Genomic DNA, 72,089 nt, shown 5'->3' with positions numbered 1-72,089 from the left:
ATCGTTTAGGCGTTAGGCGGCACCGTCTTGATTTTTAGACAGTTATGTATGATGTTTCTAAGTGTTGATACATTAATCGGCCACTTAATAGTCAGTTGGTTGACTCAAAATACATCTAGGTGGCCACTTGTATTAATATGAAATATAATATTGTTTTCTAATTTTAATTTTAATTTTTTTAAATATTGTTTGAGATATTTGCTCATCAATTTTTATCGGATGAAGATGAGAAATATGCGATGAATTTTGAATTTGAGTTCGGTTCGAGTTCGAGTTCGATAAAGATTATTGGAGAAATATAAAGATGAATAAGAAAAATTAGATATTTAGGCTAAAATGAAAAAAAAAATTCTAAACCCCCTCCTAAGCATCTAAGCGGTGAGTGACGTCTTAGGATATCGTAATTAACTAACTTTTGGTAAGAAAAAAGACCATTTATTGAACGAATTTCCAATTCCTTGGAAAATGGTTTGAAAAAACCGAAGTAAATCTTTGGAAGTACAAATTTGATAGACAGTTTTCATCTTACTCCATAGAAAATAAATGAACAGGAAGTTTTACGGCCAAATTTGACTCAACAAAATGTGCGAGTTATTTATTAATTATTATCATGTATTAGTTAATTTCAACATTTTCATATCATAATTATTTAGAATGAATTTTTTAATCTATATAAAAAATAAATAGGTCTATATAATTCAGACATATAAGTAGTATTAAATATCAATAATAAAAATTAAAAAAAATAGATGAAGGATGTAAAACTACAGCCTACATCACAAAATAACCATAAGAACTCTATTTTTTTAAAAAAATATTATCAAATATCATGCATTTTTAAAAATATAATTATCTTACTAAAATAATAATCTAATTAATTATCATAAAGCGTTATATAAAACAAAAAAAAATTCTCTAAACGATTTTAAAATAATCTCTAAATAAAATTAGATTTATAATAATATTGATGAAAATTGAATTTCATATAAGATTTATATAATACAATTAATTAATGGACAAGGCCTGCAAAACGTACAATCACTTTATATATTTATTATCACTATTTTATTCACACCGATTCAGGTCGGATTCCTCCCTCCTCGATAGCTTCCAAGGATTTGCAAAGTAACACTGGTTTCCTCTGAATCCCCGCCATATTATATATGTGAAAAATACACACATCTGTGTGTATCAAGAACTCAAAAATGATGGAAGAAGGAGAAGAAGAGCCTCTTCTGGAGTTGGGGAGCTGCACTAATGGTGAGGATCACGATGATGATTATGATAACAACAAGGGTGGCTTCAGAACTTTGCCATTTATCATTGGTAAGTATCAGTTGTATTTTCTGTATCTGTAACTTTTCACATTTAATTTCTATTTCTTGATTGAAATTTAACATTCTTGGAACCTGCCTTATCAACATACGAATTAATTTCTGGAAATTTTTTCATCACAACAAAGACGTATGGCAGCAGCCTTGATTGTTTCCTGATCCATAATTTTGTATTCTTTATCAAAATCGTGGATATGTTCTTCCATTTTCTGCTCCAGGTACTCTGTTCTTGGAGTGAAGATTCAGACCACTGCACCTCAATCATCGTTTGAGCCAAAAAAAAAAAAAAACCTTTATCCAATTGGGCTTGCCACAATACCCTCCCCCATGATCATTTAATCAAGTAATCAACAAAATGAATGAGAACCCGGAAAATTTTCAAAATGGATGGGCGAAAAAGCAATGAGAATACCAATGTTAAGGTAGCATAGTTCGAGGTTGCTTGCCTGTAAATTTATCCTTCCACCATTTTGTTCCGCGCTCTAATTGCAAACACTATTTTAAAAGAGATGAAACCAAGTATTAAATTTCAACTTTTTTAGCCTCTCATTTGTATCCCCTTTGTGTTGATTTTGTTTTCAATTATCATATATATAAATTATAAAAATAGGGGCTGATGGATTGGAGAAGATAGCAACGTATGGGCTGACTCCAAATATGACAGTTTATTTGATGGGACAGTATCATATGGGAATGACTACTGCGTCAAATGTATTGTTTCTTTGGTCCTCAGCAACAAATTTCATGCAAATTATCTGGGCTATCATTTCAGATTCTTTCTTGGGACAATTTTATACCATTGGACTGGGAACCATAATTTGCTTTCTGGTAATTTTCTTTCTTGTTTAGTACCTAATTTACTTGATATGAGAGTTATGAACAAAATTTGAAACTTTTTTTCATTGGATGCCTTGAAAAACCGGTGAGGAAGAGGAAGTTCAAAATACTTGTGTTTTTCTGAACTTGATCATAATTGAAACTTTGATTTGGACTGTTTAAGGCATTTATTTGCTTTCGTCGTTATTATTGTTGTATCTTCTTATATGGCGAACAGTGTGAAACATTCAGTTTTTAAATGATTTCAATGTCAATAATTCGATTCATTGTTTGAACTAAATGCTTGTTTGGTCGACTACATAATTGCAGGGTTCGATTCTTCTGTGGTCAACTACGATGATCCCAAATGCAAAACCACCTCCATGTGATGAATCCAGTACCCATAGCTGCTCCCCCACGTTCCCCCAGTTTGTGCTCTTGTGCAGCTCGCTCGGCCTAATTTCCATCGGAGCTGGAGGAATCCGTTCCTCGTGTTTAGCCTTTGGTGCAAATCAACTCAGAAAAGGAAAATTCAAGAAGACATCACGTGTAAAAGATAGCTATTTCAGCTGGTACTATGTGTCCTTCACTTTCTCCGTCCTCATTGCGTTAACATGTGTCGTTTACATTCAAGACAACTTGGGATGGAGAGTTGGCTTTGCCGTCCCCGCCTTGCTGTTGTTGCTCGCCGTGTTTGTGTTCTTCTCAGCTTCCTTATGGTACATCAAACCGAAGTGTGAAACAAGCTTAGTAACGGATTTTGCTAAGGTCCTTGTTGCTTCTTGCAGAAACCGGCATCTCAAACTCTCTGATGGGACAGATGTCTTGTATCATTACAAGAACGGCTCATCAAATATTCCTCCCAGTCAGAAACTCAGGTGTGTGAGATTCGGAGTGATGAGATTTATCTTTACCCTCTTTCATGCGCTGAGCTAATAAGGATGGATCCAGTGATTCTATGGAGGGGGATAAATGGACAATCGATGAAATTAGAGTGCGAAACTTTTGAACTTTTGGAAATATTAACACGAGAAATTTTGAATGGGATTATCATTATTTTGAATGTTTTCAGGTTTCTCAACAAGGCTTGCATAGTTAAAGATCCACAGGGCGACACAACAGCAAATGGATTCGGTACAGATTCGTGGAATCTCTGCACGGTAGATCAGGTCGAGGAGCTCAAATCACTAATACGAGTAATCCCGATATGGTGTTCAGGAATGATAATGTATGTAAACATTAGCCAGGCCTCATTTCCAGTACTCCAGGCCGCATCAATGAACCGAAAAATATCGTCTTTTGAGTTTCCTGCGGCCTCATTTAACACATTGACAGTCCTATCCGTCATAATATGGGTCCTTCTCTACGATCGTGTGTTTCTTCCATTAGCATCCAGAGTTAGGGGACGGCAGGTTCGGATCAGTACTAAAACAAGAATGGGATTCGGAGTATTTCTTTCATTTACTGCCATGTTGGTTACCGCTGCAGTTGAAAGCATCCGGCGAACAGTAGTTGCTGCCAACATGTCAGCAATGTGGCTGATACCGCAATATTGCCTCACAGGTTTTGCAGAGGCTTCCAACGCCATCGCACAAAACGAGTTCTATTTTTCGGAACTTCCGAGAAGTATGTGGAGCATAGCAGCAACACTGAACTGGATTGGGCTGGCCATGGCGAATTTGGTTGCAAGTTTTATACTGAATTGTGTTGATATGATCTCAAAAGAACGTGGCCACAAGAGCTGGATTTCGAGCGATATTGACGAGGGTCACTATGATTATTACTACTTGGTTCTTGCGGGGTTGAGCATGGCTAATATGTTGTATTATCTTGTTTGTAGCAACGCTTATGGTCCATTGAAAGGGGAAAGAAATCTTGCAGAAGAAGAGGATGAATTCTGAGTCTTGTTTCCCAGAATTTATATATCTTTAATGTTGCAACACCTCTTAGAGCTGTACCATTACCTATGACTTATTTGTATTTCAAATAAGACAGTAAATTCATCATATGTTTTATATATCTTTAATGTTGCAACACCTCTTAGAGCCGTACCATTACCTATGACTTATTAGTATTTCAAATAAAACAGTAAATTCATCATATGTTTTATATTTCTTTCAGGCATTTCATATCCTATATATCGCATGATTTACTATAGCTATGTAAATCAAATTGTACCATGATTCTAGACGTATAATCCTGCAAACTGCATAGTTTTATTCAGATCAAATATGATCAATTCGTCTATTAAGGTATCTAATCAGATTTATTATAAAAGAAGAAGAAAGACATTCTTGTGTTTCTTGAATCAACAATTGATACCTGTAGCAGCTCCAGCAGTTAGTGTCATGATATCGCCATTGGTCCTCGAATTGATAGCTGGATTCACAGCTCACAAGATTTGCTCATGATCTGCTCCCATATCCTCAGCTATTTCTATGCAGTGGGATGCAACTACAGCTGCTGCGGATGCAATTGCAGTCGATGTAATGGACGACTTCTTACGCCTGGTACCTGACTTTTCTGGAGACGTCACTAACGAGATTGCGCTTGAATGGATAGATTTGATTCGAAAATAGATTTGGGTTATGGATTTCAAATAATACTTATCAGGGGTATATTTGAAATTCATATAATTATTATCAAAATTGCTCAACTTAATATGGAATGTACTTTAAATTCATTTCAATTTTGTCCATCCAAACAAGTCAAGGAATTTGAAATCAACAGATATGAAAATTCGTCTGTCTCAAATCCATCAATCCAAACACGATGTGATGTGATGTGATGTGAGTAGGTTCGAAACATTTGAAATCCATTTTGTGGCTCCATGATCTAGCCAAGAATTCCATGGATTCAGTTGGGGTTTCTGGTTGCTGGCATGTGACAGGTAACCAATCTGCAACACTATCTTGCATATTGAGTCATGACCGAATCCAATAGAAATCTTAATTTTAGGTGTATCTTGATTTTATTTTTTTTTTCCAATACAAAAATGTATGTCGGTATGAGGATTTAAAATTAATACTAAACACTTCAAAAAAAAAAATTTTACTTTTTTATTTTTATTTTGTAGATTCCAGGGTGGAAAAGGAGCCAATCCATGAAATGATAATCTAGTAATATATATATATACATGATTTTGATGATCATGAAAATATAGTTAAGTTTTCTAACTTGTAGGCATTGTGCCCGAGTGGGAGTGGAACTTTGTATCTATAATCAATACTGATATAGTAGAAAAAAATAAATATCTGAATTAATAAAATTTAGAAGAAATCCTGTGACGCACAAATTGTGCTACCCAAAACCAGACTATTTCCAAATGAAAATTGGGATATCTATAAAAGCTTCATGGGCTTTAAAATTAGTGTGCCCACTCTGAACCTATTGCTCATAACTATGCAAATTATGGTTTTAATGGTCTAAATCTAATCTCAATTTTAATGTCTAGCATTTACAAAAATATGTTATCACATCAATCATGTTTTAATAAAGCTATGCTGCACTAATTACAAGATCCACATGCCATCACTAGCCACTAATGTCTCCGGCTCCACTCTTTCCTTTAAATAAACTAAATTAGGGCTAATTACATATCAATTTCTAATTGTACTTAAAATAGAGTTTTTTTTTTTTGGGAAGCTTTGTACTTAAAATAGATTTAACCCCCTTATTTTGATGTATTGTGTATATATTATAGTCGTATTTAAGCATATGTGGTCATCGAGCTTGTATTTGGATTGAAGAACTTAACGATTAAATTTCAAATTCACATTTCAAATCTATTGTGTCTTATATTGCAGAAATATAGTTTTTCCTTCCATTTCAAAGCTACTCAACGACTCAATCATTTGGAATCCACGCATTTATAAACCTTTTATTTATTTAAAATCATCTCACAAATCCAAACTCTTCCATCTAAACACAACCTATGTCTTTTATAAAAGACGGGCTTTATATATATTTTGATTTTATCTGAGATTTAAGATTATATGCATTTCAACCCAAAATTATCCAAATATTTTTTTTCTTGTAACATTAGATTTCTATACGTAAAAATAAAACACCTCTAATACAGCTTGATAATCAATTTTCATCTGCAGGTATTAATCATTTTTCAACCACTAATAACTAACACTGATGTCATATCATACCTAAGGAATCCAAGATCGTTCGTTGAAGGCCACTCGGTATTATTTACAACTTTTTCGGTTACTTTTTTTTTAAAAAAAAAAACTTTTTTATTTATTTTGTTGGTAGCTAGTGATTCAACTTTCAAGTTTCTTTGACAAAAATACGAAGTGAAGTGATCAAATTAATCTTATCGAAAAACGAAGAATTAATATTTAACCAAACTTCAATTAAATCTATTTGTACAAATTTCAAAAAATAACCAAATAGAATCGAGTTAAATAGTTTTTTAAAATTCATAATTAGTATACTAAGTTTTTTTTTTAAAGTCTTAATAATCATTTCTAGTTTTCTCATTCCTACCGAGAAAGAACCATTTAGTGAACCATAAATTATTGTAGTGAAGAAGGCACATTCAGATATCTATACTATTAATAAAGGGAGAGAGACTAATAATAACTACCTTTGGTGAGGTTTTTTTTAATATTTCCAATATACCCTTAATTTGTTGTGTCTTTTGTTTTCTTTTTATTCAAATTTGAGTTACTTTTTAAATTTATTTATTTAAATTTTATTTTTTTCTTTAGTGAAAGAATGTTTGAATTTGTTCTGTCACAATTATAAATAATTCAACATTATATAATCATATTTATTTATTAAAAAAATCGGTCATCTTTTATATTTTGTATACACGCATCGCGTGTGCCATAGTTGCTAGTTCTAATTAAGCACCAACATATTTTTGACTTTTTGTTGCATCAAACCTTTATACTACCTACTTCGGTTATTTAATGGATGAAAAAAATTATATGCCCCTTCTTTGAATTCAATAACAGTTATTAATTAAGAACCTATTTTACTAAATTATAAAAATAACTAAATAAATTTTTAATTATAATCAATAAATTAAATGCAATAAAAAATAACTTAAATATTTTTTAAAAACAATTAATTATGTTCAAAATCTGAGCACATGAATAATCAATTTGCATATGTTGCTAGTATATAAAATCTATTTGGTACAAGATAAATGGCGGCACACACACATATATATATACGAGAATACTTCATATGTTTTACGGTGTAAATTAACTACTAGAATAATAAAATATAAACGTGATTAGCTAAAATACCTAAATATTCACGGATGAGAATCCAAAAAATAAAAATAAAAATAAAATATGAAGGATTGTTACTCGAGAGAATTATCGAACAATAGGCAATAGATCATGATAATATGGGCCAATCATTTATTGAAACTATTACCGAATCCACCAACATTTAGTTAACCAAAGTCGACAAATATATTGAATCAGTTATAAATAGGAGTGATTTTTCGGTATACCTTACCACAAATATTGGTATGAAAAAAATTTATACTCATACCAATAGTAAAATTTCGAAACTTTGGTATAAAAAAAATTCAGATTGATACCGTATAGATACCGAAAAAAAATTCAGTATACCAAAAAAATGTTTATATATCGAAAAAATTTCGGTACAATGTGCCAAAATTTCGGTATTTCGGTACGGTATGTCAGCCTTAGTTATAAATACGATTATCCATTATAGTATGCACAAATTATTATTATTATTATTATTATTATTATTATTATTCCTTTTTGTCTTTTGAAAAATGATGATTCACTTTCTCGTTTATTCTAAATCTTCGTGTACTAATAATTAAACATATTGATGCCTAAATTTATGCTAAACTCCAAGTGTTGGTACCAAAATTACTTCCAACTAATCATAACACACTATTGTGTAAAATTTTTATGATGATAATAACAGGGTAAACAATTATATATAAAATGCAAAGCTTCGAATCTGGCTGGAAAATATTAAATTTGCAAATCACAACAAATCACAATGCGCTATCTATATTTATACTATATATCTCGCTATTGGAAGGGTAGATGCTACCTTGGGGTAGCTACCCCAATGACAATTTAATGGATCAGGTCAAATCATTTGGGGTGCAAATGTGATTTGGTCCATTCAATTGTCCTTGGGGTAGGTACCCCAAGAGTAGTATTAACTAGCTAGTCTCTCGCTATCATATTATAATAGAGATTTTTTAATTACTTACCGACCTCAAAATATAGATTATTTCGTTCAAGGACAGACCTTATTTAAGGCAAGAGAGGTCATTGCCTCAGGGCTCTTTATTTATTATTAGTAAAAAATGCACACGTTTTGCGTGTGTAAAAGAGAATTTTTTTTATAAATAGTTTTTTTAAAAGCAAATCATGGAATTGGAGAGAGTTTTTTTTGGAATAGTGGATAGGAAAAAGTAATTGAAAAAAAAAAGAGTATAGGAAGAAAAGATGATGTCCTCGTATATTTAGTTTTTATAAGTGTCTCAAGTATTATAAAATAGTAGTTATTATTATATGTATATGTTGAGTGCAGTAGCTAGAACTTATAAAGTTAATTTTAACTCTTTTTCCTGTGGGCGCCAATTCCTTGAAATCCCAATCCTTCCATCCAATTCTGAATACATTTTTTTTAACCGATTTTTAAGTTTTCTTCCTCGATGTACTGTTTTGTGCAATTAATAGGTTGGTTCCGATGATTATGTGGATTATTGAATGATAAGCTTCCTCTATTCCATACCTGACAGTAAGTGTGATTCACTTTAAAATAAAAACGAAAGTATTATTTATACGTTTCCCACTTCAATTTGACTTTTCCAATTTTTATGGAATGTGGATCCTATGGTTTGGTGGTGTACTGTTGAGTTTTAATTTTTGACTTGTTTATCAGAGATTTATGTGGGCGTGTGAAAGATTTTAGAATATTTGTTTTTAGTCTTTCGTTAATTAATTGTTGGTGTGTTAATTTTATGCATAATTTTTCCTTTAACAATATAAAATCGAGAATTTCAATTAATGATTAATAATTTCACAATCACAATAACATAATATCAATGATATGATTCCTCGGTTTACATAAATTTGTTTTGAGTTCGACATTAATCAATTTCTTTTATTGGTTTTGTTCATGATATCATGGATCTAGCTAGTCATTTTTAATAAGTTGGAGATACAATATCAAGAGATTTTGGGCTTAATAAGTGCATTTTGTTCACTTAATTTGTTATGATATTACTTGACTTTTGAGAATTATTTGGGATATATTGCGCAAGTTGTTGTTTTTGGTGTTTGTAGAAAATAATGGATTCATGAGTTCATGTGAAAATAAGCCAAAAAGGATGAAAAAAGAGAGAAAATTAAGAATTGAACAAGTAGAAGAAAATGCTGAAATTCGAACAGGCAGCGCGCCCGCGCCTGTTGAGTAGCGCGCCCGCGCTGCGAGGAAGGATTGAAGGATTTGAGGGCGTAAGTGTAGCGCGCCCGTGCTACATGTGTTGCGCGCCCTCGCGGCGGGTGATTCAGACGTGAGAATTTTATTATTCAAGGAAACTTGGGTATTTTTGTGGGTTTTTTCTTGGACGATTTGGAGACCATATAAAAGGGAAGTTTTGACCCTAGAAGGAGATCATCAGCCGCCACACACATCAGAACATAATTTGGAGAGCTTGAACGTGATTTTGAAGAGAAGATCAATCAACAAAGACGGACGTCGATCGACTGGACACAGAAGACCGACTACGGATTTGTTTTCTTGCTTTGAATTATATATTTATTGAATTGATGTTGGATTTATAAACATGTTTTGTGTTTATTTAAATTCGATTATGAACTAAACTTTTATGGTGTGTTTGAAGTAGTAGATAATTAGTCTACCTATAAATTATTTTATCTATCTCATTTTTTTTTTGTCATATTATTTTTCCATCTTTCAATTATTTATCTTACATCAATCAAATCATTGAATTTAAATTACTGTATTATCCTTTATAAATAATACTATTCATATTTTTATTAATTATTATAAGGATAAAATAGTAATTTACTATTTTCATATAATATATAATCAATCAAATCAAACAAACCATAATCAATCAATCAAATCAAATCTTATATTAACTATCATTTCTTATTTATTTTTTTATTACAATATATTACTTATCTCTATATTATTTATCTTATCTTCAACTTCAAACAGACCCTTAGAGTCTAGAGGTCAGATGGAACCTGGTGTAACACTTTCATGAATTTGTGATTTTACTGAATTGAGTTCCTCTAGATTAATTGTTTTTTCTAGAATTGATTGTCTTTTCAATTACCTGATCAATAATTGAATTATAATATTTATTTAAAATCTGGCACTCGACAGAGGGGATTTTGAATAGGATCAATAGAAATTACACTGTTAATTATTTATATAGCTCGAGAGAGTATATAATTTTAAACGGAACTTATAAAAGAACATTGTTTTACATGATCACTACAAGTAGATTCTTAATAGAGATATTGAAATTGAACTGTGGGTGATATATTTTATTCGGCACTCGAAAGAGGGAATAATACACTTAGGTGTTCTTGGTTATTAATTGAAGGGAATTCATGAAAATAAATTATTTAGGAATGATTGTTGTTGAAACCAGGTGAAATCTATACCTCTAGACCATTTTTCCTCTGATTGATAAATTTTTGAAAGTTGTGTGCGTGCTATAAAACAATCCTTTGATTATTTTTATTTATTTTGCAAACCTCTTGATCATTAATTTTCTAAATAAAATTAAGACTATTTTAATTACAAGTACTGAATATTTTCCTTTTACTCTCTGTGGGAACGATATTTGATTCATCACTTTATTAAAACTTGACACTCGTACGCTTACGAGTATTTTTCACAATAGGGCTCTTTTTGAATTTGGAGAATTTAAAGAGTTTGCGTGTTTTCAATTAGTTTGATAAAGTCTTGTATAAAGCTTCAACAATGTTCAAATCATGATAAACCTCCAAACAATAACTAATGGTGATGAGTTGTGTTTGATGGTAATGACTAATGAGATGAAAATTAATTGATAAATACTATTGTGTTTGGTGAAATTGAATGACTTATTGTTAAGTATTTTAGGGAGCATTTGCAACTTCTAAAAATAAGTGATTATGGAGATTTTTTTAACAAATTTGAAATACTCTACTCACTAAATATTAAACTTGACATCACGCACTTGCGAGCAAGAAAATACGCAACAAAAATGAAGCTGAAGTTGCGATTCTACGTCAGAGTAACTGATGCCTGGGTTCATTGATTTGAGATAATTCTCGTACATGTTGCAGTTGTATAAGTTACAAACGGAAAAATATTGAATCATTTATTTATGAGGCAAAATTTATTTAGTACCCATAATCAAATTTGTTAAAAGAATCTCCATAATAACTTATTTTTAAAGGTTGCAAACACTACCTTATACTGCTATGTTCGGTTGTGAAACACAAGCAATCTTGATTTTGATGATAACAAAACTTGTTATTGTGTTTCTAACATATTTAGTCAAGTGTTGTAGATAGTAGATCAAAGTTGGAAAGTTTGAGCTGGAAATCAAGTTACTCAAGTTGGCACAGTTTAGTAAATCGATCATATCTCATAGCTCGGTGATCCAAATGACTTGTGGCCAAAAGGGTTGGAAAGCTTACTCAAATATCTACAAGTCATATCTCAGGCCAGATGAGTTAATTCGGACGTTATCAAGGCAAAATGGTGGTCGCAACATCAAGATGGATGTAAAGCAGATCGAAGTTACAGTAACCAGATCAAACAGACCAGTCCTGGTATTTTGGTCATAACTTACAGCTGCTTATCCAAACGGGATGATTCAGTATGCATTACGAATCTAAGACAATGATCTAAAAATCATCTTCAAGAAGCTTAATCTGAATCGGAGGTGTAAGAAGCAGATAAAGCAGGATGAACTTTCGAGATCTGCACAGAAATTCTGCAGAACAGAATTTCTGACACAGCTTAGTATTTCGAGTATATATCTCACATACGAACTTGAAATTGAGCGATTCTTGATTCCGTGGAAATCCAAGAGAAAGGTCTACAACTTTCATGTTCATCACCTTGCCCAGAAATCAGTGAATCAAGAACTATAATCAAATGAACAGATCAGATGAAACATGACCAAACCAGATCAAGTGAACAAGTCCAGATCGAAGTTGCTCTAGACCAGATCAATTGAACCAGACCAGATCAAAACTCGACCAGATCAAAGTTGGACCAAACCAGATCAAAGCTTGACCAGACCAGATGAGTTTGACTAGATCGAATCGGTCAAGCCAGTCCGATGAACAGTAAAATCAGCTCAACTTTAGAAAATTGACAGCTACTCAAATATGACAGTTGCAACTTCAGAAAGTGTCCAGAAACATCCCAAACGGTCATATTATTGAATCTAACGTTCAAATCATTCTTGGAGCTTATAAATACAACACTTTGAAGATTAAACACAAGCTTGGGCATGAGATTCAAAGTGTGGGCAGCCTACATGAAGAAAACAAGCTAGAATGAGAGCAAGCCCAAGGTGTGAAGAACATCATCAGAATTCTTGAGCGTGAGCAGCCTTAGTTTTTCACACCCAACTCACTCACATATTCAAGAGATGTATTCATAGATTAGTTGAGTGAGAGTCTTAGCATAAAGACGTTAAAGATTGAGTTTGTAGTCTTGACATAAAGACGTAAAACATTATGCGGATTGTGAGGTTGAGGCCTACGATCGAGAGTGACTAGGAGTTCTTGTTTAGGTATTGGATAAGTCCTAAATTGGATTGGGTTTGTACAAATGGGTTTGTATAAATCAAAGTCTTCTAGTGGATCCTTGCGAGGTGGAAGAAGGGGTGACGTATGAGATTGAGCTCCGAACATCCATAAACAAATTCGTGTCTATTTGTTTATTGCATTTACTTTATTATTGCCACTATTTTAAGATGCATCGTTGAAACATTTTATGTGTTCTTCATAGACCAAAATATTACGCACAAAGTGTTTGATAAAATGCTTCAACCAAACTATTTTTATTATTTCAACTTGCATGATTTCAAATGATTTATAAAATGTTTATTCGGTTTCTACGAAGGATTATTTCGAGTGTATTCCGTTTGGTTTGAAAACCAAACTCGATATAATTCATCGGTGCTCGGTTTATTTTTGAACATTTCAAGAACGAGCTATTGTAGCTCTTAAATATTTTTAAGTGTGTATTCACCCCCTCCCCCCCTCTACACACCTATTTCGATCCTAACATGCTATAAGATTTTGTTAAGCATATTAATAATAGTTGTAACAACAAATAGAAACTATGTTGTCGATTGAGAGAGAAATAATTCGACAACTAAATTATACAAATTTGATATATATTTTCTTTTCTAAAACAGTTAGATGAGTAATATTTATTTAATTATTTCAAATATTTGTTTCCTTGTCATTGATGTAATATATTACCTTTGGTATATTTTATATATATTATATTTTGTGTAGTGTTATTTACACTTTAAATAGTGTTAATCACACACCAAATTATATTTTTACTGTACTAGTTGACAAAACTATCCTTATTTATGAATTTATTATTATATATAAAATCATGTTTGACATTATGAAAATTATTATTTTTAAATCATTAATATTTTTATTTTACATATAATCAAAAAAATAAAATTTTAACATGTTGGTGAAACCTATTATTTTTATTCTCCTTAATTTTCTCCTTCAAGCCTTTCCTCTCTCCAATTTTTCAATCAACTAACAAATACAAATTATATAAAGCTTAACATAGTTATAAATGTTTATACATGTATTTTTTTTATTTCATTCAAATTAATTATTATATATGATTTAAAATTTATATAAAAATAATATTATATATATACTCACGCAACTCGTGTGCATTTGAAGTTAGTACTTTTAGTTCGTTTGGTTTAAAAAACAAGAGGAAAAAAAATTCTTAAAAAAAGTGCTTTATAATTTTATATGTGTTAAGATAGGTTTTTAGTGTTTTAAATATCACTTAATTAAATTAAAATAAGTGTTTTTTTTAAACCCAAATTCATAGTTTTTCAAGTGTTTCTCTATGAATAAAAACTTAGAAACAACAAGAGTAAAGTTAAGAAAGTGTTTTTTTATTTGTTTATCTAAAAACAAAATTATCACAACTTTTACTTAAAAATAACTCATTAAAAGTCTAACTTAAAAAGCACTTTTTGAAGCAAAATACTTCTTATTCCTAACATTATCAAAGTTAAACATCCTCTATTCTTTCTATTCCTCGTTATTTTCTCTCTTCAACATCCTCTATTCTTTCTAATTTTTCAATTATGAACTCCTAAGTCCTAGCAGTTTCAAAATTAAACTCTCCATACTAAATATTTTGATTTGTTGGTGAAGATTATCATTCTATTCCTCATCATTTTCTCTCTTCAACATCCTATTTTCTTTCCAGTTTTTCAATTAATCAACTGAATAATACAAATTATTATTGCTCAACATAATTATATATATATATATATATATATATATATATTCATTCAAATTAAATTAATTATATACAATCTAAAAAGATATAATAAAAATAAGCGTTTAAAGGTTAGTATTATTAAGTAAAGTTGAATCATAGTCTATTGATATGCCCATAATTAATGATTGAACCGACGAAATTTTTAATGCCTCTTTGACTAGTTTTGCACTCATTAAATTTATCTATATTTAGCTTGTTTTTCAAAAGATAATAAAGACGAGCACGGATTTCAACCAAATTTTTTATTTTAATTTTTAGAATTGAGAGTTAAATTTGAGACTTTTGTTTCAGATGATCTACAAGGCATCGATCTTTCAATTCAAATCACTTTTATTTTTTCATTTGTTTTAAAGATATCGATACGCATCATTTCATTTGTTTTAAAGATATCGATACGCATCATGTTTTGAAACATTTATTTTATTCTTTTTTTAATATAGTTCTATTTAATTTGGGAATAAATCTGAATAGGTAGAATCTGGCCAATCAAAAAATCAGTTGGGGGATAATTATTTATTATTTATTGTTCTTGTTTTTTTTTCAACTCCTTGGGACTTTAAATTTTTTTCCTTTATTTACTTATCATTTTCGGTTTTTTTTAAAAAAGTTCTTGTAATACATTTTGTTTTTTTTTTATTTTCTCTTCTTTATTTGGGTTTCTTATATATTATTATTCACTTTTTTTATACATACTTATTCTTACAAATTATAGAACTAGCAAAGATATTATTTATTAATTTATTATAAATAATGAAAACATTAATTATATAGTAAAAAAACATAATTTTTGGTAACTTACCATTATAAATTATATATATTAAAAAATTTATAACAAATTTTCAATTTCATATATTAAAATTCATTATAATATATTAATGATTAAGGAATGTTATGATAAATTAAAAAATATCAAATTGAATTCATAAGTTAATAAAACTCAAAGTTAAAGCTGATATTTATTCTTAACTATAACATATTTACATTCGGCTAGACTTAAAAAGTCAGATAATATTTTAAGATTAAGACAAATGGATAAGTAATGTTACATGTTGTCAGAATCCCCTAGCACTCACCGCATGTACTGTTATAAGAAACTATAAGTACTGTCACGTGTTATTAGGTGCAACTTTTGTCGACGGTCATATTGCATATTATTTAACCGTTCAAAGATAAATTTTTATTTAATTTTATAATTCTGATAAAACGAATAAACTGCATAATGTATTTCAATTATGATTTTGTTATTTAATCATATAATAAAATTATTGAGATTAATAATATGTTATTGTAGGAATAATATTATTGTTAACAAATCAATAAATTCAACTAACAATTTCGTTTTTAACTTTGGTTTCATAATTTAATAGTTTAGAGATCTCAAAAAATAGCAAATATAACAACGATAAAATATTATAGCTAGTAAACTCTTAACAACTTAAATATTTTTTTAATAAAAATATTATAGCTAGTAAACTCTGAACAATTTAAATATTATAGCTAATAAACTCTGAACAACTTAAATACTTTTTTAAACCTTATTTACTTGACGATATTGAGTCATATTGGTTTAATAATCCAACATTAATCAAATCCAATCAAATATTTACTTACTATTATTTATCCATAGAATAGCTTTATTAAAATACTATATTTTATTTATTAATATTTATTAATTATAATTAATAAAAAAGTAAAATCGATATTTATAACCAGTGTTTTCATAACCGGACTGGTAATCAAACCAGTCTATCTAAAAAAAACGGTCCAACCAGTCAGACCATTTTAACCAGACGATCGAATCGAAAAACCGTTTATACAATATAATATAATAAATAATATTTTTGAGTTTTACAAACTACAAAATATATATAAATAGACATAAAAATATATATTTGTCATAGTTTGAAATGTAAATAAATATGTAAATATATTCAAAATATCAATTATACTTCTAAATTATTTAAATAAAAAATTATTTATTTAAAAAAACAAATATTAATTAAAATAATTTTTTAATGAACTATAAATTCCAAAAAATCATGTATATATATAAAAAATATTAAATTTTAAATTTTAAAAATAAAAAAAATTAATTTAAAAAAAATCCGAAAAACCGATTCAACCGGCAGGTTGAACCGGTTTTCCGGTTATTGACCGGTTTTGATCGGTTCTGATTGGTTGGACCGGTTTTCCAATTTTTGGTAAAGTTCCGGATCGGTCCGACGAACGGTTCCCGATCGAACCGGCTGGTCCGGTTCTGAAAATAGTGTTTATAAATTTATCTCTAATTTAATTAATCAAAATTAATAAACATGATATTATTTATCAATCATTATCCCATATACATCTTAAATAGTTTAATAAGCACATTTTCGACCCTTTGTTTGATCAATCTAATCCAATTTTTCTTAACCAACAAGTAATACAATTTCTTTCTAACTCATTTAATTAACTTATAAACAATAATCTCAATAAATCGATTCTTCAATGTATAATAGCAATTGATGCCAGTAAATTATATTTGAAATTTTGAAAAAAAACAAAATAAAATAAAATAACATCATATTAAATATTGATTTGTGTTAACATGCATCAGTAACTGATGTCAACGTACACCACAAGTTATCTGTACTAGTAATATTATAAGTATACAAGTTGTATAAATTATCTCGAATTAATGTCTACCTCGTGATTAATTGAATAACTGATATTAATGATCTATTTAATATCACCTAACATTATATACGTGTGAATTATTTTAAAAATAAATTGATAAAACATGGTTAATCGAGTTACATGTAAGAGCAAAATGAATGGATAAAATTACATGCTTTAATAACAACAAATGGTAATAACAATGCACTTGATTTTTTTATTTTTTTTCTTCATATAGAAATATTTTATTGTTTTTTTATAAAACGAAGAAAATAAAATACATATAGTGTTTTGTTTTTTGTTATAATTAATATATGATATTTTAATACTTGCACAAATGTTGAGATTTGATGAAAAAAAGGTTTTTTTTTAAATTTTTATATTTAAAAATAGAAATATTGATATCAATAATTAAATATTTCTTATAATAAGTTATTTTTTTAATTTTTTATAATATTTTCTCAAGCTGAATTCGAACTAATTTGGCTAAAAAATTTACTACCTTAAATTTTAATCAATATGCATTTATCTTTTTTTAATGAAAATTATGAATATTTGCACGTACAAATATATTTTAAGAAACATATATGTTTATAGGAGTTTTGTTATGCTACCCACCAATCATGCTCAACTCTGTGTCCACCATGTACAATAGGTGAGTTGACCAGTACAATAGATGAGTTGACTCGTACATGGTGGATATGGAGTTGGGCATGATTGGTGGGCAGCATAACAAGACTCATGTTTATAGTGTTATATTTTTTAAATAAAATAAATTTATTTAAATCAAGAGTCAATTATGAATAAATCCCCAAACCCAAACCTTTCTTTCTCTCAACTCCCTCCCTTAAAGATTCTTTCTTTGCACTCCCTAAGGACCACAAAACTTGATTATTTTAATATTTAATTCTTGTACTCAATATGGGTTGTTTTGTGCTTAGATCTGAAGGTTTTATACTTATATCTAAAGATCTCTGTGCTTATATCTCATGTTTTAATGCTTATTTTGGAACAAAGAATTATGTGCAAAAAATGGTATCAGAGCTTTAGGTTAAATATTCAGACTTAATATTATTCGTTAACTCAGACTTTTCTTTGTTGAGGAGAAGATTTTTTACAAAAGATGACTTCAAACGAAGGTTTGAATCAAGAGAATTTTATTCATATGAAATCCTATAAACAAATTAATTTGTTCACAATAGATTACTTACGACAGAAAGATGATTTCTAACTCTCAATTTTTAGAAATTACCCCAGATTCCTCTAAACTCTCCGGAGATCTTAGAGAAATTCAAAAGACGGTACAATATTACAGCAATCAGCTGTATGAAATACCTCGGCAGATTGAAGGAATCCTTAAGAAACAAGAAGAAATTCTTGTAACCCTAAAGGATCTTCAAACTAAAATCACAAATCTAGAACAAACTTCAAGTTCTAGAAAAGGAAATACAGGAGGAAGGTTACCACTCTCGTTTGGTACCGAACCGTTGTTACATCAGAAAGGTAAAACCAAAATGGTTCAAAAACCTTTAACTGATGATGAAAGGATGATTAATCTTATAAAAGTAGTATCAGAGAAAAACTGAAACGACCCTAACTCTATAATAAATAAATATGCGGAAAATTTTTTTTTTTTTTATACTACTAAATAAAATATGTACATATATGCCCATACATATATGCACAGAATAAAATCTTAAAATAAATTCATGACTAAATAAATAAACAATTTAAATACTTAAATAAAATGCATTCTATGAATTAAATAAATATCTGAGTCAACCCTATAATTTAAAAATATACTGCATAATTAAAATAAATAAAAAGTGTGCATGCACTAAAATATTTAATAAAATATTCCAAACAACTCAACCCTTATAAAAATAATAAAATGTATCATAAGACTCAAGCATGGTGACTCAGAAGCTGTCACGGTCACGGGGCTACTGCAGCACTGCTCATACGTCCTCACCACCGGTAGGGGTAACCTGCTCCTCTACATACTCACCTGCACCATATCAGTGTAGTGAGCCTAGAGGCCCAACATGCATACTAACAAGGGTTTAAGATAATTTAATTCACTTTCATACATAATAAATATACTATAAGTGCATGAGCATGCCTTAAAAATAATAACATAAATGTTGCTTAAATAATCACTGAATTATACATAACATACTTAATATCATACATACTTGAGTTGTTGAGCACTTATTTTCTTAACATCGAATGGTCCTATCCGTAAGTGTGACCCATACTTATAGTGCGACTGATCAGTCTAAGAAACCATCGTACGAGGCTGGTGGCGAACCACCCATACATAAATGGCAGAAACTGCCCATACATAAATGGCCACACTACTTCAATTTCCACCTAAAATATTTTATTTGCTCAACCATAGAATTTTCAATCATAGCACAAAAATTGATTTCATGAATGCATGTACTTAAATAAATGGTGTGTCCTTCATTTATATTTAATTTATTTTCTAATATCATATAATATTCAAATAACTTTTCATGCATAAAATAATTAAATATAAACTCAGGACATATGAAATTTCTCATGGATGGTTCTGCTGCTGGCCCTAGACATGCAAGCCCATTAACTTAAGACTTGGCCCAATAAATTAACCAAAGCCCATTAAGACTAAATTAGGCCCAATAACACTGTCCCTGGCCCAATGGGCCCAAAAGCCCAATAACAGGCCCAATAACTTTCATGGGCTCCCAAGCCCATAAAAATTTCTGGCCAACTTAAAAATTTAAATAAAAATTATTAAAAGCCCAAAAATAGTTAAATTAACCCAAAATAATTTAATGGAGCCCAAATAAATTAAATAGTACTAATTAAATTTTTGGGAATTTAATTAGCCCATTTAACTCCTAATTAACTTAAAAACTTAAAAAAATAAAAATACCCGAGCCCAATTAAAATAACCCGGACCCGGACCCACTTAACCCGACCAACTAACCTACTGACCCGACCCGGACCCAAGACCCGACCCGGAAGCCACCAGAAACCCTAAGCCCGACTCCCCCCTCTCTCGTTACGTCTCGGCCGAGAGCAGCAGGCCTTCTTGGCCTGCTGCCGGCCGGCTCTGGCCGCCCCTGGCCGGAGCGCCGCCGCCCGGACGTAGCCCACGTCCGGGCGGACCTAACCTGACCAGGCCCCAGCCCCCATGCAGCCAGGAACCAGGAACCCGAAGCCCATTAACTCGAAACCCTTACCTGCTCGGCCATGGCAGCCGTCTGTCCCTACGCCTCTCCTGGGTTCGTTTGGCTCGAACCACTCGAGCCATTCGAACCCAGGCCAGCCCACAACCCCCTCTAGACCCTTGGCCAGCGGCTAGACCCACCAATGGAAGAAAAACGTGAGCATGAACCATCAAAATGCCAAAACCGAGTGCATAGAGAAAGGATTTGAAAATTTGCTGTAAAAAAAAACTGATGAGTCTCGGTACTACACACCCACACACATACATACACTGATATAGGTTTGAAAAGTGAATAGAAACATGCCTTTCACCGTAGATGACGAGGAAACACGAGCGTGGGACGGTTCCGGGACGACGGGACGAAAATACGGGACTTTTGGAGCTTCAAGATCCTTGGCTATGGGGTCTTCTTTGGTGACGGCTCGATGGAGAAGAAGATGGAGGTGGGTGTCGGCTGAGTGGAAGAAAAACGTGGGAGGTAGGGATAGGTTTAGGTTTTAGTTTATTAGAAAATAGGGTAATTAAATATATAATTAAGGATATAATATATAAAATATAACTTAACTAAAACTCTAAAAGAAATCTTTAAAAAAAATCTGAAACATTATTGAAAATCCCGAAATTAAAATTAAGCGAATTTTTAAAAGTGATTAAAAGTCATTATCTTGACTAATTTTGGATAAAAATGACCCCTAAAATTAAATAAAATCAAATATTTAAAATTTTGAGATAATAAGACTCGAAATAATATTTTAAGGCTCTAAAAAGGCTCATAAAATAATTTGGGTGGAAAGTTGTCATCTCGTCCGTCCACGGTCCCGTCTACGCGATCAAATAATAATAAAAATACTAAAAATCATAAAAATCACTAATTATGGGTTAAATGCTTAAAAAAAAATAAATTAAATCATGCATAAATAATTCACATAATTATTTAACCCATAATTCATAAATTTAAATAATTAAATATCCTAATTATGCAGGCGGATTTACGTATTTAAAAATACCGGGTGTTACAATTCTCCCCCCCTTAAATTGAATTTCGTCCTCGAAATTAAAGTACTTACCCGAACAACTCCGGGTAGCGAGTCCTCATATCCTCCTCGGTCTCCCAAGTAGCTTCCTCCTCCGAGTGATTCAGCCACTGGACTCTGACCATCGGTATGACCCGCGTCCTAAGCCTCCGATCCTCTCTAGCCAAGATCCGCACTGGTCTCTCCTCGTATACAAGATCTGGTGGCAACTGTAAGGGCTCGAAATCCAACACATGCGACGGGTTGGAGACATATCTCCGAAGCATGGATACATGGAAAACGTTGTGCACTGCCGCTAGCCCTGGAGGTAGAGCTAAACGATAGGCCAACGTGCCAACTCGCTCCAAGATCTCGAATGGCCCTATATATCTCGGATTAAGCTTGCCTCTCCGTCCAAAACGCGCTACTCCCTTCATAGGTGACACCTTCAAGAATACGTGATCACCTACGGCGAACTCCAAATCGCGTCGTCTGGCATCTGCATAACTCTTCTGCCGACTCTGCGCAGTCCTCATCCTATCTCGAATCTGCGTCACAATGTCAGCTGTCTGCTGCACAATCTCCGGACCCAACAAAATTCGCTCACCAACCTCATCCCAATGCACAGGAGATCTGCATCTCCTCCCATAAAGTGCTGCATAAGGAGTCATACCTATAGACGACTGAAAACTGTTGTTATAGGTAAACTCCACTAATGGCAGTCTAGTCTCCCAAGATCCTCGAAAATCGATGACACAAGCTCTCAAAAGATCCTCGAGAACCTGGATCACTCTCTCGGACTGCCCATCTGTCTGGGGATGAAATGCTGTACTGAACAAAAGTCTAGTCCCCAAAGCTGTGTGCAGACTCTTCCAAAACGCTGAGGTGAACCTCGGATCTCTGTCTGACACGATAGACACTGGTATGCCATGCAGTCTAACAATCTCTCTGACGTAAAGCTCTGCATACTGTGTCAAAGTGTAAGTAGTTCTTACCGGCAAGAAATGAGCTGACTTGGTGAGTCTATCCACAATCACCCAAATCGCTGTACACCCTCTGGTACTCCTCGGTAAGCCAACCACAAAGTCCATCGTAATATTCTCCCACTTCCATTCCGGAATAGGGAGAGGTCTAAGAAGTCCTGCTGGACGCTGATGCTCTGCTTTGACTTGCTGACAAGTCAAGCACTCTGACACCACTCTCCCGATGTCACTCTTCATCCCAGGCCACCAATACAATAACTGCAAGTCTCGGTACATCTTCGTACTTCCGGGGTGAATGGAGTACGGAGATGCATGAGCCTCTGCTAGAATCTCGGCTCTCAACTGATCAACGTTCGGTACCCACATCCTCCCACGGTACTGAACGATGCCATCCTCCACTGTATATAAGAGATTACCTCTGGCCTCATCTCTCTGTCTCCATCGCTGTAGCTCCTCATCAGTGGACTGTCCCTCTCTAATCCGATCTCGCAGAACTGGCTGCACCGTCAACACTGACAAGCTCGGTGCATGGCCACTCGGATAGCACTCCAAACCAAATCTCTGAATCTCGGTCTGTAGTGGTAACTGTACAGTCAAACATGATACCACTGACGACTTCCGACTCAAAGCATCTGCCACTACATTAGCCTTACCCGGATGGTAGCTAATGTCACAGTCATAGTCCTTAACAAGCTCAAGCCATCTGCGCTGCCTCATGTTCAACTCCTTCTGGGTGAAGAAGTACTTGAGGCTCTTGTGGTCTGTGAAAATCTTGCACTTCTCGCCATACAGATAGTGCCTCCAGATTTTCAACGCAAATACCACTGCTGCAAGCTCCAAATCATGCGTCGGATAGTTCTGCTCATGAATCTTCAACTGTCGCGACGCATATGCGATAACTCTGCCACTCTGCATAAGTACTGCGCCCAAACCAAGCTTGGACGCATCGGTGTACACCACTAACTCCTCATGTGGCACTGTCATAGCTAACACCGGTGCTGAAGTAAGTGCATCCTTCAGCTGATCAAAGCTCCTCTGACAATCTGGACTCCAACTATACTTCGCGTTCTTCTTGGTCAAGGAAGTCAAGGGTACTGCAATAGAGGAAAAACCCTTGACGAACTTCCTATAGTATCCTGCTAAATCCAAGAAGCTACGAATCTCCGAAGCATTCTTTGGAATCCCCCAATCCCTCACTGCCTGCACCTTGGACTGATCCACTGCAATCCCATCCCTAGAAATAATGTGGCCTAGAAACGCCACCTGCTCCAACCAAAACTCACACTTACTGAACTTTGCAAACAGTCGATGCTCCCTCAAAGTCTGCAAGGCTGTATGCAAATGCTGTGTATGCTCCTCAATGCTTCTCGAGTAGATCAATATGTCATCAATGAATACAATGACAAACTGATCTAGATACGGCTGGAAGACACGATGCATGAGATCCATAAAAACTGCTGGAGCATTGGTCAACCTAAAGGGCATCACCAAGAACTCATAGTGCCCATATCGTGTCCTAAAGGCAGTCTTAGACACGTCTGAATCTCTGACTCTCAGCTGATGGTAACCAGATCGCAGATCGATCTTGGAGAATACCGAAGCTCCCTGCAACTGATCGAATAAATCCTCTATCCTCGGTAGCGGATACTTATTCTTCACTGTGACTCTGTTGAGCTCTCAGTAGTCAATACACAATCTCATGCTGCCGTCCTTCTTCTTCACAAACAACACTGGAGCTCCCCATGGAGAAAAGCTAGGACGAACAAAGCCCTTCTCCAACAGCTCCTGAATCTGCTCCTTCAACTCTCTCATCTCTGTAGGATCAAGTCGATACGGTGCCTTAGAGATAGGCACAGTATCCGGCAACAACTCAATACTGAACTCCACCTCTCTCACTGGTGGAACTCCTGCAACATCGTCAGGAAAAACATCTGGATAGTCACGTACCACCTCTATGTCTGATAAAGATCTGCTAGAAACGTCTGAGGTAGTGACCACACTAGCAAGAAAACCCTGACATCCATTGCGCAACAGTTTCCTCGCACGAACAAGTGATATCATCTGAGGAATACTGCTAGACTGAGATGCAAAGAAAGTAAACATCTCACCTCCTGCTGGCTTCACTGACACTGTCCTACGTCGGAAATCAATCGAAGCTCCATTAACTGATAGCCAGTCCATACCCAAAATCAAGTCAAACCCAGTCAATGGAAGAACCACTAGATCTGCTCGAATGGAGTGTCCCTGCAACTCCAATGCCAGATTCCTGATGACACTAGTGGTAGTGATAATCTGTCCGGATGGCATGGTAACATCGTAACCACTGTCTACAACCTCCGGTGAAATGCCTATCCGTCTGATAAAATCTCGGGAGATAAACGAATGCGTGGCTCCTGAATCTAGCAACGCAAACGTGGAGTTGCCTCCAACTAGAATTCTCCCGGTGATCAAGGAGGTATCTGGGTCAGCCTCCTCTGCCTGCATCACATATACTCGCCCACTGACGTTCTGCCTCTGCGGGCATTTGGCAATCTGATGCCCCGGCTCTTTGCAACGATAGCAGACTCCTGCTCCCATAAGACACTGCCCGGAATGCATCTTCTGACACTTCGGACATACTGGATATCTCCCTGGAGTAGGGGCCCCGCCCCTAGTCTGCTGCTGTGGCTTCCCCTGAGGCCTCTGCTGATTCGGGCCCTTAGATGGCCCTGTAGACTGCTTCTTCGCAGGTGGCTGCGAAGATGGTCGCTGATACCCTGTCTGCACAAATTGCCTTTTACCCTGCTGCTCTCTCTGTATCTCCCTCCGTCCCTCCTCGGAACGCAAGGCCCTGCTAACTGCAGACTCATATGTAAAGACGTCTGCCATACGTACGTCATGCCTGATCTCAGCCTTCAGGCCCTCCACAAACTGCCGCAGCTTCTCCTGCGGACTATCAGCAATCATGGGCACAAAGTGACAGCCCCTCTCAAACTGGCTCACGTACTCCACAACAGACCTGTCCCCCTGACGGAGACTCATGAACTCCCGGATCATGCGACTGCGCACATCCTCAGTGAAGTACTTGGCGTAGAAGATACGCCTGAACTCAGCCCACGTCAGTGTAGGTAAATGGACCCCTCTAACTGCACCCTCCCACCAAAGGGCTGCATCGCCTCGCATCATGTACGTAGCACAGCTCACCCTGTCGGCGTCTGTGATCCCCATATAGTCGAAGATGGACTCAAGAGAGCGAATCCATCCCTCAGCCACCAACGGATCGGTGGTCCCCACAAACTCCTTAGGCCCCTTCTTCTGGAACCTCTCTGCGACGTCCTCCTCGTGGGACAGTCTGGGACGGGCAGCCTGCTGCTCCAGCAAGGCAGTAATACCCGCCATCATCGTGGCACTGGCCTGCTCCAGTGCTGTCATGGGGTGCTGCTGAGGTGGCGGTGGAGGTGGAGGTCTCCCACGTCGATTCACCTGTCTGGGAGGCATTCTGCACCACCACATATTTATTTGCGTAAATCGCCTTGCATAACTAAGTGTTTAAAATTTAAGGCTAACTTAAATTATAGAAATTAAATCATACTATAAACATTTAAAACTTACAGACCGGTAGCGTGGATTTCTGAGCTCGCAAAGCAGTAGTGACCCCTCCAAGGACCGTGCTCTGATACCAACTGAAATGACCCTAACTCTATAATAAATAAATATGCGGAATTTTTTTTTTTTTTATACTACTAAATAAAATATGTACATATATGCCCATACATATATGCACAGAATAAAATCTTAAAATAAATTCATGACTAAATAAATAAACAATTTAAATACTTAAATAAAATGCATTCTATGAATTAAATAAATATCTGAGTCAACCCTATAATTTAAAAATATACTGCATAATTAAAATAAATAAAAAGTGTGCATGCACTAAAATATTTAATAAAATATTCCAAACAACTCAACCCTTATAAAAATAATAAAATGTATCATAAGACTCAAGCATGGTGACTCAGAAGCTGTCACGGTCACGGGGCTACTGCAGCACTGCTCATACGTCCTCACCACCGGTAGGGGTAACCTGCTCCTCTACATACTCACCTGCACCATATCAGTGTAGTGAGCCTAGAGGCCCAACATGCATACTAACAAGTGTTTAAGATAATTTAATTCACTTTCATACATAATACATATACTATAAGTGCATGAGCATGCCTTAAAAATAATAACATAAATGTTGCTTAAATAATCACTGAATTATACATAACATACTTAATATCATACATACTTGAGTTGTTGAGCACTTATTTTCTTAACATCGAATGGTCCTATCCGTAAGTGTGACCCATACTTATAGTGCGACTGATCAGTCTAAGAAACCATCGTACGAGGCTGGTGGCGAACCACCCATACATAAATGGCAGAAACTGCCCATACATAAATGGCCACACTACTTCAATTTCCACCTAAAATATTTTATTTGCTCAACCATAGAATTTTCAATCATAGCACAAAAATTGATTTCATGAATGCATGTACTTAAATAAATGGTGTGTCCTTCATTTATATTTAATTTATTTTCTAATATCATATAATATTCAAATAACTTTTCATGCATAAAATAATTAAATATAAACTCAGGACATATGAAATTTCTCATGGATGGTTCTGCTGCTGGCCCTAGACATGCAAGCCCATTAACTTAAGACTTGGCCCAATAAATTAACCAAAGCCCATTAAGACTAAATTAGGCCCAATAACACTGTCCCTGGCCCAATGGGCCCAAAAGCCCAATAACAGGCCCAATAACTTTCATGGGCTCCCAAGCCCATAAAAATTTCTGGCCAACTTAAAAATTTAAATAAAAATTATTAAAAGCCCAAAAATAGTTAAATTAACCCAAAATAATTTAATGGAGCCCAAATAAATTAAATAGTACTAATTAAATTTTTGGGAATTTAATTAGCCCATTTAACTCCTAATTAACTTAAAAACTTAAAAAAATAAAAATACCCGAGCCCAATTAAAATAACCCGGACCCGGACCCACTTAACCCGACCCACTAACCTACTGACCCGACCCGGAAGCCACCAGAAACCCTAAGCCCGACTCCCCCCTCTCTCGTTACGTCTCGGCCGAGAGCAGCAGGCCTTCTTGGCCTGCTGCCGGCCGGCTCTGGCCGCCCCTGGCCGGAGCGCCGCCGCCCGGACGTAGCCCACGTCCGGGCGGACCTACCCTGACCAGGCCCCAGCCCCCATGCAGCCAGGAACCAGGAACCCGAAGCCCATTAACTCGAAACCCTTACCTGCTCGGCCATGGCAGCCGTCTGTCCCTACGCCTCTCCTGGGTTCGTTTGGCTCGAACCACTCGAGCCATTCGAACCCAGGCCAGCCCACAACCCCCTCTAGACCCTTGGCCAGCGGCTAGACCCACCAATGGAAGAAAAACGTGAGCATGAACCATCAAAATGCCAAAACCGAGTGCATAGAGAAAGGATTGAAAATTTGCTGTAAAAAAAAACTGATGAGTCTCGGTACTACACACCCACACACATACATACACTGATATAGGTTTGAAAAGTGAATAGAAACATGCCTTTCACCGTAGATGACGAGGAAACACGAGCGTGGGACGGTTCCGGGACGACGGGACGAAAATACGGGACTTTTGGAGCTTCAAGATCCTTGGCTATGGGGTCTTCTTTGGTGACGGCTCGATGGAGAAGAAGATGGAGGTGGGTGTCGGCTGAGTGGAAGAAAAACGTGGGAGGTAGGGATAGGTTTAGGTTTTAGTTTATTAGAAAATAGGGTAATTAAATATATAATTAAGGATATAATATATATAAAATATAACTTAACTAAAACTCTAAAAGAAATCTTTAAAAAAAATCTGAAACATTATTGAAAATCCCGAAATTAAAATTAAGGGAATTTTTAAAAGTGATTAAAAGTCATTATCTTGACTAATTTTGGATAAAAATGACCCCTAAAATTAAATAAAATCAAATATTTAAAATTTTGAGATAATAAGACTCGAAATAATATTTTAAGGCTCTAAAAAGGCTCATAAAATAATTTGGGTGGAAAGTTGTCATCTCGTCCGTCCACGGTCCCGTCTACGCGATCAAATAATAATAAAAATACTAAAAATCATAAAAATCACTAATTATGGGTTAAATGCTTAAAAAAAAATAAATTAAATAATGCATAAATAATTCACATAATTATTTAACCCATAATTCATAAATTTAAATAATTAAATATCCTAATTATGCAGGCGGATTTACGTATTTAAAAATACCGGGTGTTACAAAAACACTATCTGATGACTACTTTAGAGAGATTAAATCTCGAGGATCTACAAGATCTCGCGGATTTTTTTGCAAATCTGAAAGTAGTAGATCTAAAAATGAACTCCTCTGAGGGTGAACAACCCATAGAGAATCCCCCAAGATATGCGGTTAAAACAGAAGAACCACATAGTGAGTTTCAGGTTGGAGAAAATTCACATCCAGCAGGAACCAGATCAAGAAGGAGTAAAATCCCACTCCATCAAACTCCTTACGGAAAAACTGTTTTAGATCCAATACATCCTTACGGGGTTATGTTAAACTTTGATGTTTTGGACTTCAAAAACAGAGAAGATCTTATAGATGATTGGACGTCAGCTATGAGAATTGCAGCCGGGACATTAGATCTCAATAAAGAAGGATTCATTAAACTTCTAGAAATGAGTCTGATGGGATCTGTCAAGATTGCTTGGGAGATGACTATGCCAGATACGAAGGAATCAATCTTAGCAGGAGAATCCCTCAGCGAAATTGGAGAAAGAATGGCCACCCTATTTAAAGCACAATTCATAGGGGTAGACTATTTCAACAATCAAGATACAGAGAAAAAGAGAAGATATACTCAAGCTCTGTATAGCCTCGAGTTACATGATATCTGTTTAGTTGATGAATACATTATGTTATTCACTAAATACAGATGGAATTCAGGAGTCGAGGAAAATGTAGCTATTCAGCTATTTTTCGCAAAAATGCCAAGTCCCTGGAGAGAAATGCTGATTAAAGAATACGTTCCAGGTCATCTTGACACTTTGGCAAGACGCGCGTCCTTTTTGAAAGGAAAATTGGCAGAATGGTGCCATATGGCAGCATTACAGAAGAACTACAAGAAAATAAGGGGTATAAATAAACGTACACCTTTATGTTGTAAAGATAATGATCTTCCAACGATCATTGGAAACAGATCACAGGGATTTAAAAGAAAGAAATTCAGAAGTAATCCCTACAATAAAAGAATGAGAAGTTCTTGGAAGCCAAGAACATTTTGGTCCAAACAAAAGGCCAGATCTTATAGGTCAGGAAGAAGAAGTTGACCTACAAGAACATCCCCAGTAACAAGCTCATCACAAAGCAGGGGAAGAACACCAGCAAGAAGAACTTTCAGAAGAACTCATACAAGAGCGAGTGAAAGTTTCAAGGATTGCAACTGCTGGACATGTGGAGCAAGAGGACATATATCTACAAATTGTCCAGAAAACGAGAAAAAAAGAGTTAAACTCTTTGAAGCAACACCAGATATGGATGATGCGGTCTTCTTTCAAGATCTAGTCCAAGTATATCAATTTGCGGATATCCCCTCAGATGAAAGCATATACGAAGAAGAGATATTGTTTAGTCAAGAAGATTCTGAGAATGGATCAGAATCAGAATCAGAATAAAGAAGAAGTGTTTCGGCATGAAACACATGAGAGTTTGGCTGGATTCTTTAGCCAAACCACGATATCTCATAATATGGTCCAAAGGATTATGAGAGAAAATCCAACGTTACAAAAGTACCAGGGATTTTCGGCAGGACAAGTAGAAAGAGTCTTAGGCAACCTAGGGCTTAGACAAAGAAGACATAATTTGATTTACAAAGTATCCAGAAGGGAAATGGCAATCCCCATGGAGTTAACAAGTAATCAAATAGAGATGCAGTTAATTCCTTTTGAAGAAATAAGAGAGGAATTGCAAAAGTTGAAAGGTGAGGTAGCAAGGACGATGTCTTGGATTCATATTGGAGCAATAAAAATAATGATCAAGGCAACTTTTAAAGAAGGAATAGATTCACCCATAGATATCGTAGTATGCGATAAAAAAATGGGGAATATTCAAGATGCTGTCCTGGGTACTATCTCAGGAAATCTTTGTGCAGGAAAAATTGTAGGAGTTATCTATCCAAGAATAGCCTACAATTTAGCTGACAGGGACTTTAGTCGAGCCTTGACGTTGCATCAAAACTTCAAGGAAAAGAGACTAATGAAGGAAGGTAATAGACCATATTCTATTACATATCAAATTTCATATGCTCTTTCTAATACTCATCATTCTGAATTATTTATTAGAAATGAGTTCATTGAAATTCCAGAGATCTTTTAGAAAGTTGCTCATGCAATATACCCAGAAAGAATCGAGTTTCCTTTAATTCAGGAAACAGACATTCAAATTCAAGACAGACCGGTTCTATACAGAGACCTTAAAATAGAACCTCGAAGGTTATCTTTTCAAGAAAACCGAATGACAAGTAGGAGATGGGACAAATCTCCTATTCAAGAAATTCCACCAGAAGAAAAAGAGTTTTCTATAATAGGAAAACTTAGAGCTCCAGAAGGATGGAAAGAAGTGAAAATAGTATTCGATATTACAAGTCATCGGAACCAGTTCCCTTGTAACTCGATTTACTATTTGGAACAACATGAAAAAGGAACTTACCAAGGATTGATAAATATTGGAGAATTGGAAGTTCAAATATGTGGAATTCCAGGAAAAGAAGTGGATCAGCTCATTTTTGGCCTAGAGTTTCTGGAAGACCATAAACCATGGAAACGCCTTGAAAAAGGAATAGAGTTCATGGCAGAAAAAAAGACTTGGAGGATTCAATAAGAATTCTACGAGATGGAAAACCAAGAGAATTGGAGAAGGGACAATCCCTTAATCAGATTCGAGAACTCTGCTTACAAACAGAGGAAGAAGCAGCTGTTGAAATTAGTAAGTCATGAACATGATTTACTAGATCGCATTGAAGAGGTAGAAAGGAGTAACCATACTCTACCTTCTGAAGTATTAGGAAGACTAAAGGTGAATAGTCTTAATCGGATTACTGAGTTACAACACAGTCTGTTAAAAATGGCAGAGCCATTTAGTAATCCCTTTAAAAAATGACAACAAGTCCTTTCTCCATATACATTCCGATAGGAATGTTGTATGAACAATATAAGGCTGAATACTTTGCAGCTTATATTGATTCGGGAGCAGGAATTTGTACAGCAAAAAGAGGAGTCTTCCCTGAAAAATGTGAAGAAGATTTGCCAAAAATTGCTGGACGAGATTTCTCTCGAAGAATTTTAATTCTTTGCAAAGGAATCAAACAAGCAGAGATCCTTATAGGAGGAGCAGGTCAGACACCTTGGTACAAGGTAAAGACACCACCAATCTATTTCCATGATACAGGAGCTGATATCCTGTTAGGAAATAACTTCTTACAAATGTTTAAGAAGTACACACAAGACAATGAGTCAAGAAGACTTATGTTCACTACAATTTGTGATCATAAAATTATCGTTCAAAGACTCAAAGTTGCTTTTTATCGACAATTGCCGATAACATTTCGCAGCCAGCATGGTGATAAGGGACAACTTTTTCACCCAAAAATGAAAGATCCAAGAAGGTTTGGAAAAACCATGTTGAAAATAACAACAGAACAAGAACTCCAAATAGAGGATATAGAGCTTCTCAAGGTAACTCTAAATCATAGAGATATAGAGTTAGAAAATAAGGTATCCCTTGAAGATGTCAAAAAGAGGCTCAAAGAAAGTTATAATGAGCATCCTTTGGCATGGTGGAATAGAAATCAACTCAAAGCCAGTCTTACTCTAAAGGAAGGCAAATAGTATGAATTCGTCAGATATAAGCCTATCCCGATGAATATAACAGATCAAAGGGATATGAGAATGATTATCAAGGAACATTTGGACCTTGGTCTAATCAAAGAAGGAGTTTCACCATATAGTAGCCCAGGTTTTCTGGTCAGAAATCATGGTAAAATAAAAAGAGGGAAACCCAGGTTAGTTATTAACTACCAAGGTATTAATAAAATCCTGGAGTTTGACGGGTACTTCATACCTAGTAGAAAACATCTAATTAGCTGTGTACGAAATGCTAGAGTGTTCTCAAAATTTGATTGTAAGTCTGGATTCTACCAGATAAGAATGGAAGAAGGCAGTAAGAAATTCACAGCCTTCTCTACTCCACAAGGACACTATATTTGGAAAGTTATGCCTATGGGATTGGCTAATGCACCCCAGATATTTCAAAGAAAGATGGATAACCTTTTTAAAGATTATTTCAACTTTATGTTTATTTATATTGATGATATTCTTATAGCATCAAAAAATATAGACGAACACGTTAAACACTTAGAGATTTTCTCTAAAATTTGTAAACAATAAGGACTGGTGTTATCTGAAAAGAAAGCAGTCATAGCAACAAGGAAAATTGAATTCCTCGGTATTGAGATTGATGAAACTGGAATAATTCTACAACCCCATATTGTGGAAAAGGTAAAGAATTTTTCAGATAAACTCAAAGATGTAAAACAACTCCAGAGTTTTCTTGGAGTAGTTAATTTTGCAGGTATGTTCATTAACAATCTAGCAATGTACAGAAAGGTGTTCAGTCCTTTGTTAAAAAAGGATGCTAGGTTTATATGGACCGATGACCATACTAAAGGGGTAAACCAATTAAAAGAGATATGTAAGAATCTCCCAAAAATGGCTATACCCGTAGATGAAGATGATCTGGTATTATTTACGGATGCCAGCGACGATTGGTGGGCGGCAGTCCTTACCAAAATCACTCCAGATGGGAAAATACCATGCAGATACTGTAGCGGTCTTTTTTCAGAATCTGAGGCCATTAGATGGCATATCAACGAGAAGGAATTTTATGCGGTTAAAAGGGCTTTTGAAAAATGGCAATTATTTTTACTTGCTAAAAAATTCACTCTGAAGGTTGATAACACCTAGGTAAAAGCTTTCCTAAAGAATAAGATTGAATCTAAACCTGAGAAAGCTGGGTTATTAAGATGGCAAGCATTATGTCAAAATTATATTTTTGATATTGTTATTATTAAATCTCATGAAAATATTCTTGCAGATTTTTTAACAAGAGATGGAAGGCAGTGACGTGGATTCCATACTGAAAATGCAGAGGCATCTCAGGGAACACCTTGGGTTGCTTCAAAACGAGTTCAACCAGTTAGCCATTAATGCTGAAATGGCCGGCAGGTTACAACAAGCTGATCGGATCAAAGTATCTAATCGAATTACAGGATGTATGCAAGCTCAAACACAACTATGGGCTGCTATTCAAGGGCCAATTGTGAAGGCCATAGAGAAACCATTGGTTTCTCATAAACAAGATATACTAAAACCATTGGTTTTACAAGAACAAGAAATACAACCACCGGTTGTGAAACAAGATGTTGAGGAATCTAAAACTCAAGAAACAAGAGCTAATCTATCATCAGCCTTTGATGATCTGGATGAAGCAACAATTGATGAGGATAACTCATCAAGTCAACCCTCCGCCTCTGGGGTAAAAGAGGAAGAGATCAATCTTAGGCCCAACACTGACAAGGGCAAATCTAAGATTGATACTAATCCATCTATTATTTCTCCATTCCAGGTTTATCAACAGAAGTGGGAGAAATTTAATACAAGGAATGAAATCAACCCGAATACTTGCAGGGTTGATGTTGCAGGAATATATCCAAGGGCTTGGCTAAAAAACAATGTCAATCCTAAAGATGTAAAACTCTGGTATGAATTTGGGGCTTTGGCCTTAGTTTATACAACGTCACCAAGCTTTCTGGAGATATCACAATTACCAAAATGGATTCAGGAAGCAGTCCAAGAAACATGGGCAAATAATGATCATTTGTCCAGAGGAGATGTGCTTGAGTTATATTTTTTCAGTGCAGCTCCAGAACCAACAGTGAAAGGATCACACGAACCCTTTCATTTTATCAAGCTGAGGAGACCTGATATAAACAGTCATAAATTTATCAAGGATCCTAAAACTGAAGAAATACCCTTGGTGTCCACTTTCGGGGAAAATGAGATCTCAACCAGAAGGGCATGGGGTATTTGGGTCTGTCTTACTGAGATGGACAAAGTCAAGTTTCCATTCAAATTTTATCAGAATTCTGTGAACGGATCGTTTCTGTTGAACACAATGACAGGAAAAACTACAGCATTTGCGGAAGAACTCTTCGAAAAGAAGAGAAATCTTTTGTGGAACAACAAGCTGCCGGGGAGTAAAGAAACTCGCCGAAAATTTTGTAACATGGCTCATATTGGACGATGGTCAGAGAATATCTGCCCAAAATGCCCAAATCAGAAGGAGCCAGAATTTGGAAAAACCTTTAGACCCCGAACGGATCGAAAGGATTTTTTCGAGACACGCAAAGGTGGACAAGGACCACCAAAGATGCGTTTTCACAGGGGTCTACTTCAAAAGCAAAAGATGTTCCGACAACAATAAAGCAGGCATGTGAGGAGAATAAAGCCAAAAGAAAGTGACAGACATGTGATTCCTCCACTAGTAAAAGATACCATCAATAATGACATAAAAAATTCAAGACAGCTGCCTCCTCCACTAGTAAAAGATGCCATCAATAATGGCATAAAGAAATACAAGACAGCTGTAAGATTCCCTGAAGTTTCTCGGTGAAACGAGTGGAACTACAGCTATAAATACAGGCATTTGAGGAAGCTGAAGACATCGATCATTCCCTTCAGTTTTCTTACGAATAAAATTATTGTAATATTTCTCTTTCTATTGTAATAAGTTTTTCGTTTATGTATTTCAAGAACGAGGCTACTATGAGTAGCTAAACAAGTTGTCTTCTCCTCTTCAAAGGAGTTGATTTATGTAATAATATTATGTTTGAATAATTTTTCTAAAGTCTCTTGTTCTTTCATGTTCATATTTTATAATTAAATTTATATACCATACGCCTTAAGGTAGAAAACGAATTAAGGCTGTGCTGGGTGTCGTTGAAGGAGCTTGTGCAGAAACCATCTGTTGCGACTGCGTGGTTGGAGTGTGAGGAGCACTTCGTAAAACTCGGCAGGTATGACCCGACGACATTATGGTCAAAGAGATATTTAAATTTGATTTACTTTACGGAAGCATGTTGGACCCTAATCTAAAGTATATAGGCTGAAAACCTTGCGCAACCAATAGTTCTTCACGAAATGAACTGGTTCGATAAGTAAAACAATGTCAAAGTACAAAAGATTAGTTAAATACTTGTTTAATAAAAATTGGGGACCACTAGGGAGTGCAAACTAAAAAATTTGAATGTAGGGAGTTAGGAAAAATTTATGTTTAGGTTTAGGAATTTTAAAATAATTACCCCTTAAATCAACGATTTTTCTTATATATCAATATTTCATAAATACTAGATACTCTTGGATTATAATAAAAACAAGAACTGAAAAAAATATTAGTGGTTATTTTGAGTAATAGTTAATATAAAATATTAATTTATTAAATTTAAATTTGTAAAGTGTAGGAGATGATTGATGTCTTTTCAACTACTTTCTTGGAAATGCAATCAATTAATGTGGTGAGAGATAAATTTCAAATTTAAATATAATAATAGATGAAAAGGTTATAATTGTCTTATAACATATGATATTATATGAATATCCTTAATAATGAACCTCAAAATTACCAAAAACTTCATTCTTAGCTGACCAAATTCTGGTCATTTAGCACTGTCCTTAATTTGGGCTCTCGTAATTAACCAACTTTGGAAAGATAACAAATTATTAATTGAATGAGTTTCCGGTTTCTTGGAAAATGGGTAGAAAAAACTGAACTTAATCTTTCGAAGTACAAATTTGGTGTATATCTTTCATTTCCAACTCCTACATCTTGGAAGGCTACGGAAATTAAATGCACGACAAGTTTTATAATCAATTTCGACTTTCATATATATTAAAAAAAAAAAAAACTATCTTAGTAAAAAGGTAATTCTAATTCATTATCAAAAAGTGTTATAAAAATTAAAAAGAGAGATTTTCTTAAATAACTCCCACGGTTATAATAGATAATTGATTGTTAGAATATGTGATTTATTTGACCGTGTCTTTCATATTTTATGTGCACTTCTATATTATATTATAAATACTAAATAGGAGTGCTTGGGTGATATGACATATTTTATTTCTTTCTCTTCTATTCTATTATCTCTTTTGTCTAATTGATCTCTATTAAATTTATAACACCTACCAAATTATTATAATCAATTTTAGTATTAATTAAATTAATTTACCAAAATAATCTTTTATTATATAAAATTACAAAGATATCTTATAAACATTTTTACCCCTAATTCACCATCAATTTCTTCTTTTCAAACTTTCTGTTATTCTCTCATCAATTTCATACAAAAGGAGCTTTGAAGTCCAACTTAATTTTTACACAAATATAATTACTTTAAGTTTATATTACTGTATATCTACATGCATATATACCAAAACATTTTTGTTCCTGCCACATCGTTGAGTATATTGCCTCCAATTAATTGTTCTAATTTTGATTTTTAATTTGTTTTATATTTGGCTTGATTGTGGTCATATTTTGTAATTTTTTTAGTTATGAATATTTTAAATTTGAAATAAGTGTACGATTTGTGATTTATTGGCTATTGCAGTTGTGGAAGTATAATTATGGACATATGTGTTGTTCAAAAAAATAAAAAAAATTATGGACATATGTGGAAATTTTTTTTTAATGTATTAAAGCGTTATATATATTGTAAATGATATATACATATGAAGATGCAATCTATGTATTAGAGTATAATATTTTCCCAAAAATGCGCAGGTATAAATTCACTTGAAAGAATTCATCATATCTTAATTTGGAAAATTTACAAAAATGTGACTGGACATATATAAGAAAAGTTGCACGAACTTTGCTCCGATTTTGACTTGACTACATTATATATATGTTTAGAATTTTTTCGAACAAATTTATTGCTTTACTAGGATTTAGTTTTTTTCCCCAGTTTTCAGATCAATCTTATGAATTCAACTCATCATCCATGCATTTGGACATAATGTGATGAATATTTTTATTTTTTTGAAAGTTCAACAACATTTCATTGACCACAACAAGTCGTGAATTACAACCGATTTAAGAAAGATAGGAATATCTGTCCACGCGCGTTATGATTTATCGTTGATATCATTCTTTCGTCGATTTTTATGTTTATGCATTTAATTTTGGGAAAATTGCAAATTTAGTCCTGTATGTTTGTCACTTTGCGATTTTGGTCCTTTATGTTTTCACATTTCAGTTTTAGTCCTGTATGTTTCGATTTTTGGCAATTTCGGTCCTTTTTCTTCGAAAATGCTGACGTGGCACTGTACACGTCAGCTCCACATCAGCATTGAATTTGTGCCACGTCAGCGCCACATCGGAAAAAGGACTAAAATTGCCAAAAAAATAAAGATAGCGGACTAAAACTGCAATCTGAAAATATAAAGGACCAAAATCGCAAAGTGACAAACATACAGGACCAAAAAAGCAATTTTCCCTTTAATTTTTTGAAGGTTTGATACGCATGATCATAAACTAATCTGCATATAAAGAAGGTGGAGACATAATTGAAATCTTTCAGATCCGAAGAATGAATAAACAAAAATGAAAAAAAGGGAATAAATTAGGTGGACAAAAGATGTCAAATGTCAATTTTATAAAAAAGCCGCATGGCCACATGCTATCTTTGCTATGCGCCATAAAGAGCTCGTGAAATTGGAGCAACAACTTGAGGTTGCACTTATTAGCATTCGAAATATAGAAAAAAATATATTTTAGGATTTTTAAATTAATTATATAAGATATAATTAATGTGTAATGTTTAGTAAAGAAATCATTTTTTTAAAAACAAAAACTCATGTGAGATGGTCTCATGCATGAATCAACTTTATAAGACGTATCTCTTATGAGTTGATTTTTTGTGAGATGGTTATCCGTGAGACGGATCAAACTCATTCATATTTACAATAAAATGTTATACTTTTGACATAAAAAAGTAATACAATATCATGAGTGATCAATTAGGAGATTCGTATCATAAAATTTACCCGTGAGACTGTCTCACACGAGTTTTTTTGATATCTTTTTTTGTTTCACCTATAAAAAAATATTAATTTTTATGAAAAAAAATATTAATTTTTATTTTAATATGGGCATGATTGACCCATTCTTAAAAAATATATATATGACCTTGAAATGGGTTAGAATATCAATTCCATAAGAAAAATCATCTCTAGAATTCTCAATTTTAAAATAACCTCTTTTTTCATTGAAAAATAGTATCATAAAAAATATAATTTCTATGTACAAACCGGGTGACATTATCTAGTAATGAAGTAAATATAAGTGAGAGATCCACTAATATAGTAAATTACTCTCATCTTTAAGATATTCCAAATTTTCTTAGTGAAAATAAGTTTTTTAGTCCAGTAACTTTACCTCATTTGGGTTTTGGTCCATTAACTTTTTGGATGTGGGTTTTGGTACACTAACTTTGCATTTTCAGTGTTTTTTGGTCCAACTGCATACGTGTCAGCTTCTGATTGGTCCACGTAATCGTTTTGGACCAATTAGAAATTGACACGTATGTAGTTGGACCAAAAAACACTGAAAATGCAAAGTTAGTGTACCAAAAACCACATCCGAAAAGTTAATGGACCAAAACCAAAATATGAACAAGTTAATGGGCCAAAAAACTTATTTTTCCATTTTCTTATTACCCTTTCTATCACAATTTATAAAAAAAAACACTCAAAATATAAAAACTAGATTAAAAAAAAGACTACTATAATAAAATCATATTTCACATAAAAATTTATTAGCAAAAATATACAGATTTAATAGTTCTATACTTTATCTTAAAAATGAGAGACATTTATGATCATCAAATATAAGTTTGCTAATAGTGATTAAGTAATTTAATTATTTCATCTATCAAAATATAAAAATATAATAAAATCAAAACGTAAAAACAATATTTTAAAAAAATGGATAGATCATCAATGAGATGGTCTCATCCATCTATGTTTGTGAGACGATCGACTCAATTTATAGATATAGCGCAGCTAGTGAAAAAGTAATATTTTCGTCATAAAAAAATAATATTTTTTTTCATGGATCGGACCGAGTAAGAAATTCGTCGATATCACAAGAGTTTTGTGTTAAAAATATCAAACAACAATCCTAATTACGTTTCAATATATCGAAAAATATTAGATTCAATTGTCAACTAAAGAGAAATACACGGTCTGCCAACGTAGGAACCAAGCATTAATTCACTTCATAATTATATATTGTGACACATGCATTGCAATTTGCACATAAGATCCATTCCTCACTCAATCGCTTCCATGTATTCGCAACGCAGCTCTCTTTTCCTCTGAATCCTCGCCTATACATGTAAAAAAAAAAAAAAAACACACACACTTGTGTGTTTCTGTGCTCTGCAAATTCATCAAGAACCCGAAAATGATCGAAGAAGGAGAAGAGCCTCTTCTGGAGTTGGGGAGGAGCCGTACAAATGACGAGGATGACGACGACGACAACAACGATGCCAACAAGGGTGGCTTCAAAACTTTGCCATTTATCATTGGTAGGTATCAGTACTCTTGTATTTTCTGTATCTGTAACTTTCCACACCAATTTCCATATTTTCTTGCTTATAACATAAATTCAATATCCAGACGAGTAATGTTTGTAATTTTTAAAAATAAATAAATGATCATATCAAAGTAGTTGGTTGGAGGTAACTTTTCGAGGTAACTTGCCTTTTAAAAATGAATTAAATGTGATTACCACGAAATATGGTAATCATTCCTTTTTCCAATCACGTGAAATTCACATTGACTAAATTGCTTAACCCTCGAATCCTATTTACGGTCGGAGAAATTTCATAGCGAAGATTTCGAGCAGTGCAGCTAAATTCGGGAATGTTTATGTTTTTGCATTTGAGATGTTCGCGTGAACATCTCAAATGCAAAACAAATTCGGTCGTTGGATCCCATACGGGCACTGTTCGAATGAGATAGCATAGACTGCTCCGCTAAATTCATGAATTGAGCTAAGAAACATTAATAATTTTTCATTAATTCACAGGAAAGTTGAGCATGAATGGTTACAGTAGTACTATCACCTACGCATCCACTTGTATTTTCTCCATTAATGATAAAATGATACAAATTTACATAGTTTGGTGTGGGACATAACCCCACATACGGAATTGATAACACCCCATTTTCGTCTAGTGTTTGTCTCGTCCTGTACAAATTATATATTGTTTGAAATACAACACCTAATCCTTGCGGTGGGTAAATATATTGCTACACCATCTACTATATGTAGCTCACACATTTTGTGCAGTGAATAACGTTTCCCCGGCCAACGATGGGACGTGATGTGATCTGTCATATACTCAGAGATTATTTACAAAAGATTATACTTTTTGAAAAGTTATTAAATTTATAGATTATAAAAAAAGTAAGAAAAATCAAAAGTTGATAGTGTTTGAAAACAAATGTGAAATCTAAAAATAAAGTTGGGTTAGTGTTTGATAAATAAGTGATTAAAGTGATTTTAAATTGACTTTTATTTTTATTAGAATCACTTTTGGAGAATCATAATCACCATATGACTAGTTTTTGGATTTTAATTAAGTCACCCATAAGCTAACACATAATTTGGGTTTAAAAAACACACAAAAGTTATTTTTAAGTCATAATCTAAATTTTAACAATCATGTTTTTTTAGTGATTGCAAACACTCTTTTACTAATACTCTGGTTCGTTCCGGCTTGCCGCATGCAGTTCTCCTCCATGATCATTGATTAATCAAGTAATCGACAAAATGAATAATTTCACTACGAACCAGAGTATTAAATTTCAACTTTTTGAGTGAAAGAATTACATCAAATTTTTTAAATTGCGAAAGAATTATCTTTAATTTTTACAGTTTGCAAATACTGTCTTAGCTTGTTGAAATTACATCAAATTTTTTAGACAAGATCAAATAAGGGAAACTAAGGATGAAACCAAGTATTGAATTTCAACATTTTTAGTTTCTCATGACCTTTTTATCCCTTTATCTATATTTGTGTTGATTTTTTTTTTTATAATTATAGGGGCTGAAGGATTGGAGAAGATGGCAACGTATGGGCTGACTCCAAATATGACAATTTATTTGATGGGACAGTATCATATGGGAATAACCACTGCATCAAATGTATTCTATCTTTGGTCGTCAGCAACAAATTTCATGCAAATTATCTGGGCTATCATTGCAGATTCTTTCTTTGGCCAATTTTATACCATTGGATTTGGAACAATAATTTGCTTTCTGGTAATTTAATTTCTTGTTTAGTGCCTATTTACTTGATACGAAAATCATGAACAAAATGGTAGTTTGATGAACTAGGAGTGTAAATTAATCGATCATGTTCGCGAGTTTTTCTAGCCGAGTTGATAAATTTGATTCGAATTCGAACTTATCGAATTCGAGCCAAAATTAATTTGTTCGATAGTTCGCGAGCATCAATATTTTATTAATATAATATAATGATATGTCAAATATATATAAAACTTTTTCGCACATTTCCAGCTTTTGAACAAGTTTTCAAACCTTAATATTCGAGCAATAGTTTGAATAGTTCACGAATATTTCGAGTCGAACTCGAACTTTATTTTGAGTCGATCTCGAGCCAAAATATTTGAAATTTTCGAGCTTTGAATCGAACTCGAAATCACATAAATTTAATTCGAGCCGAATTTGAATATTAAAATTTTACTGCTATTTAGCTTGATTCGGCTTGTTTGCACCCTATTGTGTACTATATAATTGCAGGGTTCGATTCTTATGTGGTCAACTACGATAATCCCAAATGCGAAACCGCCTCCATGCGATGAATATTCCAGCACCAATGGCTGCTCCCCCACATTCTCCCAGTTTGTGTTCCTGTGCAGCTCGCTCGGCCTGATTTCCATCGGAGCTGGAGGAGTCCGATCCTCGTGTTTAGCCTTCGGTGCGAATCAACTCCGAAAAAATGGAAAATTCAACAAGACATCACGTGTAAAAGATAGCTATTTCAGCTGGTACTATGTGTTCTACACTTTCTCCGTCCTCATAGCCTTAACATGTGTCGTTTACATCCAAGACAACTTGGGATGGAGAGTCGGTTTCGCCGTCCCCGCCTTGCTGTTGTTGTTTGCCGTTTTTCTCTTCTTCTCGGCTTCCTTATGGTACATCAAACCGGAGAGTAAAACAAGCTTGGTAACCGATTTGGTTATGGTGGTCGTAGCTTCTTGCAGAAACTGGCATCTCAAACTCTCTGATGGGAGAGATGTAGTGTATCATCACAAGAACGGCTCCTCAAATATTCGTCCCAGTGGGAAACTCAGGTGTGTACGAGATTCAGAGTGATAAGATTTATCATTTGGAAATGTTAACACATGAAATTTTGAATGAGATTTATCATTGTTTTGAATGTTTCCAGGTTTCTTAACAAGGCTTGCATGGTTAAAGATCCACAGTCCCACACAAGGGCTAATGGGTTAGCTACAAATTCGTGGAATCTCTGCACGCTAGAACAGGTCGAAGAGCTAAAATCGCTACTCAGAGTAATCCCGATGTGGTGTTCAGGAATGATCATGAATGTAAACGTTAGCCAGGTTTCATTTCAAGTACTCCAAGCCGCATCAATGAACCGAAAAATATCGTCTTTCGAGTTTCCTGCGGCCTCATTTAGCACATTGTCAGTGCTATCGGTCATAATATGGGTCATTCTCTACGATCGTGTGTTCCTTCCATTAGCATCCAGAGTCAGGGGCCGGCGGGTTCGGATCAGTCCTAAAACAAGAATGGGAGTTGGGATATTTCTCTCATTTACTTCCATGTTGGTCACAGCTGCAGTGGAAAGCATCCGGCGAACAGTAGTTGCTGCCAACATGTCTGCATTGTGGCTCTTACCACAATATTGCCTCACAGGCTTTGCAGAGGGCTCCAACGTTGTCGCACAAAACGAGTTCTATTTTTCGGAACTTCCAAGAAGTATGTGGAGCATAGCTGCAACACTGAATGGGATTGGGATGGCTTTGGCGAATTTGGTTGCGAGTTTTATACTTAATAGTGTTGATGTGATCTCCAAAGAAGCCGGGCACCAGAGCTGGATTTCGGACGATATCGATAAGGGTCGCTATGATTATTACTACTTGGTTCTTGCGGGGTTGAGCATGGCTAATATGTTGTATTTTCTTGTTTGTAGCAACGCTTATGGTCCATTGAAAGGGGAAACAAATCTTGCGGAAGAAGAGAATGAGTCCTGAGTACTCCTGAGTCTTGTTTCCCAGAAATGTATATCTTAGATTCTGGTAGGGGTTAATAATGTAGTTAAAATAATTAAGTCCATGAATGATATCTTTGGCGTGACGTACTTTTATCTGCATAGGCTGCATGTGCTAGCTCTATTCCCCCAAAATCGGACTTTGTACATTTGTTATTATCTTACATTTAAGGTTGTAAGTTGTAACGCATTTCATCCCAAAATTATCCATATTTTCTTATAAGAATTAGATGTCTATATTTAACAAGCATTACAATCCTTTTTAGTACTAACTTGATCCAACCATTATTATGAGTTAAATCGATCATGACCACGGTACAAACAAGTTAAAAGTAAAAAAATTTCATGCGATCATTAAGGCATCGTCCATGGTGCATCCAAAATGGAGTATTTATCATTAAATGTGGAATATATTGAAAAATTATGGACCTTGCATTAAATGTCCACTCTAGAAGCAATGTTGTAAGGGAGCTCATTTTTTTTTTTTTGACGTAATCGAACTCCTGACCTCTCTCTCTCTTTTTGAGAGTACAAATACAATATTTATCTAGATTACAATGTAATGAGGTAACTGTTTGCATTACAGATGAGACTTGAGTGTGGACTCGAGACATATGTTTATCTCGAGCAGGAGAACTACAAAAAAAACTTCTAAATCTACCTAAATAATGAATTATAAAAACTATCTGCAACTAGCGAGGATCGAACCTGAGTCCAATTAGTCTCAAAGCCTCAAGTACTTGTGCACAAGTAATTGAAAAGTACTGACTTGAAATTTGGAATCTACTCAAGTAATTGTGTTTTTTGATTGCGTTCAATTACTTGATCACTAGTTGAATTGTTATATTTATTTGAAATCTGGCACTCGGGAGAGAATATCTTGAATAGGATCATTCGAAAATACATTGTTGAATGTTTATATATAGTTCGGAAGGCGTATAATGTTAACAAAGCTTGAATAAAAACATTGTTTTCACATATCATTAAGTTTAGATTTTTAATAGGGATATTGAAATCAAAGCTTAATTGATACATTCTATTTGTTACTTGAGAAAGAAAAATAAAAACAAATAAGTGTTCTTGGTTATTAAACAAGCATGGAATTCATGAACATAAATTAATTAGAAGTAGTTGTTGTCGAAACTAAGTGAAATCAAAACCTCTAAATATTTTTTCTCATTGATATTTTCTCATTGTATTGTTTGCTCATCAGTTTTCTTGGTTAATTTATTTAAGTTTGAAAAAAATCTCATAATTAATTTTCTAAATAAAGTCTAGCCTATTTTAATTATATACATTGATATAATTTTCAATACATACTCCTCGTGGGAACGATACTTTACTCACTAAATATTAAACTTGACATCACGCACTTGCGAGCAAAAAAATACGCAACAAAAATGAAGCTGAAGTTGCGATTCTACGTCAGAGTAACTGATGTCTGGGTTAATTGATTTGAGATAATTCTCGTACATGCTGCAGTTGTATAAGTTACAAACGGAAAATCGAATCATTTATTTATGAGGCAAAATTTATTTAGTACGAAATAATATATCATTCATTGCTTATGTAACGAAAGGCTTGATCTCGACACAATTAATCAGAACATACGTAGCGACAATATGATATTCGTCGTTCTCAAGGTGCCTAGATTTAGAACCCCCAATAGATCTACCTGACATTTTGAATATCGAAAGATTATCTATGTCATGTTCGTTCATGTCATCCAACGGTTGTCTCATTTTCATTCTTTCTCTTGTTTTGATGGAGTTGTTGAAGTATTGTTGACAAAAAATCGATGCTTCTCTAACCAAATAAGCATTGCAAATTGATCCTTCGACGCGGGCTTTGTTGTGAACAATTTTTTTCAATTTCCTCAAGAATCTTTCGAACAGATACATCCATCTGAACTGCATTGGCCCAGCAACAAGGGCTTCGTACGGGAGATGTAAGCAAAGATGTTCCAACGAATAAAAGAAAATTGGTGGAAATATCTTTTCAAATTTACAAAAAATTAGTGGTATATGTTCATTCAATTGTATCACGTCACTAAATTTGATATTTCTTGCATTTAAGTTCGCGAAAAATAAACTCAACTCCGTCAAAACCTCTCACACTTTTCTTAGTAATAGCTCTTTGAAGGACACATGTATAAGTCGTTGCATGAACACATGACAGTCACGACTTTTCATACCAAACATATGTAACTTGCTCATGTCGATACACCTAGACATTTTGGAAACATAGCCATCTGAGAAACGAACATCTTTCAACCATCGACAAAGAACATGTCTCGCATTTTTTTCAAGGGAATAAATTTCTTTTGAATATCTCCCGATATCAATATCTGGATGCAATTCTTGTCGGATATACAATTCGACAAGATCACCCCTAGATTTTGCATTATATTTAGTTTTCCCTTGCACATTCATTACGGTGTTGAAGATATTATCAAACACATTCTTCTTAATATGCATTACGTCCAAATTGTGTCTTACCAAGTTCGATCTCCAATAAGGTAACTCCCAAAAAATACTTCTCTTTCTCCACCCACATTGAAGAAATTTACACAATTCTTTGTTCGTGTTGACATCATCAACCTCATAAGAAGGTAGAAACCGAATGAGTCCAACTCGTTAAGTAACTCATCTCCTGTTTTTGGGGCAGAGGCATTATGAAACACGGTTCACCCATAAATGAAAAAGTTTCTGCTACAATGCAATGGATGGTCTTCGGACAGGAACTTCATGTGATTGTCAAACTAAGATGTTTTCCACTACTTGGTAGGGTGAACACCTCTGAGTCTGACAAGAAGTGTGGGCAAGATTTTTTGCCAGTTGTGCTCCAGGCAGATAACATTGCGTACGCAGAAAAATCACTAAAATGACCTCATTCTAGCATCTATAAATAGTGTATAAACTATCAATGGACATTCACATAAAAGAGGTAGAATCATGCAAATTTTGGTATTGTTGCAAATTGTTCACGTAAGAAATGAAAGACTTCATAGGCATTTCAAATCAATTCTTGTTCCAGATTTGAGGTCGAACGTAAGCGGGCTTATATTTTAAAATTTTATGTATGCTTTAAAATTTTGATCGCTCGTATAAATTTTGAAATCCTTGGTATGTACTTCTATTCATGATACGGTTTTATTAAAAGTGTTTTTGACACTGTTATGACTCGAATTAGGAGTGATAAGGAAATTTCCGAAACATGATAAGATATGATAAGACCTTGATGCGATAGGTTATAATAACCGATTAAGGCCTCGTCCCCTTAGAGGAGTAACAATTAGGGACTGATCATCATATATCATGATTAAGGAGATGAATTTCAGTGTCGGGCCAAGTTAAGTTCAGTCATGTCAAGTTTCGTTATGATGTTTTTGCTATGCTATGTTATGATAAGACATGCTATGATATGATTATGTTTTGAAATATGACAAGCTTCTAATCCAAGTATGAGTTTTCCAAATGAATATATATATATATATTTATTTATTTTTCGTATGATCGATCGGCCCCCACTTGCTGAGCGACACCCAGATCGCTCACCCCCTTACTTTCCTCCCCAGATAAAAATGATGAAGAACTTGAAGATGAAGAGCATAGCTAATATTGGACTGACGAAAAAGAAAAAATTTAGAAGTGCTTCTATTATTTGAGTTTCTTGTCCCTATGATGATAAGTTTTAGCTTCCGCTGATAGAAGTGTCAAAATAGGTTAAGTCCGTCGGGTTGGCCCGTCCCGCCATACAAAATTGGTGGGTTGGGTTGGCAATTTCCCAACCAGCCTAAAAGGTGGGCCGGCCCGCACCGCCCAGCCTAAAGGTGGGTTGTGGTGGGTTGCAGGTTGGCCCGCAAAAACCCGCCAATTTACATGTAAACCCGTCGGGTTGACCCGCCCCACCACCTAAAATAGGTGGGTTGGGTTGATGTTTTTCCAACCCGCCTAAAAGGTTGACCGGCCCACCTCGCCCCGCCTAATGGTGGGTTACGGCGGGTTGTGGGCCGGCCCATCCCACTGGCCCATTTTCACACCTCTATCCGATGATGTATTTGATTTAAGATTTTATTTATGGGATGTAAGAGCATAGAAATATCCGTTTGCAATTCTTTCTGTGTTATTTGAAGTGGTTTGTCAAACATCGAAACTTAGATATTCCAGATACTAACAAAATATTTAGATGATAAAAAATTATCATTAATATAAAATTATTTAATTCTAAATACATCAATTTAACTTACTAAATTAAATTATTAATATTCATTTATATATTTTACTTCATATATAAATAAATTCCAAATAAATGTATTAATGTAAAAGATTTAAGTCTTTAATTAATTTTTTAAATACAAGTTAATCATTATCAATAATAATTAAATATAAACATAATAATTTACAAACACAATAATTTACACACAAACATAATAACACAAACCCACAAATTTACACACACGCACACACGCACACAGACACATATTCACACACACACACACACACACACACACACAAATTTAAACTTTATCTTAACCCGCACACACACAAATTTAAATTCACACCCACGGTTTATCTTAACCCGTCGCAAATTTAAACGATTCAATTATTGAATTACTTTATGCGACTATTTGAGATAAAACTGTCGCAATAAATTGTTGCACGTTGAACGGTTCAATATTTGGATAAAATCGTCGCATTTTCCAACACATGCAGCGTACAATTAATAAACGTGTTGGAAATTTAAGCACATAAAATAATGGAAATTGCAACGGTTTTTCATAACCATCGCATATTGCGACGTTTTCTATCACACATTTTGCATCGTGGGCACGTTTGCGACGCTTTTTTAAATGTCGTCGCTGTTTAATAAACCGTCGCATAATATGTGCTATGGGTTTTTTTAAACCGTCACAATTATTTTGTTTTGAATTTTTGAATTTTTTTTCCACGGTTTTTTAAATTACGTTGCAAAGTTTGCTACGGTTTGAAAAAATCGTAGCAATTGATCCTTTTTTTCTTGTAGTGCTAGAAGCTCTCTCAAACACTACATTAATCATACGTTTGTTTTGGCTGTAAAAAAATGTCAACTAAAGAGAAATACACAGGGTCCGCCAACGTTATACGAACCAAGCATTCATTTTATTAAATATTGTGATGTGATATTATCCCATTCACATGCATTGCACATAAGATCCATTCTTCCCTCAATCGCTTCCATGGATTTGCAACGCAGCTCTCATGATATTTCCTCTGAATCCTCGCCTAATTTCTTTTGTATTATATTATACATGTAAAAAAAATACACACACGTGTGTGTTTCTGTGCTCTGCAAATTCATCAAGAACTCGAAAATGATCGAAGAAGGAGATCAAGAACCTCTTCTGGAGTTGGGGAGCCGTACTAATGGCGACGACGACGATAACAACAAGGGTGGCTTCAAAACTTTGCCATTTATTATTGGTAAGCATCAGTACTACTCTTGTATTTTAATTCTGTATGATCTGTAACTTTCCACATTAATTTCTATTTCTTGATTGAAATTAATCTGACATTCTTTAACTAGATATTTCACTCGCAATTTGTTCTGCTTTTGACTCAAACATAAATTCAATCTCTAGACGAACAGTAGTGTTGACAGTTTACTTTTAAAAATAATTGACGACTTGTCAAAGTAGTTAAGGTTCAAGGTAACTTGTCTCTTGGTAATCATTATTCCTTTTACAATCACGTGAAACTCATACTTAAGATGTTCGCACAAACATCTAAAAAAAATGAGGTATACCTCTCCTGATGTAGCATAGATCAACCTCTCTATTGATCCTATTTACGGTCAGAGAAATTTCATCGGTAGTACTACTATATATCACCTACGCATCCAGGCCACTTGTATCTTCTGATCCATTAATGATAATTAAAGTGATACATAGGTTGGTGTGGGGCATACGGAATATAATTGATATCTCACCCATTTTGGTTTAGTGTTTTTAAGACAACTACATCGAATCCCGAGGTACAAATTAATTATATATTATCATGTGTGAGATACAACTTAATTCACCTACCTAATATTCCTTGCGGTGGGTAAACGCTAGCTACGCTACTCCATGCATATATAGTAGCTCACACATTTTGTGGGGCTTCATGCGCAGTACTACTGATGCGATCTGCCATTCTCACTTATACCAAATATATATATATGGCTGCAGTGTACCCATGCATTTTTTTTGTTTGTTTGTTTGTGCGCAAGATTTCAAACAAAAAAATTAGATGGTGGGGATGGAAGTAATTTCGTCCCTAAGATGAAGGGTGTAGATAATTTGGGTGGAGGAGAACCTAAGATAAAAAGTTGTTTGGATACCTTACAATTGACCAAAACAATCACACTCAACACCGTATAATTTATCACGACGAGAAATATATTTTTTTGTCATGTTATTTTTATTTTTTGATTTTTTTTATCGGAGTCTATCGTATTTCCGAACATGAAAGGACTGAAAATGAAATCGAATACAAGTTAAAACATAAAAATAAAATAAAAATAATATACAAGTTACATAACTAAATTTGAAAATTCAACCAAATATGACCAATAATGAAAAAAAAGGCAAATCACATTATCAAAAATAAAAATTCATCAATAAGAGGACCAATTTTATTAAATATTTTTTAAAACTATTTTGTAAAAGAAAATGTCGGTATACATGGTATTATATCGATACCGTACCGAATTTCGGTAAGAACGGTATGGATTTATATCATACCAAAATTTTGGTATACCGACATTTCGGTATGTCAAAATTTTCGATACGGTATCGATATTGAAAATTTCGATACGCAGTATTCGTTGAATATCGCGATATACCGTACCGAATCACCCCTAATATTTTTATCCATACGTCTTTATTACTTTATTTATCATTCAAATTACAAATCCTTCGATTATCATGTCCACCAACCACAAACCAAACAGTCCGGAGCCCATACCTAGTATATCCATACATGTTGCGGATTTTGCCAAAAGAGGGGACCCAATCTCATTTCTAGATCAAAATTCTTTACGACAAGAAATTAAGTGATTCTTCCTCATCCAGTCGTACCCATCTAATGCAATATCAATACAAATAAAATGAACCATTAATTTTCAATCGATTGGGATATGGAGTACTTAATAATATTCTAAGTACCTTAGTATGTGAGGCCATACAATGAATTCTGGTGCATGCGTTCTCCTTGTAACCCTATTTAATTTGAAATCTTTCAGTGAGAAATCAATTCGATGGCGTTACATTGTGTATCTAGCATTGTTAGGAATCAATCCGAAATTTGAAGATCGAGAATTCATCGGGCAAATGAAATACACAGATAAGAACAATAATCCCAGAAAGCAGATAAAACCAACGCACACAGATCAATCAACCAACTCACGCGAAAGCGATTAAACGACGCAAGTATTTACGTGGTTCGGCAAAGACTTGCCTACGTCCACGGGAGAGCAACACACACACTTTTATTAATCAACAACAGAACAATCCAAGTTCAAGAACAGAGCTTATTACATAGATGGACAACGAAAAACTCTCAAGCTAGATACAGACTCAATTCAAGCTTTTGATACTTGAATTCTTCCCGTCACAATCTACGCTTAGTTTTCTCTCCTCCGAAATCTCTCTTTTCTTCTCTCAATATATTCTGAAGAATTTGATTTTCTGTTTTCTTCTTTTCGGTCAGCTTCCATCTGCTTATATAGAGAATTAGACCGACTTTCATCTTGGGCTTTAGGTCAACAGTAACTTATGACCCAATTATAAAGTCAACATGGTCCAGCCCGATAAGTCTTCATTCATCAGTTTAATCTGCCCTTGTATTTCGATCTGCATCGATCTGCCAGCAAGCGTATAGCTTCTTGGACACTTCATCTAACTTCTAACCAAGTCACAATACTCGAGCAATCTATCTGCATGAACTCATCCGAAAACTCATCTGACCATCACATCGATCTGATCCCAGTATACGATCTGGCCATGAACTCATCTGATCACCGAGCTCATCTGATCTGTACTATCCGATCCGATCTCTTCTTTATTTCCATTCAATCTGATACAAGCATACTTCAACAAGCATGATTCTTCAAGAACATAAAATGTTAATTGAGAGCTGTATTTCCTCCGTTCCGGCTTGCCGCATGCAGTTCTCCTCCATGATCATTGATTAATCAAGTAATCGACAAAATGAATAATTTCACTACGAACCAGAGTATTAAATTTCAACTTTTTGAGTGAAAGAATTACATCAAATTTTTTAAATTGCGAAAGAATTATCTTTAATTTTTACAGTTTGCAAATACTGTCTTAGCTTGTTGAAATTACATCAAATTTTTTAGACAAGATCAAATAAGGGAAACTAAGGATGAAACCAAGTATTGAATTTCAACATTTTTAGTTTCTCATGACCTTTTTATCCCTTTATCTATATTTGTGTTGATTTTTTTTTTTATAATTATAGGAGCTGAAGGATTGGAGAAGATGGCAACGTATGGGCTGACTCCAAATATGACAATTTATTTGATGGGACAGTATCATATGGGAATAACCACTGCATCAAATGTATTCTATCTTTGGTCGTCAGCAACAAATTTCATGCAAATTATCTGGGCTATCATTGCAGATTCTTTCTTTGGCCAATTTTATACCATTGGATTTGGAACAATAATTTGCTTTCTGGTAATTTAATTTCTTGTTTAGTGCCTATTTACTTGATACGAAAATCATGAACAAAATGGTAGTTTGATGAACTAGGAGTGTAAATTAATCGATCATGTTCGCGAGTTTTTCTAGCCGAGTTGATAAATTTGATTCGAATTCGAACTTATCGAATTCGAGCCAAAATTAATTTGTTCGATAGTTCGCGAGCATCAATATTTTATTAATATAATATAATGATATGTCAAATATATATAAAACTTTTTCGCACATTTCCAGCTTTTGAACAAGTTTTCAAACCTTAATATTCGAGCAATAGTTTGAATAGTTCACGAATATTTCGAGTCGAACTCGAACTTTATTTTGAGTCGATCTCGAGCCAAAATATTTGAAATTTTCGAGCTTTGAATCGAACTCGAAATCACATAAATTTAATTCGAGCCGAATTTGAATATTAAAATTTTACTGCTATTTAGCTTGATTCGGCTTGTTTGCACCCTATTGTGTACTATATAATTGCAGGGTTCGATTCTTATGTGGTCAACTACGATAATCCCAAATGCGAAACCGCCTCCATGCGATGAATATTCCAGCACCAATGGCTGCTCCCCCACATTCTCCCAGTTTGTGTTCCTGTGCAGCTCGCTCGGCCTGATTTCCATCGGAGCTGGAGGAGTCCGATCCTCGTGTTTAGCCTTCGGTGCGAATCAACTCCGAAAAAATGGAAAATTCAACAAGACATCACGTGTAAAAGATAGCTATTTCAGCTGGTACTATGTGTTCTACACTTTCTCCGTCCTCATAGCCTTAACATGTGTCGTTTACATCCAAGACAACTTGGGATGGAGAGTCGGTTTCGCCGTCCCCGCCTTGCTGTTGTTGTTTGCCGTTTTTCTCTTCTTCTCGGCTTCCTTATGGTACATCAAACCGGAGAGTAAAACAAGCTTGGTAACCGATTTGGTTATGGTGGTCGTAGCTTCTTGCAGAAACTGGCATCTCAAACTCTCTGATGGGAGAGATGTAGTGTATCATCACAAGAACGGCTCCTCAAATATTCGTCCCAGTGGGAAACTCAGGTGTGTACGAGATTCAGAGTGATAAGATTTATCATTTGGAAATGTTAACACATGAAATTTTGAATGAGATTTATCATTGTTTTGAATGTTTCCAGGTTTCTTAACAAGGCTTGCATGGTTAAAGATCCACAGTCCCACACAAGGGCTAATGGGTTAGCTACAAATTCGTGGAATCTCTGCACGCTAGAACAGGTCGAAGAGCTAAAATCGCTACTCAGAGTAATCCCGATGTGGTGTTCAGGAATGATCATGAATGTAAACGTTAGCCAGGTTTCATTTCAAGTACTCCAAGCCGCATCAATGAACCGAAAAATATCGTCTTTCGAGTTTCCTGCGGCCTCATTTAGCACATTGTCAGTGCTATCGGTCATAATATGGGTCATTCTCTACGATCGTGTGTTCCTTCCATTAGCATCCAGAGTCAGGGGCCGGCGGGTTCGGATCAGTCCTAAAACAAGAATGGGAGTTGGGATATTTCTCTCATTTACTTCCATGTTGGTCACAGCTGCAGTGGAAAGCATCCGGCGAACAGTAGTTGCTGCCAACATGTCTGCATTGTGGCTCTTACCACAATATTGCCTCACAGGCTTTGCAGAGGGCTCCAACGTTGTCGCACAAAACGAGTTCTATTTTTCGGAACTTCCAAGAAGTATGTGGAGCATAGCTGCAACACTGAATGGGATTGGGATGGCTTTGGCGAATTTGGTTGCGAGTTTTATACTTAATAGTGTTGATGTGATCTCCAAAGAAGCCGGGCACCAGAGCTGGATTTCGGACGATATCGATAAGGGTCGCTATGATTATTACTACTTGGTTCTTGCGGGGTTGAGCATGGCTAATATGTTGTATTTTCTTGTTTGTAGCAACGCTTATGGTCCATTGAAAGGGGAAACAAATCTTGCGGAAGAAGAGAATGAGTCCTGAGTACTCCTGAGTCTTGTTTCCCAGAAATGTATATCTTAGATTCTGGTAGGGGTTAATAATGTAGTTAAAATAATTAAGTCCATGAATGATATTTTTGGTGTGAGGTACTTTTATCTGCATAGTCTCCATGTGTGATGTGCTAGCTCTATTTTGTCTGCATAGTCTTGTAATTTTCTTATTATATATCTTACATTTAAGGTTGTAATTAGTTGTAACACATTCATCCCAAAATTATCCATATTTTCTTATAATAAGAATTAGATGTCTATATATTTAACTAGAAAAATTCATCCGTGACAATTGTTGTCACATTTTCTGTTATATTTACAGTTTTTTACTTGTTAAGTTTCTATCAATATTTGTGTGACGGTTTTTTAAACAAGTAAATTATCACACATGTCAAACAATGATTTACACAAGTTTGTGACAGAAGAATTTTTCTCATATTTAATTAGCATTACAATCCTTTTTATTACTAACTTGATCCAACCATTAATATGAATTAAATCGATCATGACCTTCTATGTGATCGCCTACAAACAAGTAAAAAAATAAAAATATTTTATCATTAAGGTATCGTTTATGTCTATGGTGCATTCAAAGATGAATATTTATTATTAAATATGGAATCTATTGAAAAATTATGGACTTTGTATGTAGTAATAAATGTACACTCTAGAAGTGATAGATTTATAATATTTATATTTTCAGTATCATATTTCTCGGGGTTTTTATCTGTTGCATATGTTAATTGGTGCGTTTTTGTCATGTTTTGTAGTTGGAGGAAAGTTTGAGAAATTGAGCAAACTAAAAGAGGTCTTGAGGCAAGGCGTGGGCGCGCTGAGTTACTACGATGTTACTGTTTGGTGTAAATAGAAAATTTCAGAATTTGAGAAGAAAATACCATATTTTAGGAATTCTAAATTATGGTATTTAATATATGGATGACTTTTTAAAGATTTGAAGTTTTTGGATAAAGATATTCTCTAATTTACCTTGTAGATAATATTATCTTTTCCTAGACTTTTTTGAAAAAAATCTACTCTCTCATTATAGTTTTACACGTTAGTTTTGAGGAGGAGAGACAGATTTCTGTTCCTGCGTTCTACACTTTCTGCACGGCAAAAGACAGTAAATATTTTCTTCTTCTTTTCTTCTTCATAATTTCTAAGTTTAATGTTTTGTATTTTTTTAGAAATTATGAAGCCAACTATGCTTGGCTAAGTTTTTAATTCTGATTCAAGGATATTTTCAGGTATTTCGATTATCACTGTGAGGTTATGTGTTTAAATTGATGTTCTTGTCTGTTTCTAGTATTTGTTAATTTATGATTTATTTCATGAAAGTTGTGAGTCGATTAATCTGACAAATTAATTTGATTTATGATTTTCTATTGCTAACCAAGAATTCAGTGATCCGTAATTGTCATGAATGATTGGTACTTAAGTAGCGATAGATTAGGTGTGTTGTGCTATCATGGCATGTTTGATCTAAATAAATTAACGAAACTAGGTTTAACAATTGCAGCTATCTCGATTGTTAGATTTTAGGATTAACTGTTCTCACAAATCGAAAAGCTATTTTTAATCCACATGGAACGCTATCGTGCCCATTGGGTTATTGATAAGTTTTGACTGGATGCTGGGTTTGGTCAATTAAAATAGGAGAACACAAAAATCTTAGTGGCTATCCCTATGATTTTAAGGTTAATTGCTAGAATTGCATGAATAAATTATTTGTTAGCCGATGATCAGTGATATAATTTGAATACGGAAATTTCTTGAATCAGAGTTTGGTAAAATATTTGAATTTCTCATTTAATTATTTGCACCTTCTTATTTATTTAATTATTGCATTCGTCTTAATTTTTTATTTTATTACTGCAAATCACAAAACCCCCCTTTTAGTTACATTCACTTGAAAGAAATAAATACCCGTTCCCTGTGGATTCGACCCTGATCACCACTACACTCGTTTTTGTTAAGGAGTAGGTATTTTAAGTTTGTTGGCTGACGACAGGCCTATCAAATTTTGGTGTCGCTGCCGGGGAGCGGTGTTTATAATTATTTCTTTCGAGTTCTTGTTTTTTAATTGTTATTATTTTTATGCCTCGTTCTTCTCGTACAGGTGAATTAGAATATATTCCAGAGATCGAGAAGACGGCTAAGAGGTTTAGAAAAGAGGCGAGACTACGACGTAACCAAGCATCGATTCCATCTCCTAGTTTGAACGCGGAATTGAACTCGAGCGAATCTGAAAGAGAATCTGACCCCGAGTTTGAAACTGAAGAAAGTGAGACAGAAGAAACAATGGCAGAACCAGCGCAGAGAACCCTCAGGGAGTTGGCTAATCCTAATGTTACTCAACAGCCATTATGCATTCAATTTCCTACTACTGAAGCCAATTTTGAATTAAAATCTGGTTTGTTTCACTTGTTACAAATTTTCGTGGTCTTGCAGGTGAAGACCCGCATAAGCATTTAAAGGAGTTCCATATTGTTTGCACTGCCATGAAACCTCAAGTAATTACAGAGGAACAAATTTCACTGCGAGCTTTTCCATTCTCTCTGGCTGACAAGGCTAAGGATTGGCTCTACTATTTGCCATTTGGAATAATAACAACTTGGAATGGAATGAAGCAGCAATTTCTGGAAAAGTTCTTCCCAGCTTCGAGGGCAGCAAACATTAGGAAGGACATTTGTGGGATCAGACAGTTACAGGGAGAGACTTTGAATGAATACTGGGAGAGATTCAAGAAACTGTGTGCGATCTATCCGCAACATCAAATTTCTGAACAGCTTTTAATTCAGTATTTATATGAGGGATTCTCAGTTTTTGATAGGAACATGGTTGATGCTGCAAGTGGGGGAGCATTAGTGAACAAAACACCTCAAGAAGCAAGTGATCTTATTGCCAACATGGCAGCCAATGCTCAGCAGTTTGGAACAAGGGAAGACAATGCTCCACGACATGTTAAAGAGGTAATTGTTAGTCCAATTGATCAAAAATTAGATTCTTTAACATCTCTTTTGGAAAAATTGGTTATAGGACAAGCACTACAGGTATAATCTTGTGGGATATGTTCGGTTGTTGGACATCCGACGGATATGTGTCCAACATTACAAGAAGATCCAACACAACAAGCCAATGCAATTGGCGGTTTTCCTGGACAACCACAACGTCGATATGACCCATATTCCAATACCTACAATCCGGGATGGAGAGATCACCCGAATTTCAGCTACAAGAACCAAGGAGGACAACAAGGATTTCCACAACAGAATTACAACAAACAACCAGCACCTGCACAACTCAGGTATGTTGCTAGATGAAATTGTCAAGGTCCTTGCATCTAACACTCAGAAATTTCAACAGGAAACGAGGGCCAACATGCAGAATCTAGGAAATCAGATAACTCAATTAGCTACTGCGGTCAGCAACTTGGAGGCTCAAAATTCTGGAAAACTATCATCACAAACGGTAGTAAATCCAAGAGAAAATGCAAGTGCAATGATGTTGAGAAGTGGAAAGAAGATCGAAATTGAGTCTACCTCCCCTATGAAGACTAGTGAAGGAAAGGACATGGAAAAGGAGGCTAAAACACATCCGTGGAGCAAACAAAGGTAAAAACCCACATCCCATTCATCTGATATATCTAATGTGGTTGTTCCTCCTTTTCCCTCTAGGTTGGAAAAATCTAAGAAAACTGACTATGAGAATGAAGTGTTGGAGATGTTTAGGAAGGTGGAAATCAATATACCCTTGATAGATGCAATCAAGCAAATCCCAAGGTATGCTAAATTTTTGAAGGATTTGTGCACTAACAAGAGGAGGCTGAGAGGTGATGAGAAAGTGAGTGTGTGAGAAAATGTATCGGCTGTGATAAAAAAGTCATTACCAAATAAGTGCAAGGATCCAGGTATGTTTACTATGTCTTGTGTTATTGGGAATTTGAAGATTGAGCGTGCCATGTTAGATTTAGGAGCATCCATAAATGTCATTCCATATTCGATTTATTGCGCTCTAAATCTAGGTCCTTTGAAAGAAACTAGGGTAGTGATTCAATTGGCGGATCGCTCTAATGCTTACCCGGAAGGGGTTGTTGAAGATGTCTTGGTGCAGGTTAAGGAATTAATATTTCCCGCGGATTTATATATCTTGTGAATGGAAGAGGACTCCATGTCGAATTCACCTCCAATTCTGTTGGAAAGGCCATTCATGAAGACAGCTAGGACAAAGATTGATGTTGATGATGGTACCCTCTCTGTCGAATTTGACGGAGAGATTGTAAAATTCAATATTTTTGATGCTATGAAGTACCCAAGTGAAAATCATTCTATATGCTCTTTTGATGTTGTTGATTCAATTGTGCAGGAAGTTTTTGAGGAAGAATTTGAGACTGAAAATTTTCAAATGGATGCAAAATTGGAGGTGGAAGGAGACTTAGCTAAGGCTTATGAGATTTCAGAACCAGAAATTGATCAAACGAGGGTAACAAATTCAAGGGTTGAAATTCCATTCTCTCATAAAAAATTGCTACCTTCCGTTTTGCAGGCACCCAAACTAGAGTTGAAGAGTTTGCCAGATCATTTGAAATATATATATCTGGGTGATGAAGAGACTTTACCGGTGATCATCTCAAAGAAATTGACTGAAGATCAGGAAGAGAGGTTGGTCACAGTACTCAAGGAGCACAAAACTGCAATCGGGTGGACTTTAGCTGATATCAAAGGCATAAGTCCGTCGATTTGCATGCATAGGATTCTTTTGGAGGATGATGCCAAACCGGTAAGAGAGTTCCAAAGAAAACTGAATCCGATAATGAAGAAAGTGGTAATAAAAGCAATCATCAAGCTCTTAGATGAAGGCATAATCTATCCCATCTCGGATAGCAAATGGGTGAGCCCGATCCATGTTGTTCCAAAGAAAACAGGCATCACGGTGGTAAGAAATCAAAATGATGAGTTGGTACCAACAAGAGTACAGAATGGCTGGCGAATGGTCATTGATTTTCAAAGGCTTAACTTAGCCACCAGAAAAAATCACTTTCCCTTACCTTTTTATTGATCAAACATTGGAAAGACTAGCAGGAAAAAATTATTTTAGTTTTCTTGATGGATTTTCAGGTTACTACCAGATAGTCATTGCTCAAGAAGATCAGGAGAAAACAACTTTCACGTGCCCTTTTGGAACATTCGCCTACAGACGCATGCCATTCGGACTTTGTAATCCCCCAGGTACGTTTCAACGGTGCATGTTAAGTATATTTTCTATTGAGAATTGCATTGAAGTATTCATGGACGATTTCAGTGTTTATGGAAACTCATTTGAGGTTTGCCTGGATCACTTATCCAAGATTTTTAAAAGATGTATGGAAACCAACTTGGTTTTGAATTATGAAAAATGTCATTTCATGGTGAATGAAGCTATTGTGTTGGGACATGTTGTTTCTTCAAGAGGTATAAAGGTTGATAAAGCAAAGATTGATTTGATCACACACTTGCAATTCCAAGGTTGATAAAGCAAAGATTGATTTGATCACACACTTGCAATTCCCCACTAACGTTAAGGAAGTTCAAGCTTTTCTTGGGCATGCAGGTTTTATCGAAGGTTTATTAAGGATTTTTCAAAGATTGCTTTACCAATGTCCAAGTTATTGCAAAAGGAGGTGCCCTTCGAGTTTGGAGAGAAATGCAAAGAGGCTTTTGACAAACTCAAGAACATGCTGACTACTGCACCAATAATCAAGCCTCCTGAATGGACCTTGCCTTTTGAAATCATGTGTGATGCCAGTAACTATGTTGTGGGAGCTGTTTTAGGCCAACGAATTGATAAGAAGAGTCATGTAATATATTATGCATCAAAGACGTTGGACCCTGCACAGTGAAACTACACAACTACTGAAAAGGAGCATTTGGCAATTGCTTTTGCTTTAAATAAATTCAGATCATATTTGCTTGGTTCTAAAGTGTTGGTGTATTCTGATCATGCAGCACTGAAGTATCTATTGGAGAAAAAGGAGTCGAAATCGAGGCTGATAAGGTGGATACTCCTGCTCCAAGAGTTTGATTTTGAAATCAAAGATCGAAAGGGAACCGAGAATCCAGTGGCCGATCACCTGAGCAGATTGGTGAAAGAAGAGGAATCCATGCCTATTTCTGAATTGTTTCCTGATGAACAGTTATTCCAAGTTAAAGGTATGGTTCCTTGGTATGCGGATATAGTAAACTATTTGGTTAATGCAATTTTTCCCTCTTCCCTTAGTAAGTCCTGTAAGAATAAGATTCGATGTGAGGCAAAGTATTATGTGTGGGAGGAACCTGATTTATGGAAATTTTGTGCTGATCAAGTCATTAAAAGATGTGTGCCTGAAAATGAGTACAAGTCAGTTTTGATTTTCTGTCATAACTATGCATGTGGTGGTCATTTTGGACCAAAAAGAACTGCTAGAAAAATTTTGGATAGTGGTTTGTACTGGGAAGCTCTGTTTAAAGATGTTTATCTGTTTTGTAAAAATTGTGAAATGTTCCAAAGAACGGGTTCGTTATCTCATAGAAATCAAATGCCCCAAACTCCCATTCTTGTTTGTGAAATTTTTGATATCTGGGGTATAGATTTCATGGGTCCGTTTCCTTCATCATGTGGTTATGTTTATATACTTTTGGCGGTTGATTATGTATCGAAGTGGGTAAAAGCAAAACCCACCAGGACTAACGATTCGCAGGTTGTTTTAGGTTTCCTCAAGTCTAACATTTTCAGCAGGTTTGGAATCCCTGGAGCGCTAATTAGCGACCAAGGGACTCATTTTTGCAATAGAACTGTTGAGGCTTTACTGAAAAAATATGGAGTGTATCATAGGGTAGCCACCGCTTACCATCCGCAAACGAATGGTCAAGCAGAAGTTTCCAATAGGGAGATCAAATCGATTCTTGCAAAAACGGTAAATCCAGGAAGGAAAGATTGGAGTATTCGTCTGGATGATGCACTTTGGGCTTACCGAACCGCATACAAAACTCCTATTGGGATGTCCCCTTACAGATTATTGTTTGGGAAGGCGTGTCATCTGCCAGTTGAGATTGAGCATAAAGCATACTGGGCGGTGAAATGCTGTAACATGAACTTGGATGAGGCAGGAGAGACTAGGAAGCTGCACCTACAAGAGTTAGAGGAACTACGTTTGGAGGCTTATGAAAACTCAAGGATTTATAAAGAGAAAACAAAGTTGTTTCATGATAAATCTATCTTGAGGAAGCAATTTGTTGTTGGCCAAAAAGTACTGCTCTTTAATTCTCGGTTGAAATTCATGCCAGGTAAGCTTCGTTCTCAATGGATTGGTCCATTTGTTGTTACTCATGTGTTCCCTTATGGTGCAGTAGAAATTAAGAGTTTGGATACAGAGAAAATTTTCAAAGTGAATGGACATCGACTGAAGGTGTTTCTTGAAGATGAGAGTGTGTCGTACATGTAGATGGAGTTAACAACTCCTGATTATTCCACAACTTGAGGGGAATGGTAACGTCGAGCATAACGACGCTAAAAAAATTGCGCTTTTGGGAGGCAACCCAACGTTTTTTTTTCATTATTATTATTATTATTGTTTATGCTTGCTTTTGAAAAAAAAAAAATTCAAAAAATATTTTTCTACAAGGCGTGCCCACGCCCAATGAAAAATCATTTTTTATACAAAAAAAATCAAATTTTCTTCTTTAAATCTATAAAAATTTCAGAAAATAATTTTTTACAAGGCGTGCCCACGCCCTATTAAAAATTATTTTCTGTTTAAAAAAAAAAGTTAATAATTTGTTTTAGTTTTTTTTTAATAATTACGTTAATAATAATCAATAAGGGTTAATCGTGTTGAAAAATATATTATTATTATTATTATGTTGAATATTGAATATTGAATGTTGAATGTTGAATATTGAGTTGTAAAATGTGGAAAATTAGTGTGTGATGATGTAGATGATGATGTATTTATTTTTGGACTAATCTCAAATGTGGATCTATAAATAGGTCTTCATTTGTGATGAAAAATACAATTGAGTTGAGAGAAAAATATTATAAAGTGTAGAGTTTGATATATTTTAAGTTTTTGGAGTATTTACTTTTTACCGTAAAATTTTAATTTTTCACAACACGTTATCAGCACGATCGCTCGAAGGTTCTCTATAATTTTCGACGCTCCAAAATACAAGAAGAAGTCAAAAATAATCAACAAGTAAGAATATTCACTTTTACTGTTTATATATTTTTATTGTGTATAATATCATGTTATGAATTTCAAAAACTTGTTATAAATCCTGGGAGGATGTTAAGACGACATCCCACACTCCCGGTAAGGGATACGACAAGTATAAAAGCCTCTAAGGTTTTTAAACAATATAATCATATTTGTATAATTTCATGTTATTATATAAAAGGCTGTCTATGACACCGATTTTATAATAATGTGATATGATATATTATACCTGACTTTATACTAACTATATTAGTATAATTTCATAATATTATATAAAAGGCTGTCTACGACACCGACCTTATAATAATGTGATATGATATACATAATTATTTAATTATGATTATCATTATATGCATTGCATCATTATCACAAATTTTTATTCAACACATACTCGATTTTTTTCTTTACCCCCAACGGTCACAAACGACTAATTTTTGCCCTATAAATATGTTCACTCAAACTCATTTTCAATCACACCAAATTAACTCTTTCTCTCAAAATATTTTATTCTCGGTTTTTTTTTCGAAAAAGAAGAAGATGGAGTTTTTGACCTTTCTAAGGCTATTTTTCATAACGACTATGATCATCATGCTCACGAGTTTTGTACTCACCGGCGATTTTCCACCACAGATTTTTTATCTATTTATATACGCACTTGTAATTTTCGTCCTTCCATTATTTTGTATTATCATACTAATAGAAATTAACTAATAAAATGCATTGTTATTTTTCTAGTACCACCATGTAAAATTTGGCAAAGATTGAATTCGTTGCGCTCGATATCACTGGAAAGAATTATATGCCATGGACTCTCGATGTAGAGATGCATCTTGAGTCATTGGGTCTAAGTGATACCATCAAAGAAATTAATATATCAACCTCACAAGATAAAGCAAAGACAATTATTTTCTTACGCCGACATCTTGATGAAGGGTTGAAATGTGAGTATCTCACAGAAAAAGACCCAATGATTTTATGGAAAGAGTTGAAAGAAAGATTTGAGCATATAAGGGAAGTGATACTTCCGACCGCCCGTGATGAATGGAATTCGTTGAGAATCCAAGACTTTAAAAAAGTCAGTGATTATAATTCTGCGATGTATCGAATAGTCTCGCAATTAAAATTCTGTGGACTTGAAGTCACAGAGATGGAAATGCTTGAGAAAACGTTTTCCACTTTTCACGCATCAAATATAACTCTACAGCAACAGTATAGAGTACGTGGTTTTACGAGATATTCCGAACTCATTGCATGTCTTCTTGTGGCGGAAAAGAACAACGAATTGTTAATAAGAAATCATCAATCCCAACCCACTGGATCAACGGCATTTCCTGAAGCAAATGTCGTAATGAAAAATGAAAACCAAAAACCAAAATCAAAGACATAGACCAGAATTTGGTCGTGGACGAGGTCGAGGAAGTGGGCGTGGGCGTGGACGTGGACGTGGACGTGGATGTAAAAATTATCGCGGTCGTGGTCGTGGCCGTGGATATGAAAATAATCGAGATAGTTATTTCAATAACTCATCTCAAAAGAACGTCACGAACCACCCACCAAAAAGGCAGCATGAAAATACGAGTGAAAATGAAAATCACTCAAAAAGATCTGAGAGTGTTTGTTATAGATGTGGCACTCCAGGACATTGGTCACATATTTGTCGAACCCCTGAGCACCTATGTAAGCTCTATAAAGAATCGACAAAAGGGAAAGGAAAAGAGACCAATTTTGTTGAAAATAGTGACCATTTAATTGGTTCAACTAGTTTCAATGCTGCAGATTTTTTGAATGATTTCGAAGACATTGATTAAAAGATTGGTGGGATTAGATTGTAACAAATTTGTATTTTTATGCATTCCTGTATTATAAAGCATGTTATATTTTGCATTTGTATTGTACTTAATTTTTCTTTATTGCATTTTTGTGAAGTTTGATATGGAAAATGCTATGAGAAAACATGGAAATAATATCATGGAAATTTGCATACTGGATAGTGGTACAACGCACACTATTCTGCGAGATGAAAGATATTTCTTGGAAATAAAACCAACAAAAACAATGGTGAATACAATATCAGGTCCTGTAGACTTGATTGAAGGTTGTGGAAAAGCATATTTTTTGTTACCTAATGGTACAAAATTTTTGATAAATGATGTTTTATATTCACCACAATCGAAAAAAAATTTGTTGAGTTTTAATGACATATATTCTCATGGATATGATACTGAGACGATAACTGATGAAAATCAGAAATATATGTGTCTTACCACATATAAATCAGGAAAGAAATATGTGGTTGAAAAATTATCAATGCTCCCTACTGGATTGCATTATACACATATAAGGCCAATCGAATCAAATATGGTGGTTAATAGTTCTTCAATATTAATCAATCGGCATGATCGATTGGGACATCCTGGTTCAATAATGATGCGAAGAATTATTGAAAATACGCATGGTCATCCATTGAAAGACCAGAAGATCTTTCAAAATAATAAGTTTCAATGTAAATCATGTTCTCTTGGAAAACTTATTATAAGATCATCGCCAGCTAAAATCCAAACAGAATCACCCATATTTCTTGAAGGTATTCAGGGTGATATTTGTGGGCCAATTCATCCATCATGTGGACCATTTCGATATTTTATGGTATTGATCATGTATGATTATTGTCAACTCGGAATTTGGCATTTGAAAAACTAATGGCTCAAATAATAAAATTGCGGAATCAATTTTCCGATTATACAATCAAGAAAATAAGACTTGATAATGCTGGAGAATTTACTTCCCAAACTTTCAATGACTATTGTATGTCAATGGGAATTACTGTTGAACATCCTGTTGCTCATGTTCATACACAGAATGGATTAGCTGAATCATTGATTAAACGTCTACAATTGATTGCTAGACCAATGATTATGAGAACAAAACTCCCTATTTCTATATGGGGACATGCAATTTTACATGTTGCGGCATTAATTCGCATCAGACCAAGTGCATATCATAAATTCTCCACATTGCAGCTTGCATTTGGTAAAGAACCAAATATTTCTCATCTGAGAATTTTTGGATGTATGGTGTATGTGTCTATTGCACCACCTCAACGATAAAAAATGGGTCCTCAAAGAAAAATCGGTATTTATATCGGTTATGATAGCCCATCAATCATTCGATATCTTGAGTCTTAGACAGGCGATGTGTTTACAGCACGTTTTGCTGATTGTCATTTTAATGAAGAAATCTTCCCAATGTTAGGGGGAGAAAAGAAACACATCGAAAAATAAATCGCATGGTATGTACCATCATTGTTACATTTGGATCCAAGGACCAAACAATGTGAGAAAGATGTACAGCAAATTGTGCACTTGCAAAGAATTGCAAATCAAATGCCAGATGCATTTGCAGACACAAAAGGGGTAACAAAATCATATATACATGCTGTAAATGCCCCTGCTCAAATTGAAATTCCAAAGAAACAAATTAAAGACACTCATGATGTCATAAAACGCTTGAAGCATGGAAGGCCAGTCGGTTCCAAGGATAAAAATCCTCGAAAAAGAAAAGGCATAGAGAAACACGATGATCATAAAATAGAAAATGGTGTTCCAGAAGAAACACCTGATGATGAAAATGTTCTGTCAGAACCACAAACTGACGACAATCGTGAAATCTCTATCAATTATATTAATACTGGAAAAATATGGAACCGAAAAGATATAGAAGATATTCATGAGATATTTTCTTATAATGTGGCATGTGACATCATAAATGAAAACGAGGATCATGAACCAAAAACCTTTGGTGAATGTAAAACTCGTCATGATTGGGCAAAATGGAAAGATGCCATCCAGGTTGAATTGGATTCGCTAAATAAACGTAATGTTTTTGGACCTATAGTCCCCACACCTGAAGGTGTAAAACCTGTTGGATACAAATGGGTTTTTATTCGAAAGCGAAATGAGAAAAATGAAATAGTAAGATATAAAGCTAGACTTGTTGCACAAGGTTTTTCTCAAAGGCCTGGAATTGATTATGAAGAAACGTATTCTCCTGTTATGGATGCAATTACGTTTAGATATTTGATTAGTTTGGCAGTGTCTAAAAATTTAGAAATGTGTCTGATGGATGTTGTTACGGTTTACTTATACGGATCACTTGATAGTGATATATACATGAAGATCCCTGAAGGATTTAAGATTCCTGAGGCACAAAGTTCAAAACCCAGAGAATTTTATTCTGTAAAATTGCAAAGATCATTATATGGGTTGAAGCAATCCGGCCGAATGTGGTATAATCGGCTAAGTGAGCACTTGATGAAAAAGGGATATGTAAATGATCCAATATGCCCTTGTGTTTTCATCAAGAAAACAACATCCGGATGTGTAATTATTGTTGTATATGTTGATGATTTAAACATCATTGGAACGAATAAAGAAATTCAAGAGGTTATGATGTACTTGAAGGAAGAATTCGAAATGAAGGATCTTGGAAAAACCAAGTACTGTCTGGGTTTGAAAATAGAACAAAAAAAATGTGGAATTTTTGTTCACCAGGCAAATTATACAGAAAAGATCCTTAAATGTTTTAATATGGATAAATCAAATCCATTAAGTACTCCAATGGTTGTAAGATCATTAAACATAGAAAAGGATCAATTCCGTCCATGTGAAGATGATGAAGTTATTCTTGGTCCAGAAGTACCATATCTAAGTGCCATTGGTGCCCTTATGTATCTTGCAAATTGCACTAGACAAGATATATCTTTTGCTGTAAATTTATTGGCAAGATTCAGTTAATATCCAACAAAGAGGCACTGGAACGGAATTAAACATATATTTCGTTATCTACGAGGAACGACAGATTTGGGACTTTTGTACTCAAAAGACACCAATCAAAGTATCATTGGTTATGCAGATGCTGGATATTTATCTGATCCACATAAGGCACGTTCCCAAACCGGATATGTATTTACTCGTGGAGGCACCGCAATTTCTTGGCATTCACAGAAACAAACACTCGTAACAACTTCATCAAATCATGCTGAGATTATTGCGCTACATGAAGCAAGCCGTGAATGTGTTTGGCTAAAATCAATGACACAACATATCCAAACTTCTTGTGGATTATCAGTAGACAAGAAGCCTGTGACGTTGTATGAAGACAATGCTGCATGTATTGCTCAAATGAAAGAAGGATACATCAAAAGTGACAGAACAAAATATATTAACATTCATGACGATATTCAGAAAGCATATATACAACATTGGGATGCGCAATCTGCGGAATATATGAAGAATCATTCATGTTAACATGAGGGGGAGTTTACGTGGCTGCACTCTTTTTCCCTTACTATGGTTTTTATCCCACTAAGTTTTTCCTAGTAAGGTTTTTAACGAGGCAGTATAAAACACGTAATAAAGACAGTCATCATATCACGATCATCATCACAAGGGAGAGTGTTGAAAAATATATTATTATTATTATTATTATTATTATGTTGAATATTGAATATTGAATGTTGAATGTTGAATATTGAGTTGTAAAATGTGGAAAATTAGTGTGTGATGATGTAGATGATGATGTATTTATTTTTGGACTAATCTCAAATGTGGATCTATAAATAGGTCTTCATTTGTGATGAAAAATACAATTGAGTTGAGAGAAAAATATTATAAAGTGTAGAGTTTGATATATTTTAAGTTTTTGGAGTATTTACTTTTTACCGTAAAATTTTACTTTTTTACAACAAATCGTTTATTTTTCTTTTCTCTACAGGGCCGCCGCCTCCTTGTTCGTCTCTGTTCTTCTCCTTTCTTTTGCGTCGTTTTTTTTTTCCCTCGTCTCCAAAACAGCGGCCACCTTCACCATCATAAATCACCTTCGTCCCAGCTTCACCCCGCTATCTTCCTCACAAAATCATCGCCCAACTCGTTTCTCTCCTGTCCAACACCATCACAACCGCAGCCTGCCGCCTCGGCCCCGACTCCGCATCATCAATCACCGATCACCACCATCACTCCGCCTTCTTCCTCAGAACACCACCGCATCACCTCGCACCGAACGATCATCAAACACCGCCCAACATCTCTGCCAGCCGCTGCCGCCCTGTGAATCCCGCTGCTGTTAATCACCGATCATCAACCATCGATCACCACTGTCTCTCGTCTGTTTTTTTTTCATTCGTGCACCATCATAGTTCGCCAGCTTCGCCGTGCAAACTCCACTCCGCCGTCTGAACACCACCGAACCGCTGCTATTCTTTACGCAGCCGCCCGCTCATCTCCATCTTTCCCATCAACATCGCCTCATCCACTCTGCCGTCTAGTACAGCTGCTATTGTACATCAACTCATCATCGAACAATCACCGGCGTTGCTGTCTCTCAGCATTCTCATCCCAGAACACCACCGAGTCGCTGGTTTCGAATATCGCCGCAGATTGCCTTATCTTCTCGTTAGCACTCCGCCGCCCAACACCTTCAAATTGCCGTCTGCTGCCATCACAAATCACGGGCCATCCGCCAATAACAAATCGGTGATATCAAATTGATCGTTTGTGTGTTATTTTTTGTGTGTTACCGTGATTGGAATTAATTGTTGCGAGATACATTGTTAAAAAACAAAATATTTTTGGTACCATGGGTCAAGAGTCTAATGCTACAAAAAAGAGAGTCGGTGAATCTAACTCGCCTCCTGCGTATAAAAGGGCAAGAATGTGAAAGGGAATGAATGTGTTACCGCCTTCTGAATCTGATTTGAATGGTAATTTAGTTTTTACTAAAAAGGCGGAAAATGATAGGTACAAATTGAATTGTCAAAAACAAATAATTCCCTGTAAATATATTGATCACCCCATCTTGGAGACTTTGAATATTAAGGATAAAGTGTTGAAATTAATTCATAACATTGGGTGAGAGTCTTATTTTTCTGTTTCAAGTCCTGCATATATCGATCTGGTACGAGAGTTTTATACTACTTTTGAATTTGTCAAACCTGAAAATTTCACACTTTCGAGCCCAGGAGTAGTTCGTTTTCGTTTGATGGGGCGCACTTTCAAATTATCAATCACTGAATTTAATATGACCTTTGGTTTTATCACCGAAGAATTTGCTAAAACTAATGATTATTTGACTAGTGCTTGTGACTATGATGAAAAATTTACTCCCATTCTTGTTTATCGAGCTACATCGAACCAAAAAGATTATGACCCAAGTAAGTCCAATGACTCGTACCTTTATGATCCAGCTTGGAAATACATTCATAGGTTCTTGGCTTTTAATTTTTCGGGTCAAAAAGATTCTGCAGGTGTGCTAACAAAATCTGAACTTTTTTTCCTTTGGTGCATGGAAGGCCAGAAAAAAAGTTAATTTGGGTTATTGGTTGGTTTCACAATTTGCTAGTGTGGTAGCCAATAAACGTCATTTGATCCTTGGTTCCTTGATTACTGCACTAGCTGTCAATGCCAAATTGCTTGATTTGAATGATAATAATTTGCATGTGGCTTGTCCTATGTATCCTTTGGATTTGCGTTGTTTAGAGAGTATGGGACTCATAACACAAGTGCAGGGAGTTTTCTCATTTTGTCCACCAGGTCCTGCTACAGCGAAGTCCAGCCAGACTAACTTTGATCCTGATATCTCGCCCGAGCCACTGGACATTCGTCCACCATCACCGATTTCTACACCACCATCCGGTTCTCGACCATCTACCAGGCGCTTCATCGAGGAAATTTCTGATCTCCAGCAGCAATTCACAAGAATGGAGAAAAATATTCTGGCATTTTATCAACACATGGGTTTTGATCCGCCGTTTCCCCCACCTCAGCAGTAGATGGCACTTTCGTCGATGCTCAAAATTTTCAGGGGAGTTCTCTACTTTTCCTTATGTTTTTCTGTTTTATTTGAGCATTTATTTATGTCATTGAGGACAATGCCAGATTTAGGTGTGGGAGGGTTTAAGTTGGTTGTGTTATTCTTATAGGTGGTTGATTATTGTTGTTTCTCTATTCTTTTAATTAATTTTGTGAGTTTTTGTCCAAGAGGTATTTAGTTTATGATTATTGTTTCTCTTTTCTGAATCCTGGATATTTTTGACACTGATCCTTTGAAAAACTGAAAAAAAAATATATAAAATTTTGTATTCTCTTTGCTGCATTGTGGGTAGTTGCTCTTGCTAATTGGTTGAAAGGATAAATGCATGGGTCTAACACAAAGCCATTTTTTTGTGGTGAGATTTGATCCAATGAGCAGTCACTATATCATGCTCTGTTTTCTTGATGGTGTGTTTGTCATGCATTTTGATTTTTCTAGAACTTGCATTTTTATACATGTTCTCATTAACCCCTTTTGGTGGATTGAATGAATTGTTCAAAAATTAAGGGCCCTAGGTTAAAACCAAATTTTTTCACATGCCCCTACTTTGAGCCTACCCTTATCATATACCCTTAGTGAGCCAATTTTGTGCCTGATCCTTTTATTTGAAAAATACCCACACTACAAGCCATGAAAATCCTTTCTTCATTGATTATCCCATTTTTGAACCTTGAATTGAAAAATCATGTAAAATTTTCACAAAGGACACTATTTGAAGCAAATGCCGCGAAAAAGTGTGGAGACTTAGTTACTCATGCTTCGAGCCTTATAATTCTCTTTTCTACATTTCAAATTCCCAAAAAAAAATAAAGAAAAAAAATACGGGAAATAAAAAAAAAGTCAAAAGGAAAAAAGAAGAGAAAAAAAAAATTGAAGAGTGATGAATGAGTTTATTGGAAGTTAAGATTTTAATGAGCTGCAAATGAATAATTGGGTGAATTGGTGTATGTGGAAGGATTTATATGATTATTTCAATTCTATTAGCCATTTTATCCTTTTATCCTACCTTTCCCATAGCCCCGTTACAACCATCTTTATGCCCGTTGATCATGCATTTTAATTCATTCACTTGGTGGGAAAGATGTGATATATTTGCAAGCTTATGGTTAAAATCTTCTATGTTTTGACATGAGTGTTTTCTTTGATATATATATACACCAAAAACATTTTTTTGTGGAGTGCAATGAGTGAATCCCGTGAGGAGTTGTTAGACCTTATGCATT

General features: G+C 34.8%; 4 protein-coding genes across 5 annotated transcripts; all 4 read left to right on the top strand.

Annotated features, from left to right (window-relative positions):
- Window positions 1-1,068: 1,068 nt before the first annotated feature.
- On the top strand, window positions 1,069-4,228 carry LOC140874901 (protein NRT1/ PTR FAMILY 1.2-like). 2 transcript variants are annotated; one of them, XM_073278381.1, is made up of 5 exons: window positions 1,069-1,326; window positions 1,945-2,162; window positions 2,481-2,842; window positions 2,939-3,028; window positions 3,223-4,228. In XM_073278381.1, exons 1-5 carry the CDS (start codon window positions 1,206-1,208, stop codon window positions 4,049-4,051), a joined length of 1,620 nt encoding a protein of 539 aa, XP_073134482.1. In that variant the 5' UTR covers window positions 1,069-1,205; the 3' UTR covers window positions 4,052-4,228. The 2 variants fall into 2 exon arrangements, with proteins under 2 accessions (XP_073134482.1, XP_073134481.1); XM_073278380.1 differs by having other exon boundaries at window positions 2,481-3,028.
- Window positions 4,229-40,078: 35,850 nt separating this feature from the next.
- Window positions 40,079-44,250, top strand: LOC140874753 (protein NRT1/ PTR FAMILY 1.2-like). Its single transcript, XM_073278132.1, has 4 exons — window positions 40,079-40,323; window positions 41,848-42,065; window positions 42,567-43,120; window positions 43,216-44,250. Exons 1-4 carry the CDS (start codon window positions 40,200-40,202, stop codon window positions 44,042-44,044), a joined length of 1,725 nt encoding a protein of 574 aa, XP_073134233.1. The 5' UTR covers window positions 40,079-40,199; the 3' UTR covers window positions 44,045-44,250.
- Window positions 44,251-49,228: 4,978 nt separating this feature from the next.
- LOC140874754 (protein NRT1/ PTR FAMILY 1.2-like) lies at window positions 49,229-54,979 on the top strand. Its single transcript, XM_073278133.1, has 4 exons — window positions 49,229-49,523; window positions 52,566-52,783; window positions 53,285-53,838; window positions 53,934-54,979. The coding sequence occupies exons 1-4, from the start codon at window positions 49,415-49,417 to the stop codon at window positions 54,760-54,762; spliced, it is 1,710 nt and encodes a 569-aa protein (XP_073134234.1). The 5' UTR covers window positions 49,229-49,414; the 3' UTR covers window positions 54,763-54,979.
- LOC140872716 (uncharacterized) lies at window positions 54,789-58,925 on the top strand. Its single transcript, XM_073275590.1, has 7 exons — window positions 54,789-54,807; window positions 55,541-55,630; window positions 56,890-57,138; window positions 57,222-57,742; window positions 57,810-58,384; window positions 58,448-58,613; window positions 58,719-58,925. Exons 1-7 carry the CDS (start codon window positions 54,789-54,791, stop codon window positions 58,923-58,925), a joined length of 1,827 nt encoding a protein of 608 aa, XP_073131691.1.
- Window positions 58,926-72,089: the final 13,164 nt, after the last annotated feature.

The sequence above is a fragment of the Henckelia pumila genome, chromosome 1 (assembly GCF_033568475.1).
Source record: "Henckelia pumila isolate YLH828 chromosome 1, ASM3356847v2, whole genome shotgun sequence".
Lineage (NCBI taxonomy): Eukaryota > Viridiplantae > Streptophyta > Magnoliopsida > Lamiales > Gesneriaceae > Henckelia > Henckelia pumila.
This window is presented reverse-complemented; position numbering and strand designations above follow the sequence as displayed.

Excerpts from the sequence above, each read along its gene's own strand:
- LOC140874901 (XM_073278380.1), top strand. The coding sequence starts at position 1,206 with ATGATGGAAGAAGGAGAAGAAGAGCCTCTTCTGGAGTTGGGGAGCTGC. Across the intron at positions 1,327-1,944 it reads AACTTTGCCATTTATCATTG|GGGCTGATGGATTGGAGAAG; the intron begins GTAAGTATCAGT and ends TTATAAAAATAG. Across the intron at positions 2,163-2,480 it reads GAACCATAATTTGCTTTCTG|GGTTCGATTCTTCTGTGGTC; the intron begins GTAATTTTCTTT and ends ACATAATTGCAG.
- LOC140874753 (XM_073278132.1), top strand. The coding sequence starts at position 40,200 with ATGATCGAAGAAGGAGAAGAGCCTCTTCTGGAGTTGGGGAGGAGCCGT. Across the intron at positions 40,324-41,847 it reads AACTTTGCCATTTATCATTG|GGGCTGAAGGATTGGAGAAG; the intron begins GTAGGTATCAGT and ends TTATAATTATAG. Across the intron at positions 43,121-43,215 it reads CGTCCCAGTGGGAAACTCAG|GTTTCTTAACAAGGCTTGCA; the intron begins GTGTGTACGAGA and ends GAATGTTTCCAG.
- LOC140874754 (XM_073278133.1), top strand. The coding sequence starts at position 49,415 with ATGATCGAAGAAGGAGATCAAGAACCTCTTCTGGAGTTGGGGAGCCGT. Across the intron at positions 52,784-53,284 it reads GAACAATAATTTGCTTTCTG|GGTTCGATTCTTATGTGGTC; the intron begins GTAATTTAATTT and ends ATATAATTGCAG. Across the intron at positions 53,839-53,933 it reads CGTCCCAGTGGGAAACTCAG|GTTTCTTAACAAGGCTTGCA; the intron begins GTGTGTACGAGA and ends GAATGTTTCCAG.
- LOC140872716 (XM_073275590.1), top strand. Across the intron at positions 58,385-58,447 it reads CATCCGTGGAGCAAACAAAG|GTTGGAAAAATCTAAGAAAA; the intron begins GTAAAAACCCAC and ends TTTTCCCTCTAG. Across the intron at positions 58,614-58,718 it reads GGCTGAGAGGTGATGAGAAA|ATTGAGCGTGCCATGTTAGA; the intron begins GTGAGTGTGTGA and ends GGGAATTTGAAG.